This window comes from Lissotriton helveticus, chromosome 11 (assembly GCF_964261635.1).
Source record: "Lissotriton helveticus chromosome 11, aLisHel1.1, whole genome shotgun sequence".
Classification (NCBI taxonomy): Eukaryota; Metazoa; Chordata; class Amphibia; order Caudata; family Salamandridae; genus Lissotriton; species Lissotriton helveticus.
The window spans coordinates 209,482,236-209,554,324 of record NC_136072.1 but is presented as its reverse complement, the minus strand read 5'-3'; the positions used below and the strand labels follow the sequence as shown (position 1 = coordinate 209,554,324).

Sequence of the window (72,089 nt, the reverse complement as noted above, 5' to 3'; positions counted from 1 at the left end):
TCCCTGTTCTCCATGCAGGCTGCATTAGAGCCTGCATGGCTCTAATGCAGCCTTCATCTTCATGGAATACTTCATCTAGTTAAAGACGCTTCAATTTGAGGACTGAATTCTGTTCTAGAAGCAACAAATGATTTTTTATTGCAGTTCTATAAACTTACGTGGAGCATTAAATACTGTTCCTGAGTCAACATTTGGAGTAGTGTGCTTACTTCTGGAGGTATAAACAAAACCAGAAGCGGAAGGTGCACTCAAATCAAAGTCAGTAAGGCAGAAAACGTTTTTGGATGGTTATTTCTTCTTTATTCAGTTCAAATGGGTATTTTCACAAAGCACAGGCACAGCCAACGCGTTTTGTTCCCTATGTGCCGTGGGAACTTCATCAGGGCATCAATGGAAATTGTAACAAATAGAGTGGCTGGAATAGCAAATGGCGACGTTGTAGGAGTTTCTTCAAAACAATGCTAGAAAAGAATCCCACGTGCCATGGAGTGAAGATCAGTCGCGACGTGTCACGTGGGCCCAAATTCGGGCAGAAATGATCAGAAGGCCGAATTAGTGAGGCCAAAATCGGACTCAGAAACTGCGTACCCCAAAATGCTATATTGTAAGCTCGTATCGAGAATAAATAATGCGTAATAAGTAACATCGGGGTATGTTAAGAAATATATAAGACGCGTTGAGGGTCCAAATGTGACCAGTTCCATGTATGCGCCAAAGGTACGGCACCTATATTCGGGCGCCAAATGCGGAAAATAACAGCAATACGGCTCAGTATTGCTGTTATTTTCCGCATTTGGCAGATACATTAGGAGCACTGCAGGTCCTGTGGGAGAACACATAAATAAATAATCTTATTTTCTCATGTGGACTATAGTGGTCAGATCTGTAAAACTTATCTTGAATACTGAGTATTGTGTGCAGTTTGGGAGGCCACATATGAAACATGAACCACTGAGTTCAGTTTTGAAAGTCTTGTGTGAACTTTTGTCAGCAGTTCTGAAAATCTGAAATAATCCAGGGACTCTTTTGTTTGGACCATATAACAAACAGGGGACAAATGTAGCTCAGAGGTCAGAATTGTTCTCGAGATACTTTGTGGTCTTAATCTAGACCTGCAACAGGCACACTCCAGACTGTCTCAGAAGTGACATTAGGAAATTCATAAAAAGCTCCCTAGCAGAAGAAATGAAATACAAAACTGTAAATAAATTCAGCACTGTCAATAGCGGGAACAAGGGAATTACATTACTGAGACAGCAAAGTTAAATATGGAGATCATGTTGGACAGTATAGACAGTTGCAAGAAATCTGATGCCACTGAATTGCAATTGATCATTTAGGGCATTCAATATCAGTTTTTTGATAAAAGTTACATATATTTTGTTTGCCTATTTCATACTGACATTTTTCCATGAAAATTTACTCTTTTAGGAGTTTTTTATGCTAATTTCGGAGACAGTAAAAAAATCTGTGTGGGTACTTGAAGTGGGTATCAAAAGGATTTAAAAAATATGTTTCATAGGGCATCGATGTTTGGACTCATTATAATAATGACAAGTACAAATTGAAAGTTGTATTGAGATAACCTTATGCATAACCATGTTGTTAGTAAATTACTGGTCATCTGTATTTAGGGAATGCACCTTTATAGTTTTATTGATTATTATTTCCTTCGGTAAGGGGCAAGAGAGAAAAGAGGGATTGCATTTCTATAAGTGTGTATGAGCACGGAGGAAGGAGGATCCTGCAATCTAGAAAAAAGACATTCATATCATGGAACAGATGATGTTGATGTCAAAAGCAGAATTTCTCAAAAATGGTCGCTACAAAAGCAACAGAACTGGTCAGTCTTATTTCACAATTGGCTACCCAGAGAGTAGCGCTGCACATAGAATAAAGTCTTAATAACTTACAATATGTTAGCCTTCATGTAGATGTTTGGTTTCATCTGATGTACCAATAGCATGTGTTCCCACAAAAGACCACTTGATGTCAATCTTACTTTTCCATCGGTTGAAAAAAAAAACACACACCTTGCTGTTTTCGGGCATAGTAAGACGGGTTTAGCAAGGTATATATTTACGGAGCTTTTGTACAAGACGTTCGGAAAGAAACATTCTAACATATATTTTTAACTCAAATTGGTTTGAGACTAGCAAGTGTTGTATTCATCTAAGTACACAGGGCTCAAGTCCTAAACAAGGCAGACCAACGAAACAACAACGAGGAGCACTTACAACCCCAATGCAGCTGGAAGCAGCGAGGTGGGAAGGAACCAAGTTGTGTAAACGCTGCAATGCTCATACAAGAGGAGGAAGGAGTGGCCTTCACACGCTGGACAGTGTGATGGCCAAACAGAATGCTCTCAGAGTTAAATCGCCGGAAAGCGAACTAAGCACACAAAGGAGGCACATTTACAGAAATGCACCAACAGCAAGCCACCATTTCTAAATGCCACGTGGCAATCGTTAGGTGTGCCAGAGCCCATAGAAGAAGATGCAACAGATAGAGGCGCGACCTATAAAGGCCCTGCGGAATGGGGTCACCAGGGCTGCCCAAGTCGTCAACCGCCCACTGTACAGGGCCCAAGGCCATGTGCAGTGTGGGGTTGGCTGTTTTTGGCGTGTTGGCCACAGGGCCTGGCCCTAGGCCCGGCCCTGTTGCCAATCCCCAACCAGGCATGATCAATGGCCATGTACAGCGTGGGCTTGGTTGTATGCAGGAGGTTAGCAGCAGGGCCTGGTTGCAAGTCAGGCCCTGTGGCCAATCCGCTGACAGGCATGACCTAAGGTAATGCGCAGTGTGGGATTGGCTGCCTTTATGGGGGTTGGCTAAACCCCCTCCCCCCCCCACTGCGCACGGCCGAAGGTCAAGAGCAGCATAGATTTGGCTGCATGTCAGGGTTGTCTGCAGGCGAATCATCTGCTGCGATGAAGGGGTTGCATTTATGTATGGTAATTAAATATTACTTTATGTTAAAAAAACACTAGAAATTCTGTGAAAAAAGGAAAAGGTTTAAGTAAAGTTATAGTTAAGTTTGATAAAAAGATCTTTTTTCTTTAAAAAAAACTTAGAAATTCACTGAAAAAAACCCAAGGTTAAAGTAAAATTATAATTAGGTGAATTTGTCAGTGACAACATTATTGTTTTGAACTAAAATAAACACAGAAATTCCCCAGTTTTAGTTAACTGAACTAACTATAACTTACCCCCTAAGCACTGTTTATGACCTTACATATGACATCACTCATAACATGTTCTATGATATCATTTATGACATCGCTGATGACATCTCAAATTACATCACTGATGACATCACACATGACATCATCCAAGACTCTAATGTACACATTGCTCTTTGAATGGGTATAGCATTAGAGCTATGAAAGTAAGTACAAAAAAGCTCAGAATAATTTGAAGCATCTTTACTGCTATCATACATGCAACCCCCGTAGGTAAAGCAGGCTTGTGTTATTTGCAACATTGACCCTATACCATACACTTCCTTGGTAGCCGAGTTCATGTTAAATACGACCCACAGATGAAGGAGTAACCTATCCTGTACACAATGTTCTGTCTGTATACATCTGTTCAGGGAAAATCAAGTTCCTCAAGATACTCAAGTCCTGTTATATAGCTACTGCCCTAATACAGACACTCTTTATCTATAACAAACTCCTGACAGTCGGTTTAGTTCAGTTCAATTAACTTTATTCGATTCGAAAGAATCATAAAAGTTTACAAGAAATTCATACGTTCATTTTAAAATACAGAAGGTTTTAGCAAGCAATACACAAAAATTAGCACCAAGATAAATATAAAACAATAAAACTATTCATAATTCATATGGTTTCCTGATTAAAAGAGCAATTCTAATAAAACTGAGCATAGAGCTACAAATAGTGGCAGTTGATAATGACCTCAATTATTCAAAACCTTCTTTGTAGGTACAGGGGCGAATATCCTGTAAAATTGGTTTAATGAAGTGGACTATTGGGTCTTTGTGAAGTGAACAAATAAGCATAAAGTGCATTGTGCTCTGTTGGGCTGCATTATTACATGGGCAAAGGGAAAGTCTCTCACACCATGCCCCCTGTTTCGGAAAAGCCACAAGGAAGTACAGTGCATTTAAACGAAGTCTTGTCATTAAAAAATGCCAATGAACCTGAGTGGTAAAAGACCAGTAGAATTGTTGTTGTTTCAAAGCTACATATTCCACTGTATTACTATTCTATCTAGACAAACTTAAAACAGTATGATATGCATTCTTAATGACCATCTTCATATTAGGTTGGATAGACTCCGGGTTTTCATAAAAATTATCAAGGCCTATCTTATAAAAAGTTTCCTCGACATAGCGTAGCCATGGAACCGCCATTGCATTGTCAAGGTTCATTTAGTCTCTTAAAATGCCTCTTGAAAATAACAGATCTTCTGAGGTCCAAATTTTCCCCCATAAAAGCAATGAGGAAATATGGATTCTGTCACTCACATATTCTAAACCCACCTCGGAATGGCAGAATAATGTTGGAGAACTGCTGGGAATGGATAGGAGGCATTTTAAAAATGTATTCTCCAATATTTGAATCTGGGCACTTTTATGATATCCCCACACCATGCCCCATAGGTGGCTACTGACGGACATTTGGATTTGTATAGTATTTTCATTTCAGCTATCAGCTTATGGTTTATGGCCAAGTTTACTGGCATTTCGGAAGAGCCCCTAGTTTAGTTTAGTTTAGTAATAGATTTGTATTGCGCGCAAATACCCTAAGGTGTCTCGGCGCATAGGATTTTTTAATGAGACGGATAAAGCTGTAGGGGTCATTGGTTAAAAAGCCAGGTCTTCAGTTGTTTGTGAAAAATGGCAAGGGAGGGGCTGGATTTAATGGACAAAGGGAGGATGGTTCAACTAGTTTGTTAAAATCTAGATATAATCAAGTGATCCCAGCTAAACTTTTTATTAAAAAGATTTCCCAAATAAGTGAAATTTGATACTTTGTTAATAGCTGTGTCGTTGATTATATCATTACGAGTTTTAGTTTTATTTGGGTCACACACCATGATAAAAGATTTACTAAAATTGACCCTAATATCCAATCCTGACATGAACTCATTAAAAGCATTCAAACGTTTTTGTAAGCTGTTTGCCGTTAGAGTCATCAGCACTGTGTCGTCCGCATAGGACAATAAGGGTACCTGCCATTTATTCTTGGAAAGTCCAATCTTTGTTGTAATAAAAAATGTTCCAGACCATTTGTATATATTAGGAATAGGAATGGAGCCAATAAACAGCCCTGGCGTACACCCTCAGTTGAGGCAATTGAATTGGTCTTTTCGCCACCAGTGCCATACCGGATGGCTACAGAGGTAGCTGCATGCAATCTATGCAGCAGGGTGACAAGCGGTTCCTCGAATCCCATAGTGTCCATTAATGCCCACAGCTTTCCTCAACACACTGTGTCGAAGGCACTAAACTAGTCCATGAAGGCCAGATGGGTCAAAACACCCCTGGCCCTCATGTACTTGCCCAAAATCATAGCCAGGTTGAGGCACTGCTCAGTTGTTCCCCTTCCCTTCCTGAAGCCATATTGGGTGTGCACAATAATACCCGAAGTATTGGCCCATGGCTCCAAACGTGCAAGGATTACCATCCCCAGCAGCTTACAAGACGCATCGATTAGGGAAATGGGCCTATAACATTTGGGGTAATTTCTGTTTCCCTTTTAAAAATTGGCGCCACCACTACTTCTTTCCATGTAGATGGAATGCAACCCACATTTACAGCTTTAAAAACATTAAGTAACAAAGGTCCTAAATCTTTGTGTTGTTTTTAAGTAAATCCAGGGGCACATCATCTGGCCCTGGTGCTTTTAGGGGAAGGCCTTTTCTCCTCTACTTCACTCATGGAAAGTGATGAACTAAGCTATTGCACAGTCTGCATGTTACAAGTTATGTCATCATCGCACTCACTTAATAGGACACCCTTTGTGTTGAATATTTTGGAAAAATGGGCCTCCCAATCGACCCCCATTATGTTGGTATCCATGATCCTAGTTTCGTCACTAAAAAGCGGGCGATTTAACACCTCCCAGAAACTCCTTGAATCCTTCAGAGCGCTTGCTTTTTCGAGGTCATCCCAAGCCTGCTTTTGACTTTTCTCTGTTCAATAACCTTTTTATAAGTTTGCCTGGCTGTTTTTACTCTGTCCCTATAACGACGAACTACATGTAGCGCCTTCTTCAATCTAGTTTGAGCTGCAGAACACTCAGCGTTAAACCACCTTATCACTGGGTAGCTACCTTTTCTTCCTTGTTTAAACATATTCTTGACCACACCCTCACAAGGGGTTTCAAAACTCTGTATTCTTGCATATGGCTGTGATGTTTCATTTAAACATGTCATCACTTGCGTTAAATTAGTTTTGATAATAGACTCCTCAAAGACCTTAGGATTAACCTTTTCCCATTTTAGTCTTATCCTCTAGTTATGGTTATATTTCATTTGACAATCAAAATTCTTGCCCTTTCGCGCCACAGTGTGTAAGGATACAGTAAGAGGGTTATGGTCACTGGCTGGGTTTGGTTCAACCGCAAAATCATCAACGAGGTGTGAATATCTACTAGAGATCAACATAAAATCGATTGTACTGACGAGCCCCCCCCCTGAAATGTTGGATATTGCACCATTGAAGTACTAGTCAGGGTATCAATCATACGTAGGTCATTCACCACAATAATAGAATTTAACGTGTCACCCTGTATAGTGTGTCTAAAATGTGTCAAGTGTTGATCATTAGTGTCAACTAGCCACAAGCCTCACTCCCACTATACTGACATAAGGTGCAGTTAAAATCTCCTACCCACATCACACACAAAGGGGAGACCTTCCCTGCCACCCTAACAATCTCCATATCGAGGGCATCAATAAAATCGGAGTTCTGTGTATCAAAGATATTATAGTACCAGTTGACCAATAATAAGGGTACATTGATCACAATAAAACACAAGGTCAGCTGGTACCATGGGGAGTCAATTACTTTTACTGTTCTTAATGAGTTGGATTGTACCGAAATTAGAGTAGCTAGTCCTCCCTTAGCCCCCTCTGCTAATGATGGTTCAGCCTGAACATTTAGTGAGTTATATCCATCCAGAAAGAATATCGATTTCCTAGAGGCTGAAAGAAATCAACCACAATTCTCTCCAAGGCATGCGGAGAGAAGTCAGAGACTGCCAATGAATGCTGTGTCACCTTGGGGGATAAACATTTACAAATATGGTCCGCCTTCAGTTCTTTCTCAACTCATTCATCTAGGCAAGGGAACCACACTTGGTCTCTTAGGGCTCTTTAGGTGGCTACAATGTCACAATGGCTTTCATAGGCTAGCTCGATGAGCTAATGCTCTCAGTTATGACAATTCTGGAGCCTCTCAATATGAAACAGATAGCTGTACATATAAGTCCTTTACAAGTAAAACACGTACAACACATCAGCCAATCTACCTCATGCCATCAACCTGATCACATTTTATGGCTAAGTATTCAACCTTATCCCTAGTTGGAAAATTGATGAAAACAATAACTTTTACCCATAGCACCATTTACCAACCCTTCCTCAATATTTAAATTACGCCACAAAATTACTCAACATTTTTGCACATGCCTAAATTCTTTTCTAATCCTGCAGTTCCTTATTCAGACTTCTCCAAAGAATCAAATTTTGCTTGTAGTTTTTCATTTAGCACTATTGTTTTAAAATATGATACTAGTACGCCCATTGTGTACTCTGTTTCCCAATACCTATTCTCCATGTGGTGTGCGCGCCGAGCTATTTTAAAATCAGGCTCTGCCTAATTTGGTCACTCCATTACTCCTTTGTGATTTTATACTGGTATCAACTTTACCCTTTTTTAAACAAAAATCTCAAATACCATTAATGCATATTTTAATGTATTTATTACATTTTATAATTTTTTATTGGAATTCTTTGATATTGTATTGCACATGCACTTTATTTTCTGGAATCTATATGCATGAATTGTGATGTCTTTTTTACTTGTGCTTTTATGGTCATATTGGCCGAAATAAAGAATTCTTGAATTGAACTATTGTTACTCCCTAGTGTTTCATTTTATTGATGGCTGTAATTTTCAAAACATCTCAGTAATTGTTTGTTAAAATTGGAGCACTCTTGAAATGTAGGAATTAAACAGACTATGGCTGTGGCTACTTCAATGAAATTGTACATTAGCTGTGCTGCTGTGTTTTTAAATGAAAATAGTGTATTGATAAGCTGACTTTCCAAAGTATGTTTCCCCTCTTTTATAAGAACTCCTACTCTAATGTCCTCCAGCATAGTCCATATTCCACATCAGGTGCTTGACGCATATTCTTCAGTAGTTCATTGCATTCGAAGTTTAACAAAATGTTTACGTTGCTAATACTTCCCAAATAATTTCTTGTTTCATTATGGAGAAGAGTCTTGAAAACAGGCTGTGCTTTGACAGAGGTATGTAGCAGTAGGTCGAAGAAAATTGAATGCATTCCTCCGAATAGCATGTCATACTCTATTTAATAATCTGCTGCATTCCTAAGTGTACGAAGGCAAGCATTGAATTTGAAACCATGCTTGCTTCATCTGTGCTTAAACACTTCAGTTACTTAAATACTCTTGACAACTCATGACAATCCTCACTAGATAACTTCTGGTATTCCAGTAAATATTCATGTTCAGGTAGCATAAGTAGTCAAGTAGTAAAGTATTTCCTTTAATATTGTGTTACTACACATGATACATTTGGTTATGTAGTCCTCTGTAGATAAGCAGTGAGAACTTTAATTAGAAAGCTTTTCCCGGTGCCAGATTGACCTCAGATGTATAGTGATATTGGCTTAAATGAGGAGCACTCACATTCTTTCTTGCCGTGTAAAAAACTTCATGATCTATTTTATCTTTTACTTCAACATAAATTTCTTTCTTGTAGTCATTTAGTTTTGCTACTAAGTGTTTGAAATTAACAATCTCCTCTCTTGATTGTTGCATTGCTCCACCTCATTCATAGCTACGAGTGCTTCATTTTGTAAAAATTGGTTGTCCAAGAGGATCTTGACTCAGTGGTCCAGAACTTTGGCTACTTTGTAAACTCTCCTTAGCTTCCTCAGCAGCAATGTTTTCTTCATGTTCAATCCCATCTTCCAACATTTTCAACTAGTTTGGAAAGACTGAATCCTGAATGCTGTCGTTTACTACATTGAAAGTATCTTTGTAGCAGTCATAGTCTCAAAGTAATTCGGATTCAGCATGCCAGGCCTTGAACAGTTAAATAATGCTAAATAGAAAAACTCTCTTCTGTCTGGAGTTTAGCAACTCATTTTCTGTGGTTAATGGAATTTATTTTGTTATGTCTCACCAAACAACTGTCGGATCCAACGACAGCATATTTTCCTTCTTCTATTTTTTCCTCTACATTACATCTATATCTGTAGTTTTGAAGTAGTTCATAAAGGGACATGTTTTCTAGGTGTGGACTCCTTCTTGGATAGTATTTGTCCAACATATATGATTCCACCATATCTGTACTTTCTGGATCAAACTCTGCTAGATACTGAATTTTCAGAAAACACTTCAATATTCTATGTCGCATGCTGGCAAGGCCTAGACTTACGCAAATAATTCCCCATGACTTTAAGAACACACTAACCGAACTGTTGGAAAGCATATTCAAGCAGAAGGTATACAAGTTCTTGTAAGATTCTTTTCTGTGGAAATCTTCTCCCATATCTCCTTCATCTCTGTCTTCTCTGATTTTGTAATATATAAAGTGATATAGTGGAGTTGTCTGCAACAAATTGTATATTCATGGTGGCATTCCACATTTTCAGAATGACTTGATTATAGTCATTAATATAAGTTGATGCCTCTGTTCTTCTCATGTTGCATGTGTTTTTGCGTGATTTTTGTGTCAGTATATGTCTGACTGCAGCTAAAAGGCTGTTTACTCCTCTTTGTGAAATGACAGGTCACGAAAATCCAAAGCAACATCTTGTATACAATATACCTTTGCATTTGTGTTTTCGACAACAGTACTTCCCACATCTAGGGGTTTGAAAGCGCAGAACTTGTCGTCTCAAGCTTTTTTCACCACCATCTTTTGGGATGGCGCATGTCAATTGCTGTTCTATAAAAGACAGGAAAGACTCATCACTGTCTGTTCCAAATTTTGGTGCATCTTTTATCCATTACAGCATGTGAATACGAGGAGCACCTCTTGCTTTGTACTTTATGACAAAAAAAAATCAGTTACTTTGCCAAGAGGAGAATTGTCTTCACTTTGATGTCCTTCATGTTAGAGTTTGCTTCTTTCAAAAATTCAAGCAGGTCATCCCACGCATACTCACCACAACTGGGTATCAGAAACCAAGTAGGTGCACTTAGGTTTCTCAACATACATTTCATCTCACCATGATGATGATACCAATAGTCAGTGTCACGTTGGCACGCCTTCAAATTAATCAAGCTGTATTCCAACTTTTTATCCTTTTCATGAACTTTGTTAATGAACTTCTTTGTAGACAGGTTTTGGAGATTTACTCCTGTCTTTAAGATATGGTTTACAACATATGAAAGTCCAGACAAGTCACTCTCAAACAGAAGAAGTATTATATATGGAATACATTGGTAAAATGTAGGATTCTCTGAATATAATCTGCTTCAACAGTATTCATCTGCTGGTATCTGTATGGGGCAGTTATCATAGCTTCCACCTTCTCCAGTGGGTGCTTCATTGTTTGCACGAGATTCTGAATTACTCTGCTGTGAAACATTCTGACTCTAATGTATTTAAGCTGCCTCTGCCTCTACCTTCTTGTTAAATTATCTGCTTTCTTATACTATTTCTTACTCTTAATGTCACTCACGTTTTGTCCTTTCAGAGTTGTTTGAAACTTTGCTTTTAATTTACTTCCTTCTGCTCTCTTGGCAGTTTTCCACATACTATTTTAAGAAAATGTTTTGTTTTCTTACCAGCAACTCTTTTCTCTTTCACGACATTCCCTGCATTTTGCCCCTTTGTTTCTCAATTGTGAGGAGATAGTATCCTTTCCTCTGTTTCATTTTTCTTTCACTTTCTGATGGCATTGTAATTATCTTCTTTAAAGTGGAAGTAAATGTCTGCAAAGAGAGAAAAACATATATGTACATTTATGTTTCCTTTACATACTACTAAATTCCATTTTTAAAGCATTTAACTGACAACATAAACAGTTATATCACAATCGTATAACCACTTTCTCACTAGTATTTTTCATGTTTATATCTGTGTCTCTGCCTGTGTTAGCATATCCATCAGTGTGTGGGAGGGTATACTACCATGAGTATCACTGTACTCCTGGGTCTCTGAGCATATATGTCAGTGTGTGTTAGAGAGTCTCACTGTTTATAAAAACGACTGCCTGGTTGTGAAACTGTATGGAGAAGTGTGTTAGTGAGTCTCTCAGTGTATATAGAAGTGTTAGTGTCTCCTTTAGTGGGTGTATGGGTGTCTTAGTGTATGCATAAGTGTATGCGTGGTCATGTCACTATTTGCCTCAGAGTGTAGGTATGTTAGTGTATACATAATTTTGTGCCAGGGTGTAACAGTCTATGCTTAAGTCTGTACCTGAGTGTATTAGTGTATGCATTAGAATTCCCCTGTGTCTCTCACTGTATGCATCAGTGTGTGCCTAGGTGTGCCGGTGTATACATGTCTTACTGTATACATCAGTTTGTGCTGGTTGTCTTAGTTTATGCATGAGGGTGAACTTCAGTGTGTTGATGTATACATCAATGTGTACCTGGGTGTTGCCACTATATACTTTAGAGTGTGTCTGAATGTGTCAATGTATGCACCAGTGTATGTCTACCAACTACCTACCTTAGAGATGACTTCTATGTAGAAAACCCTGAGTTTATGGATTTGGAAGGTATTTCAAAGCCTATGCGGCCTGTCAGTAAATTTGCACACAGAGTTTGCACTAGCAGGCCCGAAACTTCTTTAGAGGGCTAGTTTTTTTTTTTTTACAGAGTTTTATATAGCGCGAACTTGACCCAAATCGGGTATCAGAGCGCTTTACATAGCACCAGTTGCATTACTGTTAGGCACAGGGAGATTAAGTGATTTGCCCAGAATCACAGGATGTTCAGCGTCGTTGCCGAGACTTGAACCCAGTACCCCAGATTCGAAGGTTAGCCGCCCTAGCCATTAGGCAAACTCCTCTCCCCTAGTTGTCTACATGGATGAATGGCACTATAAATACTTCAGTACATTTCTAAAGAAATATATCAGAACTTCTCCCGCTGTTACTGCATGTTTAAATAGCTATCTTGTTAGATGATAAGCTGTCTTTGTATCTCAATGTGCCTCTATATCTGTATATAACTGCCTATATGGATTATTAAGCAGCTAAACTACTGGCTTTGGGGGTTTTAACTGTGTGTGTAACTGGCTCACTCACCACTGCTGGATAGATAAGTGTTGTATTGGGATATCTATGTCTATGTATGTGTCTGACTGGGTCATTGGTTGAGTGCCTCTATGGTTTTCTAAATATGTATGTGAGTTGCAGTATGGTTGGGACACTGGATATTTATCTGGACATATGGGTCTATAAGTATGTATGTGACTTACTGAAACTGCAATGTACATGTCTTATCTTCTAAGGAGACAGGCATGACTTCTATGTAGTAAAAGGACAGTTTAAGGCTTGGCAAAGTAGTTTTACATTCCAAGTCATCCTGTCCATGAAACTGCACACACAGGCTCTGCACTAATAGGACCAAGCTATGTTTAAAGGACTACTTACCAGGATGGGTGTCTAAGTCTCTCACTCATTGACAACACACCTACAGCCTAGCTAAGACGTGTGCTCTGTGTAATATATAGAATGCTTAAGGCTTGACAAAGACGTTCTTAATACCAAGTCTAACCGGCAGTGCAACTGGGTGCACAGGGTCTGCAGTAGGAGGCCCAGCCCATGTTTGGAGGAGTACTTTGCTGAATGGGTAACTAGGTGGTGTTAGTACTTGACTAATTATCTGAGTGAAAGAATCAGTACCTCTATAGTTGTTCCACAAGATGTTTAAGTAAGTATACCAGTTTAAACTTGTTCTTTTAGTAACTGCATGGTTGTCTAAATATGTTTGTAATTAGCCATATGAATTGCTTACTGGCTGTATTAGTGAGTGTACGGGTTATACAACTCTGTGTGCCTCTGATACTGCTGCACACATAACTGCTATGTGGATGTGTCAGTTAATGTAGAAGTGCCTCTCTTTCTGTCTGATTGGGTGCATGAGTGGCTCTATGCCTCTGTACATCGGTATGTCAGTTGCAGTATGGGTGGAAGACTGAATGTATAACTGGGCATAGGGGTCTGCAAGTACACATGTAATTCAGTGAAACTCAAAAAGTACATGTCTAACCTTTTAAAGAGAAAGCACCCTGCTGATCCTCTCCGTCACCAATGACCCAAACACCGCCAAAACCAACCTTCACGAAGGAATGAAAGAAGTAGCCGAATGGATGAAGAAGAGCCGTTTCAAACTTAACTCGGACAAAACAGAAGTCCTCATCTTAGGATCATCCCCTCTGCATGGGACGACTCATGGTGGCCACCGGCCCTGGGGACCGCACCCATACCTACGGACCACACACGTAACCTGGGCTTCATCCTGGACTCCTCCCTCTCGATGACCAGACAAGTCAACGCCGTCTCATCATCATGCTTCAACATCCTACGCATGCTCAAAAAATCTTCCGATGGATCCCCACCGAAACAAGAAAGACGGTCACCCATGCACTGGTCACAAGCCGTCTGGATTACGGAAATACCCTTTACGCCGGAACCACAACCAAACTACAGAAAAAACTCCAACGCGTCCAAAACGCCTCAGCCAGACTCATACTGGACATCCCTCGACAAGCTCACATTTCCGGCCACCTGAAAGATCTCCATTGGCTCCCTGTCAACAAGAGAATAACGTTCCGTCTCCTCACCCACGCACACAAAGCCCTCTACGACCTAGGCCTCAAATGCCTCAACACGCGTCTATCCTTCTACACCCCCTCCCGCCAACTACGATCGTCCAATCAAGCCCTCGCCGCAATTCCGCGAATTCACAGATCCACCATGGGAGGGAGATCTTTCTCCTACTTGGCGGCCAAAACCTGGAACTCTCTCTCCACTCACCTCCGCCTTACACAGAACCACCTCTCCTTCAGAAAGCAACTAAAAACGTGGTTATTCGATATGTAAAACACCTCACTCCCTCAAGCGCCTTGAGACCCTCTGGGTGAGTAGTGCGCTATACAAATGCTGGAACTTGAACTTGAACTTGAACTTGCCCTCTGGCCTACTTACAACCTCACTGATGGGTGTGTTATCTGTAGTAATAGAAATGTTTAAAGCTTGGAAAAGATGTTCTTCATGCCAAGTCGAGCTGGCAGCAGAACTGCACATGCAGGGTCTGCAGTAGTAGTCCCAAACCATGTTTAACCCATGTTTAAAATAGTACTTCTCTGGGAATGTAATTAGGTTATGTCAGTACTTGAATACATATCTAACTGGAACAAGAACGTGGATTTTGGAGCTCTTACATCAGGCGCGCCCCAGGAGCTGAGTGATTCTAGAACTTACCCTGGATACAGGAGAGATCAGTTCTAATATAAGATACACACAATGGTGAAGGAAGTGGAGCAGATAGAAACGTATATATTCTTGAAGCAGTATGTCCTGAGCGATACCATATAGAAAGAAGCGAGACACTAACCGATTCTGTAGAAAGAGATATTTTGGAAAGAGCAACCTTCAATTTTAAAAAGGAATAAAAAAACATATTATTACGGTTATTTTCTCTAGCCAAAGAAGAAAAGGGCCGAGGGTCGTGATTAGAGTCATGAAGATCTTTAACCAAGGTAAGACCTCTAATAGACCAGGAAGAAACTGCATCAGAATCAATATCAGCAACAATTTTAGGGTTATACCATAACGAGGACCATCGTGATTTATGAATGGGTTTAAAAACCTCCTTCGCAGTCTACAATTACACAAGATAAATGGTCTCATCATTTTGATAATGATATTTTTAGGCACATTTCACAAGAGACCTGGCAGTTTTCCCTACGTAATAAAATTGCTCCTTCTCTTATTCAATCTATTTTTTTACATTGAATCTCCTGCATTGGACACCTGCTCTCTTACATAAATTGAAGCTCAGAGATAACGATCTTTGTTGGAATTGTAATTTAATTTCAAGCACCCACCAACATATGTTTTTAGAATGTATGTTACTGCAATCCTTTTGGGATTTAGTAAAAAAACATTTATGATTAATCTTTAATATTTCGTTGGAGCTCTCTCTACCTATGATCTTATAGGGACCATGGCTACAACAACTCCTTTACCCCATGCCACTACGGATATGCAGTTATTGGATCTACTTATATCTATTGCTGTTAACGTTATATTAGCAGAGTGGAAATCTTTTAATCTTTTGTCACATCTGTGTGGGGCTCATACTTTTGTTGAAGAGAACCATTACACTCCTTCCATTTCTAGTAGTGTTTGGAGGTTACTGGATAAATATATGAATTTATCTTCTCAGGGGTTGGTAGCTCAGTATCCCTTTGATTCTATTATTCAATGTGTTTCCCTCATTGAAGCAGTTGCCCCCATCTCTTCTTTTTTCTTTCCTGTCTTTCCTATTTCTTTACTGTCTCTCTATCTTATCTTATCTTCTTCTACTTTCTTCTCTTTTATTACGTACTTTCATTTTATTTGAGCAATACGACTACATTTTGGTATATATTGGTACGAGATGTTGATCTTTCATATTCCCTCTACCCGGGCTTTGTAATATTTTTCAAGTCAATTTATAACATATAGTATAGGTAGTGTATAGATTCTACTTTCTTGTGAGTTCATTATTCTCTGCTATGAACTCTATTTTTGAGTCTATATTTATTTGATTTTAACTTATTGTATTTATCATAATACTATGTTGTATTGCATTATATTATAAATGTATTAACACTTTTTGAATAACAATATTGGAACAAAAAAGATACACACTGTGGTACAAGAACCTTACAACGTTGTTCTTTGAAAACCTTCAATCTTTGAACAAATTAATACACATAGGAACCAAGTAATGTTAATCTTAACCTGAGTATAGGAGGAATTAGTTCTAATATAGGACACACACTGTGGTACAGGAACCTTTTACCTAGATATTACACCCTGAGGAAGTCCACAGAAGTTGGACGAAACGCGTTGGCTGTTTGGCTGTGTTAACTAAAATCATGAAGTAAAGAATAAAGAAATTTTATAATACAAGAACTTATGGATTTCATTACTTTGAACTTCGAAATTGGTGGTGCTATCCACATTTGCGATTAATGTAACATTGGTCTTGGAGACTGCTCTCCAGAGACAGCAGGAGTGGTGGAGGTGCACATTGCAGGAGTATAATACTCTACGCATTGGACTTTTGGTGGGGATTCTTGCTTTGGGGAAGTGTCACATGTACATTGATTTGTAGATGTTTTGGCTTGCTGTTTCATCTTTGTATTACATATCTATGTGAGTGTACTAGTCCCTCTATGGCTGCGCCACCAGATATTGAAGTAAGTATGCTACTATATCACTTGCCCTTTTAGTAACTCTATAGGTGTTTGTGTATGTTTATATTTAGCTATATGAATTGTTTACTGGCTGTATTAGTGAATATATGGGTATGTAACTGTCTGGGAACTGCCTCTGATACTGCTGCATACAAAACTGCTGTGTGGGTGGGTGTGTGTGTGAATGTATAAGTACCTCTCTCGCTGTCTGACTGAGTGGCTCTTTACTTCTGTAAATAGGTATTTCAGTTGCAGTATGGGTGGAAGACTGCATGTATAACGGGGCATATTGATCTGCAAGTGCAAGTGTAACTCAGAGAAACATAAAAAGGACATGTCTAAACTTTTAAAGAGGAAGCCCCCTGCCCTCCTGCCACCCTACCTCCTGTCTAAGGGGTATGTTATGTGCATTAAACAGAAAGTTTATGATTAGGTGAAGATGTTCTTAATGCCAAGTCACGCTGCCAGTAAACCTTCACACACAAAGTCTGCACTAGTAGGTCCAACCCATTTTTGAAGGACTACTTCTCTGGATGGATACCTAGCTTGTGTCAGTAGTTGAATACGTAACTGAGTGAGAGTACCAGTCCCTATATCAGTCTGCCACCAGATATGGAAGTAAGTATGCTAGTATATCATTTGTTCTTTTAGTAAATCTATGCATATCTAAATATGTATGTAAGTGGCTCTTTGAATTGCTTACTAGCTGTATTAGTGAGTGTACGGGTATGTAACTGTGTACGCAACTACCTCTGATACTGCTGCATACATAACTGCTCTGTTGGTGTGTGAGTGAATGTATAAGTGCCTCTCTCACTGTCTGACTTGGTGTGGCTCTATGCATCTGTAAATATGTATGTCAGTTGCAGTATGGTAGAAGACTGCATGTATAACTGGGCATAGGGATCTGCAAGTGCAGGTGTAACTCAGTGAAACTCAAAAAGGACGGCTTACCCTTTAAAGAGAAAGGACCCTGCCTTCTTGCATATGTACAGCCTAGCTAAGGGGTGTGTTATGTGTAGTAAAAGGAAACTTTAAGGCTTGGTAAAGTTGTCCTAATGCTAAGTCGACCTGGCAGTAAAATTGCACACACCGGGTCTGCAGTAGTAGGTGCAACCCATGTTTGAAGGAGTATTTCTCTGGATAGAACTGGGTTGTGTCAGTACTTGACTACATATCTGAGTAAGTGAATCGGTACCTCTATGGGTGTGCCACAAGATGTTTAAGTAAGTTTACCAGCATATCACTGTCTCTTTTACTAACTCTATAGATCTCTACATGTGTATGTAAGTGACTGCACAAAAGGCTTACTGGTTGTGTTGTTGACTACAGGGGTATGTTAATGTGTGTGCAACTGACTCTGATACTGCTGCATCTATAACTGCTGTGTAGTTATATGAATGAATGTATAAGCACTTCTGTCACTGTCTGGTTGTGTGAGTGGTCTATGGTTTTGTTAACGGGTAATTGAGTAGCACCGTGGGGAAGAGACTGGAAGCATAGCTGGGCCTAATGGTCTGTAAACACACATTTAACTCAGTGAAACTTAAATCCATATTTAATAACAAAGCATCCTGCCCTATGGACTATCCGCAAACTACGGAAGGGATGACTTTTATGTAGCTACTGCTGCGCACATAAGTGTTGCATGGGCATGTCACTGAATATCTACATGCCTCTGTCTCTCATTCACAGGCTAGGTGAGTAACAATGCTTTTCTACATAGGAATATAACTTTTGGTATAGGTGAAATACTGTATATTTAACTATGCCTAGGGGTCTCAATGTACACATGTGACTGAGTATGACTTAAAAGGGCATGTCTTACAATCTAAGTACACACAAGCCTGCCCTATGACCTATTAGCACCCTACCTAAAGGCTGTCTAGTAGATAGCTGCCAAGTTTCACAGGTTCATTTGTGATGTATTGCTCCAGTCCAGGTTTTTTCCTTTGAATTCTAGGACTTGTAGTCTTCTTTTATAATGTAACAAAGAAAACTACAAGTCCCACAATCGAATGAAAAACCTTTGTCTGGAGCAGTACATCACATATCGACCTGACTAACATTGCAGGGCTGTTAGTACATTTTTAATTAGTAGTTTAAAGCGTATCAAGCACCTCTGTTTGCCAACTTGACCATGCAGTAAAACAACACAAGTAGAGTATACAGTACCCGTTCTACACATTGGAAGGCAACTTGTCAAACAGGTACTCTGACCACCAGACACATAGCTACTTACTCACACACCCAGAAAGAGAGATATTCGGCCATTATTAAATACATAGAAACGCTCACACAACCACAAACAGATCCCATCATACAGCTACAATACTATATATCATACCCACTTTTATCAACCTTACATACACATACCTTTTCAATCTACTTTATTTTTTTAATTCACATACCTGAAAAATTGAGTTTGTTGTCCAATATTTTTTTGTTGCTTTTATTAGATATATTCAATTCTCTCGGAAAATGTGAACACTAAGTATAAGAATGGCACACCACTCTCATACAAAGCAACCATTAAAGGCAGCCTTTTTAACTTTGCACTCTCTAATACTGGTGAAGGTAGCAAATCAAAACATAACTTTCATATCTTAATATCGGTACTCCACTTCTAAATGGTTCATGTGTGTTAGCTATTTCTTGCCCCTCAATAAAGAAGCGCAACATGGTGGACTTATTCACAAATACTTCATGACCCTCACCACGACCCCCATGTAAATTTGCAACAAATTTGTGAATTGCTATGGGAGTCCAAAAACAAATGCATCTTTGTACTCTTCATAATTTGCAACTGCTCTATTGTTTGTTACATACATGCCACTAAGGAAATAAACCCTCCTTAATAAATAATGAGTGTTAGCACTATATCTTTAAGAACAGACTAGTCTGTTTAATTCCCTACCCCCACACTCTCTTAGCATAGCTACCATAGCAACCCCCTTTAGAACACCCTCATGAACCAATAGGTCACAAGTTCACAACACATTCTAGAAGCTGCACATTACTTTCCAACTCAACTGCAGCAGGTGTGGCTGACTGTTTACCATTAAAATCAATCCAACTGCATTATTTTATTTTTTATTTTTACCAGTGCCAATCACAGATCTACTTACTTTTCCATACAAATCACTACTTAGTTTGAGCTACCTGCACCTTATCACCATCCAATCAAATATGTCCTTTTTTTTAAACAAAGATATGACATCCATTTTAACTGCCTTTCTTTTTTAAAACAGTCTCATTCAGCTCTAGCCTTCTCCTGTATTCTACTCGTCATTGCCTTCAAAATGTTAGATTTTGCGAAGGCACACCGTTTTCAAGAGTTGATATGTTACAGGTTAATTTATTGTATGGTGAACGACAGTGCTTCGCTGGACCAAGTTTTGTGAAAATGTATTTAAATGTTTGACTCTTTCATCTACTGTCTCTGATAGCAGTAATGTGGGATGTATTGTGGGCACTGTAATTCCTGTGGAGGGAATGGCCTAACTGATACAATGCCTACAGAGTTAAATGCTTATAACATTCTCACTTGGGACGTGCAGGGAATGGGTTCTATGTACAAAAGGCATAGGGTACTAGCCCAATTGTGTAAGTTCTGCATTTTTGCAAAAGACCCATCTCGCAGCCACTGAGGCCCAGAAACTAGGTAGAAATGGAGATTACAGCTATTTTAAAAATCCTATTCTGCATTTGTGAGGGGCATCGCAATATGATCCAGTTTGCAGTTTTGGATATTAGAATTGATACACTTGGGGTGGTATGTACTGCTGAGGGCCGAATTGGATGGGGTTAAGATTGTACTTAGTGCATATGTGTGCCCAACATGTAACAGGACAAGTTCTTGGCCACCTGTCGACAGTGTTAGTGAACTTGATATCATACCGTGGGTATTGGGTGGGAACTTTAACGCAGTTTTGGACACGACCCTTGACCGCTCACATCCCTCTTGCCTGGCACAGCCCCCATACGACAGACAAAAGCATTGTAACAGTGTCTGGAGGGTTGGAATGTTGAAGACATATGGCGAAACCGCAACTTAAGAATGAGGGAATACTTGTTTTATTGTTACCCCCATACACTGCATTATCACCTTGATATGTTTCTCTGCACCTCACAACTCCAATCTACCATTACACATGCCATGTATTTGGGAAGACAATCTCTGACCATAACCCCCTTGAAATACCTCTATCGTTGGGATGAGTTAAGGTCCGATCCATACCTGGTGCTTACAAATTGCATTGCTTGAGGATGCTGTGTTTCAGGAAACACTTGCCACATGCATTAACATTGACACATATTTCTCCAAAAAAACGGGTACAACTTTCTCTCCTCTAGTGGAGTGGGAGGCCTTCAAGGTGGTGGTTAGAGACACGTCCATTGGGGCAGTAGTAGGGGCCAGAAAAGAGGTCATGCTGGAGCTCAGACAACTGGAGGGCGGGCGGGAACCTTTGGAAGAGGCTGCGGTTGAGAACACTGAGGCTGCAGATAGATTACAAGATGCTAAGAACACCTATGCATAACTCCTTGAATGCCTCCACATCATAGACTACAGGGCATATATTCAGAGAACAAATACCAATGCTGATAAGTCTGATGCACTTTTGGCCCTTTTGATCCTGCCGGACCACCTACCCATACATATGCTATCAATGAACACAGTGACCCGAGGAATACCTAGAACACAGGTGGACATTAACATGATCTTCCATGACTTTTATGCAGTGCTGTACACGGCCCAACACCCCCTGATCCGACAGATATGACCTTCAGCCTACACAAGGCGACATTGCCCAGGGTGCTTGCCGATGATTGGGAGACCCTTGGCGCCCCTATCTCATAGGTGATCAGATAGCTGCGTGTCCTTCCGGTTCCAGTTCTTTGGTAGAGCCATCCCATACATTACTCACACAATCAGCACCTAACCGTCCAAGGGAAGTCAGTCAATCCTGGGAGAAATAAAGGAACCAATCCTGCGTTAACCTGTGGGATTCTAGCAATTCAATCATCCAGCTCTCCTCAACTTCATTAGACCCTACAACTACTTCTCAAATCATACTGGAGAGTTGTAAGAGTCCATCTGACAATTCAACAATTCCCCAGGAAGTTCCAGCTATACAAATAAAATCAGCGAGGGCCCAACGGCATCAGGACTCAATTGCATGCAAGGGTAATGAGGGAACTTGCATCACCCTAGACTCCCCCTTTGAGCCGGAATTAAACTATTTGTTGCAGAGATTGCCCTCACTCCTGCCACTAGAACTTTCTTATGCATAGGACAACCTGCTAAGGTCGGTCAATTCATCCCTGGTGGCAGCCATAAATACCTTAACACCATCCGTGCGGTGCATTTTCCCGCTGTGCGCTGAACTTTTAAAAAACCCGCGGTTCATGACGAGCTCAGCTCGTCATGAGCATACGAGAGGTGTACCTCATGACGAGCTGAGCTTGTCATGAGCGTCAAAGGGGTTAAAATGGCACTCAGAAAAACTCGAAATGCAGGTGGAAATTCTCCAAGTATGGCACCTACAATGGCTGACATAGCTAAAAATGTTGACTAGATCACCGAGGTCAGCAACAGCGTGACCTCCACTCTGGACTGCCTGTGCCCAGAGATAGTGGACAAACAGGCCTCACTTCTGTATGTACTTACTTCATTGGTGGTGGAACTGAAACTCATAAATAGAAACTGTCCAAGCTATCAGCTTCCTGACCTGGCCACGATTAACGAATTATGGGCGACCACTGAATTCAGTCTCCCAAACAGCCAAACCAGCCCACAAAGGAGATTAAAAGAAGATCTGTCTGTAGCACCCAGCAACCAAATTGTTGAGCCCAAGGACAACAGTGTGAGCATTGGGAAGAAGGACACCTCCCACACTGCGAAATTGACTCGGGGAGAAAAGACACATTTCAAACTACAAAGGAAGCCCTCAAAACGACAGAAATAAAAATCACCCACCATATCACGTAATATGTCAGGGAAACAGGAATCAATAAAACAAAAAACCCAACAAGAAATAGCTCTCCCACTAGAGCATTTTATCCCATATTCCAAATGTGCCCGCTACTCCTGAACCCATCAATACAGGGACACACGACAACAAATACAACAAATTCACAATCATACGCCAAGGCTGCCAGGGCTCTACCATAAGTCAGGCGACCACAGCCGAACAAAGGGCCGAAATACAACCGACCCAGAAAGAAATGCCCCTAATAGACAACAGGAAAAGTGTCCCACCATGGCACAAAAAGCAGGGATGCTCTACTCAAGGCAATATATTTTGCAACCAAACAGCGACTCAAGCTCAATATCGCAAGGCCAGCACGATGATACATTTTAACCCATTGTTAACCAAGCTTTATCGGGAGACCACACAGCGCCTATGATAAAAAAAAAAGCTTCTGCTGTAGCTGAGACATGGAGGCCATCCATCAATCAGAGATGTCATATAAATACAGAGCCAAAGCCTATAACAACAAGGGCACTTAATGACGCACTACAGCAAACAACACATCAAGGAAGCCCAGGCAACAATGACAGAAAAATTGAACAGTTGTAAGGGCCCTGGTCAGACTCCAGGCTAATAGAATCACAAGACTGGAACAAGGGACAGAATCTCATCTCCAAGAACACTTACAAAATCCAAATAGCACCCAATCACATGCTCCTCAAATACAATCAGCACAAATGGCTTAATACAGTGAGACTCGTCCATGGCCAAGCGACTACACCCCAGGAAATGGCCAATAATTAAAAAAGCATGACTCCGTTGTGCACATCTAAAGGTAAAATGGATATCTGAAATAGAACAAATATTCTAAAACTCCTGCAACACATCCAAATGTCTCATATCACAAATAGGGACATTATGAGGGTGCAGTTTGACCCCTAGCCCCAGACATAGGGAGGGTGCCGACAATCATAACGTGGTGAGTTGCCAGTACATCAGCAAGGATATGCAATGAAAAAGGGCAATTTGCTGATTGCGAGATCGATATCTGGATTATTGACAAGGAAATATATCCATTCTTCCTATAACTGCCCCACAAAAATGTTTCCATGGCGTGTATTTCAAAAAGGACTAGTTGAGCCTGGACTCCAATTGTACATGGGAACATGAATAGTAGGTGAGGGCTGGGCAGTCAGAACAGGGATAGGAAAGTATCAACCATTACAACAAGCAGCATACTCTCCCACCCACCTCTCTTCCCCAACTCAGCCAACTGAGGCTGGGTCTCCTCCAACCTGGCCGAATAACTACAGTCTTGCCCCTAGTATAAGGCTTCTCTGCCCCATCATTATGGAAGGTAGAAAACAACCCTTTAACATCATAACATGGAATGTCGCAGGCATCTGCAAGACCCTCTAAAGTGCAGCTGCAACTACATTTCTTGATGGGCAGACCTCATCTGTGTGCAAGAAACAGGGGAACTAAAAGAATCTCCCTCATGACCTAGATAATTATACAGAATCACAAAATGAAGAGACAGTACAGTGGACTACTGCCTTGAGAACATCCTGCTCTCTGCAGTCTCTGTCTTTGGTCATTTCAATTACATTGCCATCTTGCAGTTGTGTTCCCCAGATATGTTACGAATGTGAAGGTTTGGCTGGGTGTGTGTGAGTAGGGTTTGAAGGAGTTGGTGTGCATTTTTATTGTTTTCCTCTACAAAGGTTTAACATATTTGTCTTAGCTGTATGTACTGTCTCTTCATTTTGTGATTCTGTATATACTATGTATGTTAAAAATATTAAGAAATAATAATGAAAAAAAGTTTTGGGATAATAGAAATTAAATAAAATAAATATTTTTGATAACTGTTGGAATTCATTGTTTAGGGGGTTACAATTTGGGTTGGGTGCTGTTTGTATGTATTGGGATTTATTCTGTTTTATAATTATCTAGGTCATGAGGGAGATTCTTGTTGTATCTTGATATTCTTTTCCCTGACTGTTACTTGTTCTTTTAGAGGGCGTCCCCTATTTACTGCACTGGAAACAGGGGAACTAACACCTACTTTACTACCAGGATATGTGGAATTCCATAAACCTGACAGAAAAAACTATTTATTCGGTAGACCTTTGGAAGGCATTTCCATACACATTAAACACTCGCTAAAGTTGAGCTTTGCTGAACTAAAAATCACCCCGACATGCTCCTAGCGAGCATCCTAAACGGTTTAAAAAGCCTGACTAACCCCCTACCCATATTAATAATTAATGTATACCATAACCCCTAGGCCGCACTGAGAAGTTAGATCGACTAATCAAACATATCAAAACGTTACTAGCACAGCACGCATTGCTGGAACTCATGATTTTAAGAGACTTCAACATGCACTGGACCAGTGAACGCAATACTCATGGCAGGGCCGCTGGCGACACAGTGAGGTTTAACATCTTCCTCCATGCTCAAAACTTATTATCAGTACAATTTATACCAACACAAGTCGGATCTGGTTCAGCCTTCCCACCCGCATTCAACACTCAAACAATGATTGATTGCATCTTCTTGAGCCAGCGCATAGGCAAAGTCAAGCTAAGGTACGATGTGCTCCAATGGGACGAAAGCGATCATGAGGCATTGCTGCTCCAACTGAACGCAACAGCTGGAACACGCCACATCCTTTCCCCTCTCGAGAGGGCTGATGGCGAGGAACAGCATAGACTTCTGCAGAGAATAAAATGGACACAAACGACCACCAACAAATTTGACAGATGGAAATCAACCTGGGAAGGCTGGTGACCATTGAAGCTTGGGAAAAGCTTTCACTAGAATTGGGCCGAGAACAAAAACAAATATGGTATCACATCCCCTCAGTATAGCCCCAGAGATCAAACAAAGAGCACGGTTGCTAAAGATAAAACAAAGAGCATATAGAAAAATAAAAAGTGAAACCTCAAAAAAGAAGCTAAACTTAGCAGTAAAGCAACATACACAATTTATTTGGAAACTTAAATGAAAGTACATAAAGAAAAATTTATAAATATTTTTGAGCTGCATGCCCCTAGTAAACCCCAACAATTCTGGCAATACCTCAATATTCTAACTCATGGGACAACAAATAGAGGAAACTCAGCTTCAGCCAAGACATGGATTGCTCATGTGAAGTCTCTCTACACCTGAGACCAAGAAAACATCTGCCCTAACTAATATGCCCCATGGAGAACATCAGAAGAATCGGGAGCTAGGTGCCCATGCCTCCTACAGTACATGTCGGCCCAAGCAAAGCAACAATACGTATCGTCCTAACAAAAATCTGAAATCCGGCACCCCATTTACAAACGGCCTGCTAAGCTCCCTATTTGAAGAGGACACAAAGTTTTGAGCTGGAACCCTTACACCGCTATACACAGAATACAGTCTCCTGGTGAAAGTGCCAGATTGATTGAAGGGCTCCCTTCTGCAGCACACTTTTAAGAAAGGGGCGAATTCTGACCTAACAAACTACCACTATTGCCCTATTGGATATCAAGGGAAAGGCTTCTGCTAGCACTCTCTTGCTGGAATTAGCAAATTGGGCATACAACGATGGTCTCCTACCATTCTATCTGACACGGTTTTGATCTGGAGACTTGACAGTTCATAACATTAGAGCCCATTCGTACTTAGCACAACAAGCAGTATTTCGCATTTACCTCTCCAAGTTTCCACCTGCTTCATTGACTACTCAACAGCCTTTGATTGGGTAGTTTGTAACATCCTCTGGTGGAAACTGGAGGGGTGGAACATCTGCCCAAAATTACTGCCAGCAATTAGGTCATTGTACTCTAGTACTTGGGTAAGTATCACTACAGACCAAAGGTTAAAGCAGGGGTATGTACTGGCACCACTATTATTTAATCTATACACAGCAGATCTGGGCCCGGGGCTACATGGATCCTCTATCGCTACACCAATAATTGGGAACAAAAAAATCCATCTGATGTAATATGCAGACAATTTAATCCTTCTGGATCACTCCAAAGTGGGCCTTCAAAATCTCTCAATGCACTAGCTAAATACAACCTCCAGAATGAGCTGGTTACCAACACAAGTTAATCCAAAATAGCGATCATTGGCAGTCACCCAAAAAAAAGGCTCACCAAATGGCGGCTGCGAATACTCAGCCTGGACTGTGTACAAGGCTATAATTACCTGGGTGCTTGGTTAAGTGAAACAGGCCATCCCTCCCTCCATCTACTAAAAATGAGGCTGACAGGGAAGAGGGTCGCGTATGTCCTTCGCAAGTTAAATGCCACCCATGACAGTCCAACAGTGACAGCTATTAAATGGGAAATACAGGCCACACAGCTCCCGTCGGTCAACTATGCACAGCAGGCATTCACTGGCATGCTAGCTGAGGAGCTGGAAAAAATACAATGCTCAGCTTCTAGGAAACTGTTCCATCTTCCCTCCTACACAAGAAACACCTTGATCCTCCTAGAATTCGATCTCACCCAACAAAAACTAGAAGGGCTAGCCGCTCTAGCAAAATATTTATTTCTGGTAACAACAGCACCAGAAAATTCTTTGAAGGAACTCATAAAAACCATTTCATCAGAACAAACAATCCCTGGTCTGCAAAACTCTCTGCAGCAAAGGAATCCTTACAACTGACTATGGAGAGCTGAGATCCAAATATTTTTGATTATACAACCATTAAAAAAACAATAAAACGCCTGTGCCTCTGGTCTCAAACTCTAGACTTGGAATCTCTCCTGGCAAGGGATTTTCACAAAACCATGAAACTGCCACAAACATTCCCAACAACAAAGCCATACAATAAACAGGCCGTGGGTAGACAGGCCCTAAATCAGGTCCTAGCAGCAAGGCTCTTCCTGCTTCCCTTGAGAGTACTGTATCCAACCTGGAAGCCACTCATTTACATCATAGAGTGCAGACTCTGCAAATACAAGAGAGAATCACTGACGAACATACTTCTATGCTGCTGGCACTGTGACAGGCCCGCCAAAGCCATATCAGGCCTTCTTCCTCTGTGAGGGCACTCGTGCAGCATTTGAAGCTGTCCGCCAGCTTTACACCTTGGACACTGCGAAACACATGGCTAATTTAGGTAAATCTGTCCATCATACCCGCTCCCTTCTGAAAGACAAAATGGCCATAGCAGAAAGTGATCAACAGCCAAATGAGTCTTACGCCACTAGGGGCCCTGTTTCTACATGATTTTTGATTGTCGACAGCATCCATAACCATCATGGATACATGACCCTACAAGCTCCATGTTTAGCTGCACAGACACATTGGCAGCAAAATATTGGTTTTTCCCAATGCAGCACGTTGGGCTAAAAAGCACTGGTACTTTATCAAAGCCCTTCAAATGAATAAACCCTAATTTTTATAGTAGCCCCGGTTAAAATTTGGCAACAAAAAAATATTCAGCTGTAAGACACTGGGATTAGAACTAATTTATCACATATCAAATTGTTAACATAATTTTACTTAGCATTTTTGTATTTAAAATGTGTTTTAAAATGTGATTGTTCTTCTTCCTCTTATGCCTTTTCATAAGTAACGGTTTTAAGGAATCACAGAAATAAGTGTATTCATTCATTATTCATTCATTCATTCACTCAGTAGAATATACGCAGGCCTATCAAACAACTCACCTACAACAAAACTTCAGAGTCAGATGGGATCCCCATTGAATTCTACTCCATGTACTGAACATGACTGATACTTCAGCTAGAAAAATTACACAATTCCTACCTGGAGAATGACTCACTCCCCCCTCTATAGGGAGGCATTAGTGACCTCATTGTTGAAACACAGCTAACCATTCACGGAACTCACCTCATATAAACTATTACCAATGCTAAATACTGATTTCAAAATGTTAAGTAAAATCCTTGTGTGCAGGCTGTTCCTGTTGCTCCTGGGGTTATTGCACACTGATCAATGTAGGTTTGTTTGCCACTGTAGCACCTCCCTAAATGTCCGCCGTCTGCTTCAGAGTATGGACACTGTGCATTAGCTGTATTCATCTGCTAGCTGTGCATCCTTGGATATCCACCAGGCCTTTGACACCCTAGGATGGGATTTCATGACTGCAGCGTTTGCATGAGGGGTAAAAAACACTTTTTTTAATGTTTTGAAAGCATGAGGTGTCACACAAACACCACTATATTACATCCATGGGGTCATAGTACCTCTACCCTGACCCCTTACACCTCTTATGTTCTTTAGTTTCAGCCCCATGAACCTTGTCCCATTACTTAAAATGGTGGCTGCAACTTTCTGCTCAGGTTGCGACCAGCCAAGCTTGTATTTCTGTTGACGTGAGCATTCCCAATTCGTCGCATATTTTTCGCGACCCTAGATATACAAATTTGAATTTACTTTAATAACTCCAAAACTACTGATCGGATTTACACGGAATTACAAAAAACACGCTTTCTGGATCACGGGTTACCTTTCTGTCAAATTTGGTGTAAATCCGTCCAGCGGTTTGGGCTGTAGTGGTGTTCAAAATCCTTTTGGGAATTAACATAGGAACCCCCCCCTTTTCCTCTGCCCCCTCTTGATGAATCACCCTGAAACTTTCAGTGCAGAACCAGATACACCCGCACACTTTTTTGGCAAAATGCCATGAAAACTTGTCAAATGGTATTAAAGATATAACCAAGTCACAAAACTATTTTCCTATTGAAACTAGGTCCTACCTATAACTACTTACTTGTGACCACCAGTAGGTTTTATATAAATATATAAATATATACTGTCATGTAGTTCTGAAAGATTGACGACTCACATGAGAAAAAGCAAACAAATCCAAGCAATGTATAGTTCCTGTAAGAGACTGCATTATGCATCACATAGGTAACTTTTCAAAATCTACCTGATAGAAATTCAAGGTTTAAAAGGGAAATTTTAAGGTTTTTCCCGAAATGTCATGCTTTTTAATTGCATGTCTTATGATAGTAATTTCATGTTGACTAGATTGTAGCTTCATTAGTCTATTGGGCTATGTATTAAAAGAAACATTCAATGGTGATATGTAGGCAATCTCATCAAATGATAAAAATGTCATGTTTACATGAGTATAAATGTGTAAATAGCGCATATAAATCTCATCTGTGGAAGGAGTGTGTTTCATATTGACATAGGGGCAATGAAATGATGTTATGCACCATGCTGCTAGAGGCTGTGTGGCAGTGTTGCATGCTCTTTCCATGACATTTCACAAAATGATTTCTCTAAAATGTATACCTTTTCACAACAAGGATTGGCTCATATGAATTTACATGTTCAGAAATACACCTTCCTCTAAATCATGTTTTCTCTGCGGTGCAATTGAAATATTATTCCTTTATGAATTTTTGCTTTGGATTTAGGATTCCCTAATAATGTCATGGAAATTTCATAAGACTGTGAAAATGCCATGCTGGTAGGTGGCCAACATGTACCATGAAGAATTAGGTTATTTCACTCCATTGTTGTAACCGTTCAGATTTGAGGACAAAGATTTTCTCACGAATTCTCTAATGCGTTTATCTTATTTCCGGTCTGCTGTATTTGTTCAGCTTCCTTTGGAATGGCATCAAAACAATAATAGTCTTTGCTAAAGATGTAAGCAAAATAATCATATTTGTCATGGGAAGGACTTAGCTAACCTCCAAGGATTCACTGTGGGTCTTAAGCTTCTTCTTTCTGGCCATTTTCTGGACAGTCCCAGGAGCCCCTTATCCATGGTTATTGTGAGATCCCTAAAAAGAGCATAATGTATCTTCATATAAAGAACAGAAGTTTTGTCATGAGCTTCGTTTGACTTTAATGTGTTCAAGTTCTTGCATTGTGGTAGATGGCATAGGAACAAAGAGTCCAAAAAGGATTGTGTTTAGAATGCTGCAGGGATTGTTAAAATTGCATTTGCAATACTTGGGCTAAATTTATGAACCACAGAATGACATTGACTGGGAGGATTTTGCTTAATAACATGTCCATGGGTAAAATATGTCAATCGTGGCGCTTTTTTGGGGAAAAATATGGCAGACATTTTCTTTAGTACTTTTCCAGTGTAGGTCGTACTGGCAAGACATTGGTTGAGCCTGTGTGACAAACATTGCAGCAGTCACCAATATCTGTATTTGCATCCACTTCTCTGACGTAGAGAGACCCAAAGGAACTTAATTCTGTCACTTGCAAATGTCTTGTAGGTTTAGGTCTGACTTGACAAAGCAGATGTAAGATTCATTACAAAGTCTTCATACATAGAGTGGGCTTTGGCTCCACCCAGTGGAGCATGAATCTCTCACCTCATGGTATTGACGACTTGGTGTATCACTTTGGCTTCCAGGAAGTGCTTCATTTGAAAGGCTTGAGGGACTATTTTATATCTGAAAGTGCACTAAATCATCATGCTGTTTAGCACATTCAGTTCGTTTCCTCTGCATGCAATCATTTTTTCAAGTACTGTCACACAACATTTGTGCATGCAACAAATGTAAATAGCATTTGTGAATGCTATTGTGTTAAATTCATTGATGTATTAAAGCTATGCCTATTGGCCTTGCCAAGGCTTACTTGCAGAAGGATAGTTAGACGCATGAGGCAAACTAATCCAACTTTCTATTTGTACTTAATTTGAGATTTTATATAGCACTGATGCTGATTCACTGCAGCTTCAGAGCTCGAAAAATAATCGTGTCCAAACAGTACAGTGCATTTTTAATACTATCAGCTCCTGTTATGCCAAGCCATTAACTGTACAGAAAGATAAGTTAGCTTGTAAAAGGGTGGGAATAAAATGGCCGGGATGAGTTTAATGACCCTTGCTTATCTGCTGTGATTTAGTGAATTGGAACATTTTACAAGTGAACTTTCTTGAATTATACAGCTGATCTATGCATTCTTCTTGTTTCCTAAAAATGTATCTCTTGCTGACGTTTATTCAGTCATTAATAATTCTAGATCCCACACTTTGAGGCAACATTGCAATGCGACGACATGTTGTAAAATGCGTCAATGTATGTTAGGAAGGAAATGTAAGTCTACAGGGCAAACTGAAGGTCTCGGTGTTTAAAATGAAATGATCTTAAGGGGAAAACATACAACCAAATTGGTTTCAAAGTCTGCTAATGTCACTTTGAGTCTGGAAAAACAAGCACTGGAAAAAGAAATAGGTCTGTGTTTTTTAATCATTGCAAGTGCTCTGCACGGAGTGTTAAGTTTGTGTGTGTGGTTGTTTCAGTATGGAAATGGGTAAACGGGAGAATGAGTGAATGGATGGGTAAAAATTTACATGAGAGAGGGCATGAATGAAAACATGGGAAAATGAGTGTGTGGTTGGATGAACCGGTGTGTAAGTGGGTGGGTGAGTGCATAGATGGCTGAACAGGTGCCTGAGAGAATTATGAATCCATGTACTGTAACACTCATTCAGCCGTTCAATTACGTTTTCATCCTTCCATCTGTCCGCCGAATCTTTTCACATTCATTTACTCATCCAATCACAGAAACGCACAAAGACTTACTAAGCAATGAAAAGCCCTTACACTTATAAATATAGCAAGTCCTCTTGGATTGTCCTATGCTTGTTTTCTTTGCATTGGGATGATTGTAGCCCTGAAGCATCAATGAAAGAACAAGTCCTAAGGTTCCAGGCTGTAAAGATCTTGACTCACATTGAGATGGAGCAAGAGGAGGTTTATGTTCATGCAGCCAAAACTATGCTCACTGCGAATACTTTTCTTATGATTGTGGACCTTGTAGTAGTGATGTTCTTTGGAGCAATAGCCTCATTAGAAACAGACACACACACACACAATCCTCCCCCAAAGCCCTCCTATGAAAAATAGGTGGCTACATGTCACCAGGAACCCACTTATCTAGCCCTGAGCTTGGCTTTTACAAATCATTATCAATTGTGTTAGAAGTGTAAGCCTTTCTTTCCCGCATTTAACTTGAGATGTGCAGTGTGCCTATTCTTGCTAGGAGACACCATTATGGGGCACCCAGAATTTTCACTCGGTTCTCATACTACTCTAGGGTTAAGAGATTATCTCCATGGAATGGGGCATGCTTTTGGAATTTGTTTCTTCGAGGACCAAGTTCATTGATTTAGGCTTGTGAATCCATAATTATAAGCCTTATTCGTTTTGAACTGAGGATTTGTTCTTGGAATACAATGTGGGATTCCCACATGCCGTGTAGTGTAGTTCCTATATTCCCAATGGGCTCTGCGCATTGGAATAATATATCCTATAGATGTGACGTAGGACTTGTGTCTACTAGGTCTCTATTGAATATATTAAACTTAATTGTGAGTGCCAGCTAGCTCAGAGTTCACTAGAAACTTTCTCGAATAAACAAGAAGGGATTAGTTTCTGACAACCGCATAAACATGACAGCTTTGTTTCCCCGAGATAAAACTGATCTTCAGAGTCGTGGAAACAATAGATAGATATTTTACTCAGTCAATCGTGCATGCTTCGTTTCATCAGAGTTGCAGAGAAACAGAGAGACGGGCGTTTTCAATAAAAGTATTTATTGAACAGTCTTCTTTCTCATGCAGAAGAAATTAACTGCTACAATCGTAATACTGGCTGCAAAGTATAATGAGTGCAGCAAGAAGAGTATTATCAAATAATACTGTAAAAGCATGGTATTGTTTCTAAGCCATAAAATACATACATTAATAAATTAACGACTAAAAGTACTCAACTGGTGCTTCTAAAATACGCCTACCCCGATGTACCTAACCTATGTCTAGTACGAGGGAAGAAGTAAGTGTGGTGTAGCATAAGTTTAGTATTCTTTTTGCCAAGAATCTATCCAAGATTTCTCTTAGGGTCTAATCAGCTCCGTACCTTGATTTAGAATGAAGGAGGTCTGGTATCTCTCTGTCTCAGGACTCGATTTCCCAATACCCCGCAAGGGGAACATGGAAACACTGGAGCTGGATTTCTCGGCAAGAGAAAAGACAGCGTCTCTCAGTGTGTCTGCTGGAGGGTCGGCTTCCTTCGGCACTTGCTGTAGTGAGCTGCGTCGGGCAAGTAGATAGTCGAACTACTCCAAACCACTGTGTGTTTGCTAGGGCAAGTGTGGGCATATTTATACCTTGAAGGTACCGAGTTTGAGGTAAGGTTGGACATAATAGCGTCATCAAAAAGTCTCAGTTCTTTAAAAACTCCATGAGTTCTTGGACAAATCAATATTCAAGCAAGGGGAAGTCCCTAACTGCTGAAGCCGAGTTTTCCAAGAAATCGTTGTGGATTTTCGGAACTAGTGGAAGTAGCCATGCCGTATTTGGACCGCATGAGCTATGTGTAAATATGGTTATGATTTCTATGCCTATATAAGGACATGGTGATTTATACCTATATAAGGGCATGAATTGGGAAAATTACACTAGGGTCCTAAAATGCTATACAACAGCCGGGTCTGGTGGTTTAGTGGACTAATGCATCCCCTGGAGAGGACTGTGGGGCCTATTAGCAACAACTTGCGATAATTATCGCAAACCACGCTTAGCTTGAATTTTGTTATCACCTCCTATCCCTGGATTTTATCGCGGAGATAACGCAGTATTACCAACGTTTATCTCCAATGCAATATAAAATCCAGCGATAGCGGCGAAACCCATGTTTAATGTCCAGCGATAAAAATCCTATCGCTAAGGAAAATCTTGATAATAGGCAGGTGGGGACTTAGCCGTAGAATCCACCCCCCATTGACTAATATGGCTAAGTCAGGATTTTACCAGGTGTAAAATCCTGGCGCTAATCGAAGTTAGCGCGCGTTTTTTTATCGCGTCATGGGAATTGCTAATAGGTGATAGCTGTGTTACAGGTTGGGTACGCACACTTTGAATGTCATTAGCGATACATTTTTGCTGACATGCAAAGCGGGCGCCAAACCAGTCGCAATCGCCTAAAAGCTGTCACTAACTGCTGTTAGCGACAGCTTGCTGATAGGGCGATAAAAATATTGCCGTTTTAGCGGGAAAAAGTCCCTCTAAAGCGGCGATATTGCCCTTGCTAATATGCCCCTGTGTTCGACCTGATGGTCACAGGTTCAAATCCCAGTGGGTCTACTCTGCCTCTCATCCTTTTGAGGTCGAGAACTTGAGATCCGTTTTGTAACAGTAAACATTGGTTGTTAGGCGCTGAGATACTCTTCTAGATGAACGTGCACTTTGCTCATGTTAGCTAGTGGGGTAAAACATTTGAAGAGAAGAATGTTTCGGACCCGATATGGTATTAGGATCACACTCATTTTTTAACAATGCACAGTGTGTATGTCGGTCATTTATCCACTGAAAACATTCTCAAACCCATTAATGATATATTAGCAAAATATGGTGGTGAACCACCAGGCATGGCATGCTAATTTGGCAAGTGATGCAAGATACTCTTTGAAAGAAAATGTAAATTGTGAAAAGCATACCTTTGTCCTAATAACTGGCTACTTTTGAAGAAAATACATATTTAGTAATATATATAATGAATTGGCAAATCGCACAGCAATCTACTTTTTTTCCTGCATATAAATGGGTATTCATGTGCGCAAAACTGACCTGTGAGAAAAGACTATAATTCATTGGGAAGGAACGGAACATTTTTTTCCAAAATGGCAAGTATCTCTCTGTTGCTATACAAATAATGTTTGATAGTTCGTCTGTTTTATAATTGTTCAATTTGTCACACTACTCACATCCCTGAGTGATTGACTAATGTCTCAATTCAACTCAATTCAAAATAACTTTATTCGGCACCAAGACCACAAAAGTTTATCAAACAGGCAATATATTTTTAAGATGTTAAAAAATTCTGATTAAAAGATAAAATCACAATTAAAATAGTTTAAAATGGACACCTCATCTACCATAAAATGTCATGTTTCTTAAGATGGAGCTATAGCAGATATTTCTTTTCCCCACCCAGTTACTGTGCTTAATAGCGTTTCCTAATACCCATAGCAGTTTTAATAAAATTTGACACCGCACTGCAAATATCGGAACTGGTCAGGGAATGCAGGTATCTAAATCCCTCAACATTTGTACGTGGACGAATGTTCTTTAATAGGGGTACCAAAAATCTTCTCCTCGGTTCCTTATAAAGTGCACAAAAAAGAATAAAACGCAGGGTGCTCTGGGTTGCCATGTTGTCACAAGGGCTGGGAGTAAGATTGCCCGTCCATCCAGATTACCTGGGAAATGCCACTAAAAAGTGCAAAGTGCCTAAGAGGAGACTTGTTAAAAAAACGTGTCTGACTATTCGTAGTGAAGAATAGGTAAAATTGCAGTTTAGGCATAAAAGGGCAGCTAGGACCTGATGCCACCAATTGAGAATGACGCAAGTTTTCCCAGTTTTCCCAGGTGTTATGCACCTCTTTTATTATAACCTTGGCATTTGGGGGGATACGCATCGGAGTGTCAAAGTACTCACCCAACCCAATCTTAAGTAACCTATTCCGCACAAAACTGAGCCAGGGGATCTTCAATGAATTGTCCAAATGAATACAGTCTTCAATGATTTCCATGGAGAACTGTAGCTCTTCAGACACCCATATTTTGGACCATAAAAGCAGGGGGTAAGAGCCTATGCGATCTTCCATATATTCCACCCCCACTTCTTGGTGAGAGAAAGAAGTGGCGGAGCTGTTTGGAATCATCAATAAGCATTTTATAAACTTGTTTTACACCACTTGTAACAGACACATTTTTTGGTAGCCCCACATCCCCGCCCCATGAGATGCAACCAACAGGCATTTTGCTTTATATAAAGTAACAAGCTCTGGCACTGGCTTATGGCCTAATTTACAGGCAAACCTAAACAGCCCCTCCACAACTCTATTTGTTTGCTGAGTCCTAGCTGTGACCAAGGAATCCCATTTCAATTCCTTGTTGAACAAATTCCCCAGATATATAAAGGTATCCACCTTTTTCATAGCCTTGCCCCTTACGTTAAAACTTCAGGTTTTGCTCTTTCTTGGGTCGCATGGCATTATACATGACTTTTAAAAATTGACCTTCAGGTCAAGAGCCGACATAAAATCCGTAAATTATCCAATGACGTTTGCAGACTATTAGCCATCAAAGCCTTATGTACAATGTCATCGACATACAAAAGTAACTGGACTGGGTTACCTTTAAGATGGCGAAAAACAATTTTCTTGCCCAATAAAAACGCTTCCAAACCATTTGTATAAATAGGGAATAGAAAAGGAGCTAAAATGCACCCCTGCCGAAATTCTTCAGTGGAGACAATGGGCTTCGTCCTTTCCCCTTGTATGCCAAATCTTATGGAGACAGAGGTGTTAGCCTGGAGTCTTTTAAGAAATAGGATCAGAGCCAGTTCAAAGCCCATTTCTCCCATTAATGCCCACAGTTTCTCACTGTTGATGGTATCAAATGCACTGGACCAGTCCATGAAGGGAAGGTGGATAGAGCCACCCTTTGCCTTCATGTACTTGCTCATAATCAGGGAAACTAATATCTCACTTATTTAATTTAAGAAGGTTTGACATGGTTCATGGTTAGGCTTCAGAAATGTTTTCTTCCCTAACTTCTGTGCTGCGAGAAAAGGAGAAAGCAGAGCAGTGTCATAACTAATAAGATATGGTGCTGTTTCTCTCTCCTTCCTCTCACACTTTAGACACAGACGCACACACCCTTTTTTGCTTTCTGATAACAGTATATATAATTCTGGAAGGGGACACTTTTTGCACTTTGTAAGTGTGCTGTGAAAAGTGCAGTACAAATGTTAAGTTGGAAAAATGTGGAGACTTTTAAAGGCTACACCTTTGTTACTCCTGCCTCAAGAAGGGGTAACTTTTTGGCACAGGTCCCTATCTACAAATGTTAGTAGATAAGGATTTGCCTCAGACCTCAGGGGTAATAGAATTAGAAGGCCTATGCCCCATCCATGGAATGTCCCCTGATGCAATGCAGTATTAAGTAGTATACAGTGCTACTTTGTATTACTTTTTTAAACTTTTCAAACCAAATATCAATTTGCCTTGGAAAGTAAATTCCACTCCAACACTTTGCACTTGGTTTGCATCGCCTTTGGGATGCAAACCCAGAATAGGCTGATAGTAAATCTGGGTCAAGGTTGTAGATGTTAAGTGTATGGTTCCTGCATACATGATGTTTTCATTTTAGAAAATCTAGTCCTGCACATCCCGTTGAAGATCGCAGCAGAGAAAGTTGTGTGGCTTTCTTGTTTTCTCTTGCCACACAAGGATCTTTTCGTGCAAATCCTAAGTGTGGCCTAATCTCATTCGCCCCGCTAAGTGACAATATTATTTTGATACTCCCCCTTCACTATGTCCCCGCTATCCATTGTTATGAGACAATGAATCGTTCAACAGTTGTGTGCTTTGTAATTAAATTTGCCCTTTCTAAATCCAATTGTTAGAAAACAGGTTATTGGTTGAGGGCATTGAACTCCTGCTCAAGCAACAACCACAATCCTTGTCTGGGTGAACAACAGAAGACAGTAAAGTAACATGTGCTTAACCCTCTGGTAGCTTGTTAAGTATTTATGCAGCAAACCAACAGTACAAAACAACGCAAGAATAATGTCTCTGCAATTTATAAAGATAAGGAAATACAATTTGAATACATAAAATGACATAAAAAATTAAATCTAATCAGTAGTACATTAATTATATTTATTTTATGGTTTAAGTGAAAAATAGCGCCTAAAATATTAAAGAGCCAACTGCGGGCTTCTAGTTGGGAAAAGTCAAACTAAGGCCGACTGCAACAGACTGGGCACTGCCTCAGCTTACCTTTAAGGTTAGAAGAAATATCACTGGGAAGCCGCTGTATTAATTTGGTGATGTCCTGTCATACACATAGCTATGACTGCCTATTGCTTTTAGGACATTTTAAACATGGCACATTAAAGCTTTGAATTTTACGTTATTCGTTGCACATTTTTAGCTATTCATCTAAATAATTTGCATTTTAATTAGTCGACCTTATCATAAAATGTGCTCTAGTAATTTGGTGTTACTGCCATAGCATCAATATTCTTTTCCATAGATGTCACAGCATCAAACATGGCTGGACTAGGAAAGGCCAGCTTTAAATACTGTTCCAGTACATGATGTCCATTACTGTCCCTGCATCATTTATCAGTTCACCACTATATCTGTGCCATAAAATATGATAAGAAATAACCATTGGGGGAGAGAAGAAGTAAGCCCCTTAGTACATCCTTGCCACAGTAAATTATATGAGAAAGTACCAAGGCCTATAAAGCGAACTGTGAATTGTCTACTCCACGTTCATATGTTGTGAACAGTTTTTATCAGAAACCTACTTGAATAAGTGGTTTTCCGTAAAAAGGGGACACACCTATACTAGATAATTAGGGTTGCATTGATCCTAGGTGGACTATCTAAAAGCCCTTTTTGAAATGAGTTATCTTTATACCCTCTAGGGGTATTGATTGCTGTTAAATTTGTGTAGCTAAGTTGTGTCTTATTAGTGACCTATATATTAGTTATTTTAATGTATAACATTGCTACTATCCTCTTACTCTTTTGCGTGCTAACACAAAGATCTGGTATGCTTATGTTGCCTTGAAACTCCATGACGTTCTTGAATTTAATTACATTACATTTTTGACACTATCAAATGGGATTGACCACATCAGAGCACAGAGATTGCCTTAGAAGCCCTGCTTGATGATCTATGTTGGGCAATAAATGATGAAAACTGTGTAAATGCTTTGATATTACATGATCTGTCAGGAGTATTTGGCCATGCTGACCTTTTCAATCAATTGAAGGCTGTAGATATTCATGGCACCATACTGCGCTGGTTCATTTGCTTCCTTACACAGATGGGCATCCATGTGATACGGGGTATTCCTTTGCTTCTTCTTCCAGAAATGTACACTGCAATATAAACTGCAGGAACCCTTAAAGTTCTGCACTTTCCCCTTCTCTATTCATTATTTATATGAGACCTTTTGGAGCAATCACTAAATCTTCCAGGTGGAATATTTACATATACACTGATGACAGCTATTATTCAAAACACATTCTCATTCTAAAGATGTCCTTGCTCTATTGGGGCATCTCATAGAGCTACACAATTAGATGGGCCTACATTAACTGAAACTGAACATAGTTAAGAATGAAGTCCTTATCCTTGGCAACTTTCCTATTTGCTTCCAAATTTCAGTTCCTGCACACGGCCAGCAAAGTTACTTGAAAGTCTTGTGTAAAATCAATTCTTTCCTCCAAATGGACTGTCAAGCAGTGTCAGTCCTCTACTCCTGTATTTGTATCATAAAATACCTTAGACCTATCCTCCCACTGGTATCGTATGGTAGTAAACGTCTTGCAATTATGATTTCTATTGGGTCCTGATTTAATTACGGTGATAGCCTGTAACTGTATATGAAATCTTCCTTAGCAAAATGCATGCAATCCACAAAATCCAGAAGCTTGCTTGGTATCGGGTGCCCTCATTTAGCCAAACACTGCAATATTGCAATCTTTACACTGCTTCCCTATTCATTGACATTACAGAATGAGGGTAAACCCAATATGAGTGCTTATAGGTACGTGTAAGAATGGTCCCAGAACACTGGAGACATACAATTAACACAGAGTAGGAAAGAAGTAGGAAAAGACAAATGAGATCAATTCACAGCCACATTGTTATTTATTCACAATGTGCTCCGCTTAGAATAAAAAAAGTTATAGACATTGCTTAACATCATATAATAGCGTTCCCCAAAGGAGGGAGGGGAGGGGGGAAACAGTGCGTGAGGGAGAGTTAGTGCTGGATAAAGTGGTAAAGTGAAGGTCAATCGACCTTAATTGCAGTACTGTTTTAAAAAAAGGCTAACACACAGTGCCAAACAATATGTACAAATTATGTTACAAAATCATTACAATGCCATGCTTCCAAAAGAAGAGTCAAAATCACGCTTTGGGCCGGAGCTGGCACTAGGTAATGTTGTCAACGTTTCGACCCCACGATCTGGATAGGTATTATGTAACCTTATGATGGGGTCTTCCTCAGGACTGGGGTAGGGGAAAAGGTGCCAAGACTTCCTAGAGTCAAAGAGAGTAAGGATAACGAGTCAGATATTAAAAGAATCTCACACATAAATATGTGATACAAGTAAATACAGAAGGTGGAGGGTAGAACATGTCTCATACAATACTAGCGTCGGTTTCAAATCACACGCAAGTCTTGTGGGAGGGAGAATCAATCAATCATCGCTTTTGGAAAAATCTGCAGAGAAAAAAGGGCTGGCAGCTGATATTTACGCTTATGACGGTCAAGCAGCCATAAATCTACAGGTAAAAGACATGATCTAGATGTAATAAATACACTCACAGAGGATGCGGGCAATTCGCACCGTTCTCTAGATCATAGGAGGCACCACGAAGGTTGACGAGTCAGGGTAGGCACAACAAATTCAGTCTATCCTACAGAAAATATTTAACAAAAACAAAGGACCCATTAGTGGAAACGCCCGATAAAAACCTTAATGAATCAATCTGTTCTAAAGCCTGTGGAAACGATCTCACACCTGCATACAGAACGGTGAAGGCTCCGAGGGCAGCACTCGTCAGTCCATGAGTAGAGTTTGACTGTTGCCACGCATCCACCCATGGATTTTAGTGCATTCCCAGATTTACCAACAATGGTAAACCTGGGAATGCGTAAAAATGCTATGCCTCCTCAGATGAGGTGCAACCAGAAGAAATATCTTCAATTTCCTCTTTCTCAGTGTACTGCATGCTTCAGCACACTTTGGAAGAGGAACAAGCCATAGAGGACTATTTTATGTAGGAAGGTATGCCTTCCTGCACATAAACAATCCTGCTTGCAACACAGGCACTGTTTGACCATGGCACAAGGGTGCCTGTGTTTCTGCTATGCAGCAGATTGTGCGCCAGCGCAGACAGTGAGCAGGAAGGGGTTCCTGTCCTCACCCTTTCATACAACACAGCAAGTTGTCTTGCTGCATTATGGAAAATATATGGTCTGTGGTACACTTTTAGGCTAGATGGCACCACACAGGAGAGTAGCACATTTATTTTAAGACAAAAACTAATAATCTAAAGTGACGGTGCTGTAAGGTGAGGAGAACCACCAACCTCCTCAAAGCTAGTGGCCTAAAGTCCGCTAAACACATAAACATTGAAATCCACACCACACGTCAAGGGATGTATGACGGTACAATGCGTGGTATTACCACGCGTACCGTTACAACGCGTCTTTTACAACGCAAGTCGTTACCACGACTTGCACTGTAGGGGTGCAGACTTAGGAATAGTTAAATTTACTATTCCAACACCAGCCTACGTACAGTAGGGAAGGTGTTGGAATAGTAAATCTACTATTCCTTATCCTTGAGCGCCCTCCAGCGCAAGTCGTGGTTACGACTTGCGTTGTAAAAGACGTGTTGTAACGGTACTGCGGGGTAACATCCGCGTTGTAAAGGATGTTCCCCACGTCAAGAGTGTCTCAGATATTTTTCAAATATTTAGTGAAAGCACAAATTAAATACATGTAGGTGACTTCTTTTGTTGTTTCTTTTAATCTCAGGGTCTTCAAACAGCCGACACATGTTTTGTAGCATACATGGGAAATTGTCCAGCGACTTTATCAAGGCTAGATCTTCTGAGATATTTCATTACTCGGAGTACATCGAGGAACAACGTTGAGGCTTTCTGTACGGAGAATCCCGCTGGAGACTTCAGGGACATATTGTTATCCCCATGCTATATACATTGTGGCGTTTAGACGTCATAAGATATGGAACCCCTTGTGGGTTGGAATTATCACCACAAAGAAAAGAACATTTCTCAGAAGACCCAGGGCCCGATGTAGGTAAATCCCATTTACCGATTTTGAAATACCGAATTTTACCGATTCGGTATTTCAAAATCGGTAAATGGGATGTAGGTCCCAACATCTGGATTAGTTACCGAATCCTTAACAATTCTTTAATTACCGATTCGGTAAATGCCGAATCGGTAATGCCCATTCATTCCTATGGGCTTTGAAGCCCATAGGAATGATTAGGCATTACCGATTCGGTATTTACCGAATCGGTAATTAAAGAATTCACAAGGGTGCAGGGGGTGTCACTTTGACACCCTCTAGCACCCCCAAAACGGGCATGTGTGCAATGTGGCACACAGACATGCCCTAAGGGCACGTCTGTCTGTCACATGGCACATGTGTACATGCACAGATGTGCATGTACACAGGAATCGGTTTTTTACCATGGATTTCTATTCCATGGTAAAATACCGATTCTGTAAGCCATGTGCTGATGGAACATAGGCTACCTACATTGCATTTTCGGTAATTTTACCGAATCGTTATCATTACCGAATCGGTAAATTTACCGATTCGGTAATGATAACGATTCGGTAAAATTACCGAAAATGTGCCCCATCATCTCGATAGCCCTTTACCGATCGGAAACGGCCGAAAATCGGTATTTTCGGCCGATTCCGATCGGTAAAGGGCTACCTACATCGGGCCCCTAGTCTTGATAAAATCGAGGGACAATTTCCCATGGGTGCGACAAAACATGTGTTGGCTGTTTGAAGACCCTGAGATAAAAAGAAACAACAAAATAAGTCACCTACATGTATTTAATTTGTGCATACACTGCATATTTGAAAAATATCTGAGACACTCTTGACGTGTGCTGAGGATTTAAAAGTTGTTGTCTTGCTGCATTGAGTGAAGGAATGATGAATCTGCCCCTGTTTGTTTAATCTTTGATTTTTGTTTTCGCCTCCCTGGATAGGTTCTGGAGATTATACAGTCAAAATGTTTTACAGCATATGTTTATTTCTGAATTCAAAGGTAATGTTTTTGGGGTGGTGAGGATTTCATGGAGCGCTTGTTCTTGCACTGTGCATTGCTAGTTTAAAACTGTCGGGTGAACATGTAACTGTAGCTGTAGTGGAAAATGCCAGGTGAAAGCAGGTTGGCACTGTCCCTCATTGACTATTTTTATACATCTACTTATATGAGTACACACATGTGCGCGCACACACACATCAATATATGGTGAGGGCACTACTGAGCTGTAAGTGTATGACTGCCATAACCTCAGTCAGCCTACAGGGGACTGATTACGATGGCTCCACTATATCCTTACCTGTAAGGTAACTCCTATTCCTGCACATACTCGATATCCAAGTCACGAGGTCTTTCCTGTAAGATCACTTTACTGGAAAAATTTATATTCACAGTGCCGCCATTTTCCCCTCGTCGATTTCAGCAGGTCAGTTGTACCAACATGTACTGGGACAAAAGTCCTCGTCATTACTGGTATATGCAGATTTTCGTTTGTTAAAATATGTGCATTATTCAACATTTGAAGGCAAACTTAGAGTATGTGGCCGTTCCAGGGCACTCACAATGGGATCATTAGTGCCACTGAGATAGCCATTAACAGTCAGCGAAATGTGGCCTGATCTTTATCAAAAGTCTATAGAAAATGATAAGGTTTTGTCAATGTTTTTGGAGGACTGGGGGGAAGGTCTGTCTCAGAAAAAGAGGAAGTCTGAAGTCCCTTTATTTCATTTCTCAAGGTGCCGATGTAGATGTTGAGCCAGCTTCACCGACATCAACATACCCGAAGCACATCCGACAAAAGTGAATCAATCTTCTATCAATGAGGCTCAATCCGTCTCTTTCAGTTCGAATGAAACCGCCTCGTGCAGCTCACTCCTGTCATTGTAGCTGTTTTTACTGCATATGAAATATGCGCACGATTTGATGGTGTGGATTTTACTTTCCTTTTCCCTTTTCTCATATTGTGCATTATTACCAATATTGAATAGGCCTAGTACGTGCATCCTACCAAGTTTTGTTAAATTGTCAAGTCAATGGTTCTTGCATTTTTGGTCAAAATACTTAGGGGCTTATTTACAAGCCCCTTGCACCACCGGTACGTCACTTTTTCCCATGTTAAATGTGATGCACCAGTGACGTAAGAGGCTTGTAAATAAGCCCCTTAGCGTCTCTAATTTAGGAGAGCTTTGCATCACCACTTTACACGGTGCAAAAGTGATGCAGGGCTCTCCTAAATTAGAGACCCTAAGGGGCTTATATACAAGCTGTATGCCTCCCGAATTGAGGCGTAATGAGGAAAATTTATTTATTTCTCCACGTTTTTTAGTCTTTTCTATGTGCACTGCATTCTGCCATATTGGATAAATATGGTGCATTCCTGCCATTTCACTTTGGCGTAGGGCAGTGCAGCAAGGCGACTTGCTGCCCTATACCAAATCCAATAAATAAGCTCCTCATAAATAAGCCCCTTTGTTTTGCAAAGAAAAGATAGATTAAGTTTGCTCAATCTCAATGAGAAGGGAAATATGCAGCATAAGGTGGTGCATCCTTGCTGTGTCTGGAGCAGGCTTTAGTGCATCAACGTTGAGCCTGGAGCACATGGTGGCGCACTAGCCTTGATTGAGGTGCACGGAGTGGCGCACAAGAGTTGAGTGTGGAGCATGTGATGGTGCATCAGTATTGAGTCTGGAGCACAAGGTGTTGTGTCAGTGTTGACTTTGGAGCACCTTATGAAAATGTTTTAAGTGTTGAGAGGCAAATACCACCTTCTCATGGGGCAGTTTCTGATATGTATCAACAGGTAAAGATTAATTCTTATGTAATGTCCAACAAGTGGGGTATCACCCTTATTTATTGCTCCATTGTTCTACAAATGTCCTATCTATTGGTACATACCTATAAGTATATCATGGTGAGTAGACATTTGGGAAGTGAACTGCAGTGTGCACAGAACATTAGAAAATGATCTAATGTGCTCATAATATGCATATTAACCCTACTGGAGCCATGTATAAGACCATTTACTCCCGAATCTAGGCACAACCAAGAGGTGAGGTCTTGACTTAAGATATAAGAAAAGAAGGCCTGATTTGAGGGTGAACAAATATATTTGACAAAAAGAGAATGAAGGAACATGAAAGGGTTTTGAGACAATTAAATCATTGGGTATTGTGAGATTGTGGTATTGGTTTATGGATTTCTGTTTGCCTTTACAGGTGAACTGTTTTACACCAAAAACACACTACATGTACATTAGGCACACATTCAGAGTTGGTCGGTAACGTAGGATGGTAATACCTCAGGCGGAGTTACCGATTCCAAGCTTTAGAAAACACTATTACATTTCCTGACCATTACAAGTTTGCAGTCTCAAATGGGAAATATTATGCAGAAACCAGAATTTCTAAATCTTTTACTAAATGTTGTACCAGGTTACTCACTCTTTTCCACTTACATTTTTCACCTGGTTTCGGCAGGTGGAAAATTTAAGTGGAATCTCAAGTGGATTAACTGGGTGTGGTTTAGAACCTAGTAGAACCTGTAATTGGTAAGGGCAATAATGCAGTAGAAATCTGCAGAATTACCTCTTGGCACAACTGAGAATGATGGTCAACATTTCTTCAATCCACCAAATTCCACCTAACTTTCTTTCACAAATATTCATCTTGTATTCTACATAACTGCTAATAAAACAGCAGAACCTATTTTTTCAAAATGTGCACATGCCCACTCGGAAAAGTCTACAGCAGCATCATCTTATTAAATCTTGTCCCACCACATCAAATCATGTATGCATGCAATTTACCAGCACCATTAGGAATCTTGGCTGTTAGAGCTGGTGGTATTTCTGTACACACAAGCCACTGTCTATCACTTCATACAAGCCTGTCTTGACATGCTGAATGCTGCAGTGTTGCATTTTATTCACAAATATGGTTCATGGGTACATGCTGTCTCCTTGGTCTAACGCTAAAATAAGTCTAAGTGGCCAAAGTTAGAAATATGTCAGTGGGTGTGTGCCCGTACTGGGTTTATTCACATAATATCAATAAAGTTTATCTGCTGAAGCACAAGCTTGTTTGTATTTAAGTTAGTTTTCTCCATTCCAGCCTCTGCCTTATTTAGGTCACCATCTTTGTTTGGGATCATGCAGTTTGCATGTCTATGTCACCATTGAGTGTGAAGTAAGTGATCGTTTGCATCTACTATACTAATGGGCAGATGGTGCATGAACTTAGATTTTCTAATGGTGCTGACAACTTGACTTAGGACTTTCCATAATTTCCTCTAATTTCTTCTTTGAAAGATCCTCTCCTTACCTTTCCAGGCCCATGTATATTTGTCTCAACCTATATTTTTGTATTTCTGCGAATTGCCCACACTTCATCTCTAAGATCACGACCTGTCAAACTAGCAATACCTCCTGCAGCTCATCTATTAATCCTGCCTTCTATTTGCATGTACTCACACCCCCACCCACTTATGATCAGGCCTAACTCCTACTAATTTAATCCCCCACAAACACACTGTAGTAAATGTATTGAATGATATCCTTGAGAGCACAAGACTAATTCCAACAATCAACAATAAATCAACCACTAACCATTGCAATGGAGTAGCGTGCTGCCTAGTGTAAAGTGAGTCAACGCCTCGTCAGTAGTTGTAAGGGCTATATACATGCAATTATAATTACAACTTTTGTCATAAATATTTGTGGAATTTGTTTAGGAAATATAGCTAAAGTGTAAATGGGAGATCAGTGTGTATGCGTGTTGTCGGCTCCAAATATTAGCATGTAGCTACATAGCAACAGACCACTGTACATTAAAGAGGGGTGTGTAAAAAGCAATGGGGGAGAAGCCAGAGTACATGTTGGAGGGAAGCAAGAGTGTAGAAAGTCAGGGAGCATCTGTTGGAAGAATTGAAGGGGAGGGGAGGCAGACCCAAAATGAGGAGCAATCGATAAGTGCAGGGTAGCTCTTGGTTGAGTAAAGTTACACTTTGATGACATGTTCTTTTAAGAAGAGAGTCTCAAATTATCTTCTTTTGCTCAAAGTTATGTTTAGGTGTTACACATGTGCTGATTACTTACCTTATTTGTTTCTGTTTTAGAACAAACATGAACTCATCTGAACCAGGCAACAGCAAAGCATTTAGAAGCAACTGCAGCTACAGCACTGCACTGACTACACAAGTATTGCCCCTGGCTTATGCGTTGCTGTTCATTGGATCAATGCTGTTGAATGGCCTTAATGCATGGATTTTTTGGCATGTTTCAAGCAACCGAAGTTTCGTCATATTTCTAAAGAATATCGTTTTTGCGGATCTAATCATGAGCCTGACTTTTCCGCTGAAAATCCTTGCTGATTCAGAAACCGGACCTTGGCAGACCCGCGTCGTCGTATGTCGGTTTTCAGCTGTTGTGTTTTACCTAAATATGTATATCGGAATCATATTTTTATCACTAATAAGCTTTGATAGATATTATAAGATTGTCAAGCCATTTCATACTTCCTTCTTTCAAAATGTAACCTACAGCAAAATACTCTGTGCAGGGATCTGGGGAGTTATGCTGTTTCTTACAGTTCCCAACATGATTTTAACCAATATACCTGCAACTGAGGAGACGTCCCGAAGCTGTTCCTCTCTCAAAAGTAAGCTTGGACTCCAATGGCACACGGTCTCAAGCTACATTTGTCTGGCCATTTTTGGCCTCGCCTTCCTTTTACTCATATATTTTTACAGCTCCATATCGCGGAAACTTTTTAGCACTTATGCAAAATTCCGAAAGAATGCAAACGCTGTTAAGAGGAGATCCCACCGCAACATATTCAGCATCATGTTTGTGTTTTTTGTTTGCTTCGTGCCATATCATATCTCGCGAATTCCCTACACATTAAGTCAGGCTGGATATAAGTTTAGCTGCGAATCTAAAACGATACTATTTTACGCCAAAGAAATTACGCTGCTGCTGTCTGCCACCAATGTGTGCCTTGACCCTATCATTTATTTTTTCTTATGCGAACCATTTAGAAAAATGCTACTTCAGAAAATGCACATTAGACTCAAATCCTCAAATGCTGTGGAAACATCTAAATCGAGAAAATCTCAATCGAACCCTGACGAAAATTTTGTTTTGAGAGATCGAACATCTTCAAATTAAATCTAGGTCTGTGAGAAATTTTTGTTATGCTATGTTATGTTATGTTTGTTATTATTGCCTAATTCACAAACTTTGTATGTGGATGATCCAGCGCTCTCACCAAAATATTGCACAAATGACACTATCTATTACCACAAAACTTACACTACAACACTAGGCCCATAACAACAATAGAGCGCTTGAATCATGAGGCGATAGGATCTAAATATAGTTGTTTAAACCATCTGCAATAATCAAGACCAGCTTGTCATTTTAGAAAGTTTATTTTAACACATCTAGAAAAACTTAGGTTTTGGTATTTTATTAAACAAGCATTAGAAAATGTCATAAAGAAAGATTTATTCAGTATTAATAAAAAGAGCATAAATCAAGAATTATTATTCATTAGCAGAAATAAGTAAAATTAAGCATTTTCCAAAATCCTAACTATATCTCTGTCTCTACCCTCATCACCTAATAATAAAGTAATTAATAAAAACTCCTGTCCTCACGTGTAAAGTCCATCAGCATAACATCGTCCTCCAGATTTATCGAGCGTAAGCCAACTATGTGTTCTCTGAACCTATTCTTATACCCTAATTTTAGCTGAGCTAACTATTTTTCACATTCCAGCAGACGAATTCTAGTTCTCCATTGGCTGAGCCACCTCGTACCACAGTAAACTGTGACACCTCCTTCTTACATGCCCGGGCAAATTCACTAGTCCATTGTTCATTTAGAAGTCTTGGCAGTTCTTCCTTAGTCTGCTACATTTTGTAGCGACAGCTTCTTTTTAACCTTGAGCTAGTCAGCTCTGAACTCCCGTGGCACGTTAGCAACCGTTAGCAAATTTCTCCAAAAAGTCATCTTTTTAGCAGTTCAATCCAAAACCTTTCAAAATAAAAGCTCAGAGGCCTTTTCCATCCTTCTTGGAATTATTTTCACTTGAGCCATTTTCATCATTAGGCCTCTTTCAGAAAGCGTCAATTTTCTGCGCCACTGTCCCTGCGCCACTTTTAAAAGTGTACTATTTTTCTGCAGTCATCTCTAAGCTTCACTTGTAAAACTATTATATAAACAAACACAAAGAATAATTAATGCAAGAAATACAGTTTGTTCTGTTGCCTCCCATCACTGCTAATAATTAACCCATTAGTCTAAATTACCTAGCAGTAAAGCACAAATAAAGCAGCATTTTATATCTACCAGTCTTCATAATCCATAAAGCCTTATGTGCACCTAGAATAGTAGAAATGACATCACATAGACAAGGGAAGCAAAATAAGCACATGCCTTTATTTTAAAAACAGCTGCTATTAGTTATGACATGACAATAGACAAGATTAATTTATTATTTTCCACATACATAAGAATGCAACATAATGCACATTTATGAGCACACATGTTAGTTTCCCATGTGTTCTGTAATGTAATGTAACTTTAAACTAGGTTGAATTAGCACACACAGCACAAATTGTTAGCATTATTAATTTATTTATGGAAGTGTGACTTCACGGGTTTAAACAGAATTCTGTTTTCTATCCCGCTCCATCAACTCCCTCATCTGGTGATTAACAAATCACCACACCAGCACCCAAAATTTTAGCAAAAATTTTATCTAAGATGAACATGATTCAATTTCACTTGTGTTAGTATTTCTAAAGACTTATCTCATCAGTTTATTTACAATTCTCATATTGAGTTTTAAGAAACCCCTCTAGTTCTATTTCTTTCTCTTGTGTAACATGCAACTAAGCTTCAACAAAAGTGTTGCAAAAACTATAACTAATAAAATGTCAGTATCTTGCTTGTCATATTGACCTAAAACTTCTCCTTGTTAATTTCTAAAAGAACAATAACCTAAATTAACCAAAGCAGAATTATATTTTCATTAAGTTTGTAAAGAAAAATAAAACAAAAATTTTAAAAATTTTACCTAAATTTTCTAAAAATTTCTAACACCCCCCTTTTTCAAAAAATTTGTTTTTTTTTTTTTTTTTTATACTTTTTTTTTTTTTAAACCTTCTAACAGTTTTTCTTCGACCTAATGTCACAATTTAATTTTTCAGCTAACAGTATTTCTTCGACCTTGTGTCATCTAACAAGATTTCTTCAGCCTTATGCCAAAAACAAAAACCAAAAATTTTAACAAGTATGTACTTCAATCATTGTCACTTTTGTTTTCAATCTCTTTTTGACTCTCATCATTTACCTCCACTACAGGTATCACTTCTATTTTCTTTCCTGCCTCACTTTTCTTTTCAGAATCTTTTTGACTTGATATCTCATCAATCTGTTTCTTTGATTTGTATCTCAATTTGAATTTTAGGCCTTCAATTTCTTCTGACCAGTTATCACTTTTTCTTAGTGATTTCTTCTTTTGCTTGGTCACATTACATTCTGTTCTCCAAGCTCCTTTTCTGAATTTTCTTATTTCAGAATCTTCGTCATTTTCATCAGTTTCAGTGTCAGATATTTTCATTCTGGACTCAGGTACTTCTTTACTCAGCAACTTCACTCCGTTAGGAACTTCATCTTTATAGCTGGTACTTGGCAATTCATCTTCTTCTTTAATTACCTTCAACTTCCCAGTTTCAGAATTACTGTTCCTGCTTTCAGAGCTACTCTTCTGCTTTTCAATACTCTCCTGGTCTTGAATCATAATCTGATCACATTCTTCTTCTGCTTCTTTATCTGACAGATTTCCATCATTTTCTGAGTCTTCAGTCACAACTTTCAAGTCTTCTTCAATCAAGGCTTGTTTTCTTTTCGTGTTCTCCAGATATCGACCAACTTGTCGATCTTCAAGATCTGGATTCTCTTCAGGCTCTTCTTCAGAATCTGAATCAACAATTGTGACACTATTCTCATCAGGATTTTCAGGTGTAGATACACGAAAAGTATGGCCAGTGTCAATCCACCTCTTCAGTCTTTTGCACTTCTCTGCATTTGCTGTGACAAGACTGACTAGCCTCCTTTTCTGCCACCTTGGCACTAGAGAATTTCTTTTTAGACGAACCTTTTTCCTGATCCTTTTTCCTGGTAACAATTCAAGTGCTTGCTCTTTTTCTCTTGATTGCACTTCAGTTTCATCTTCATCAAACACAGAAATCATTTCATCTGATAAATTCCTGCAGTTCTCCAAATTGATGCTATCATTGATAGGCATCATTCTTTTCTCTGGTATAAATGTCTGTCTCATGACCTTGTCCATCATAATCTCACGTGGACTCTTTTTATCAGTAGTGTTTCTCAGAAACATCAAAACAAGTGGAAGGACATCTGTCCACTTTGTACCTGCAGCTAGGCACATTTTTGCATCTCTGTCTTTTATAGTAACATTCTCATGTTCCTCAACATCTGAAATTTCTAGTTTATCTGTACAATGGAGCAATCTGTTTTCAATATGTTTTCTGTTATCTGATAACTTTGCAACAGTAATTTCATCATCATGTCGCATCTGAAATGTTTCAATCCATTTTGTAATAAAACAGAAAATCACAAAAATGTAGCACAGTTTTTCATGCAGTGACATCTCACAGAAATTCATTTGTAATCTGGTCAATGAATCACTCTCCTGTAATTCTGTTTCCAATCTCACAATTGTTTTCTTAATTGTGTTCACTTGATGATATGTCAGACACCTCTGGTAAAGAAATTCTACAATTTTATGGTATATTCTGTCCATATCAGTAATCATGCTATTTAGCAAAACTACTCTACCATCTTTGTGTATCCAAATATCATTCTCATCTCGCTGTCTAAAATCTGTACTCAACCATGTGTTTCTCAACCATGTGTTATTCTCCTCATGAGTTGCATCATTTTGTAAGTCTTTGACTACCTGCCATGTTTCAACTACTGTTAGTATTAGTGAACTCAAAGCATGTTCATCATTCATTTTGTATGCTGCACATATCACGACAGCAAACCTTTCTGCCAATTGAATATCATCAATCAATCTTTTAATTAAATTTGCATTTCTGAAAAGTGAACCTGCAGAAGTCAATGTTTCAATCTGTTGATCAATTGTTTCCTTTACCTTGATGTCTTCACTCAAAAGACCATCATTTTCATTCCAATATTCTGGAAGTGTATTTAATCCTTTTGGACTGTTTTCCTGTTCTTTATTTAATCCTGTATCTGTATTCTCTGACTGTTCATTAATAAAAATTTGTAATGGCAGTGAAGCCATGTCATTCTCTTGAATCATTACCTGTCGCTGTATTTTTAGCTGTTCATTCAGCTCATTTATTTCAAACTCCTTTTCCTTTGAGCATAATTTTGACTCATCAGGCTGTATCAATTTAATCAGGTCAATGTCAGACTTCTCACTTACCAGAACTGAAGTCATCTCTGTTCCTTGCTGAGTTGTAATCCCTACTAATTCAATCTCGAGTACAATAGAATAAACTTTTTCAATTAATGGGACCTTTAAAACTGCGGAATTAATTTCATCTTTTCCCAGCACAGGGACTATCTCTGTTTCCATAATTTTCATGGACTCCTTTAAATCATTTGATGAATTTACATGATCAGGAATATTAATTCCAGATGTACCAAGCATTTCATCATGTTTTTCAATTGCATTAATTTTAGTAAAATTCTGAACTGGCACTTTATCAATCTGATCTGACACTTTTGGCGTTACATTAACCTGTTTTGGGGGTCTTCTTGAATTTCTGTTCTGATCCATATTTACAACATTAATTGTACACGGATCTATATTTTCTACTCTGACACCTTTATTATTTATTTTCGCTAATTTGGGAATCTTTAATTTACTCTCGCATTTGGCTACAACCTTTTTCATTTTCTTATATAAGGAAGACATTTTATTGAATTAATTTGATAAATGTACTCTTTAAATTTGCCTTGCAGTGCTTGCTGATCAATTAATTAATTAATTTAACAATGTCAGGTGAAGTTAAACTTTATAACCTGAACAATTTAATATAACTCCTAATTTACCTGTATCACTAATTTAATTTACCTGTAAAGAAAAATATCAATTTGCAAAAACAATAGTAACGCAAAATTTTTATTTATAATAATAATACCAACATATAATCACATGTGTTTTAAATGTACTTATTTTTCACTTACACACCTTCTGCAAGAACACCTGTGGAAAAAGAAAACCTAATCTATTTTGCCTTAATTTACATATAATGTCTTGCTTGTAAATAACCTTTAAACTCCTTATCAATAAAATGTAATAAAATTTTACTATGACATTCTAATAAATTGTGAATAATATATAATGTTCACAAAACGCTGAAGGATGGAAAATTTCAAAACAGTAATATTTATTTTATGCAAATCTACTCAGCAAGCAATATTCACAGTATCAGTCTTTAAAAACAATGGTGTGATTAAAACAAAAGCGGATACCCAGCTAATTACATCATTATAAATGCTTTGGTCAATCAATGTACTGCCTTATCTCCGGACACTTATCTGATCAATGTACAGCAAACCCTCCCCTCTTGGACACACTCTATCATTGCAGACCTCTTTCTCCTCTCTCTCGTGACTATACACGTCACACCCAGTCACAGCATGTCTTTACTATGACGCTAGCAAATCAGAGCGCACCTTCCCTCGTGCTCCAATACAACACACAGCGCACAACGCTCAGTTCTCACATTAGCTGCAATGTGCTTCGTTTTAAAACAATAGCGCATTTGAAAGGAAACCAAAGCGGGGACAATTGTAAATAATATGGCAGTTCCAGCCAATCAAAGAACTGCCCTCGCAACACTTAATCAATCTCAACACATTATAGTTGCTGTTGATGCTCTCTTTTTCCCATCACACCCTTGCGCTCAATTAATTTATTTAACAACGCTCGCTGACAGTTGCTACAATTATTATTAGCAGTGACATTAATAATACGGCTGCAGAGGACTCTCATAAATGTTTTTAAATGTTAATTCGTCTCAGCCAATCCCAGGGCTGTTAGCGATGTTTCAACCAATTACAAGGCAGCTTCGCTATCATTGGGTGAACCTTCTAGCAAATCAGAGCTCTCCCTCGGCCCGATGCTCCAGATGCCTCAATCTACCAGAGCGCGGCTTTTCTTTTGACGCGACAGCCTTTTCCAACTCGCCTTTCGTGTGACACCTACAGTCACTGCAATCTCCGTTTCAAAAAAAAAACTCGGCAACTAACATACACGCTGCCGTGACACTCTCGTCAATTAATAAAAATAATATACAATGCACGCCAATCGCATGTAGCACTGTAGTGATAAGCACAATTCTAAACTAAACGGGAACACTTTCAAATAATTATTAATACAACAGTGCTATAGCCAATCACGGCACAGAGACACCTCAACCAATCAGGAGCGCAGCCTTGTCATGACGCTACGGCACTCTATCCTATGGGAGCGCGGCGGCTGTGACGTAGGCAGCCGCTGCGGTCTACAGCTCTCCCCTCGCTCCTCGCACGGCCAACCGCCCCTCCCTCGCTGGCACTAATCTAGGAAAGGAAAACTATATCTGGGACAAATTTTAATAAACTTGGCAAATTTTATAAACAAATTTTTATTACTATGATAGTGGTGCGCATTGACTAATCTCGCGCAACCACTTCTAAACATTAAAACGCTTTTCAGTGAAGCACAGCGTTTCTATTTACGACGCTTCAACAAATGAGAATGCGGCGTTTATTATTCTTTTAGCCTATTACAGCACTTCGTTGTTGTGACACACCGAACCACTTATCCAATTAGTGCACAGTGGCTCCGATGTTTACAATCATCGCACCCTTCCTTAAGAAATGAAATTTTATTACAGCGTGCAATCGTTTTTGTTTTATTTATATAATTTTTATATGGAGTGTACCTGCTCTCTCACATTAGCCATAATACTCCTCTCTCCTGAAATTAACTACGCGACTACAACAGAGGAAACTAAAATAAATACTTAATTTTTATTACTAAGGATACTTTTAAAATGTACAGATAATATAGACGCGCGATAGTATATTTTAAATGCAATCACCTTTTAAACATAGAAACGCTGTCAGCCAATCACAGCGTTACTTGTAAAGCGTTTTAGCCAATCAGAGCACACCTTTGCTGTGACGCTCCTAATACATTAACCAATAAGAGCGCGGCAGACTCTGACGTATGCAGAAGCTGCGGCTGCAGGCTCTCCCTCTTCGCTCCCACTCGCTCCTCAACAGTCTCTCCTTCACTAAATATATTCGCAATAGAGCGTGTTACGTTTGTGGCATATTATTAGCTTTGTTTTTAGACTTTTGCGCGCATCTAGCAACCCAATTTGAAAGACGGGGATATTTATAGTTATAACCCAATGAGCCCACAAATCAATCAATAGCGCGATCTACAAGAGGAGGATAGAAATAAAAAAAAAGGGAACACTTGTAAAATAAACAATATTTCGAGCATTAATCACGCTTCAGCCAATAAAAGCGCTGTATTGCTCTGACACTCCGGGAAACCTGAACCAATCAGAGCACTACTCAATGATGACGCTCCAGACAGTTCTACCAACCAGAGCGCGGCCACTCTGACGTAGGGAGTTGCTGCAGCTTCAGTCTCTCTCCCCACACGTTCTCACTCCTAAAACAGCCCCTCCCTTACAATTTTCGATCGGGGCACAATTTAATGGTTTTAAACTACGGAGAACAGTATAATACTATATTTAAAGCGAGGAATGTTTATAAAATGAATACTAATCACTTTTTACTTACTTAAAAATTGTTTAACAACGTGGAATACTTTAATTATAGCCTAATTAACACAGAACATTCTAAAATGCTCCTGAATGTTTTAAAATAGCACAGTTCACCTTTTAATACTTTTCAACTATGTTGAACACTTTTGAATTGAATTTTATTAGCGTGCAGAGCCTTTAAATGTATTTAAACACTGCACAATATCATAAAAGTCTTAGAATGGTACAGACTTTATCCTAAACAGAATTCTGTTTTCTATCCCGCTCCATCATGGACACCTTGTATAGAGACATTTGCTTCTTGACTGAGACTGTTTCTGCTCAAACCAATCTTCTGCCACTATCTTGCATACCTTTATTTTTAAAAGATGTACTGTTAAGGAGGAAAGGTCCTCGAGATATTAGCAAAAAATAACTCTTTCATACTATAAAGTGTGCTTGGATTAGTCACACATGATGTAAAATATGGTGTGTGTCATATCCTAGGGTAGGATATCCGGAAAGGAAATTTCCATTACTAAGTACCTCACAATCCAAGCATGCATGTGCTCACATCAAAACAGCCTGCAAATACTTATAAGGATGTAATCAGCAGGACCGAAATATCACTTTCTATACAGTGAGCAAATATGTTCCTCTATCTAACTGCCAATGTATTGGAGGGCAAGTGCATACAGTGGTGATTTGTAAATACAGCTGCAGTGTGGTTGGAAACAGGCTTATGGAAGCTGTCCTGCAATCTAGAGAACATAAATGAATGATTCAACAGAGAGATATAAAGATTCACTGTATAGAGGAGGAGATGTCAGAGTTTACAAAAGGCAGGATATTTAAGGTTTTGTGTGTTTTTTTTAATCAAGTTATTATAGTTAAGGCAATTTACACTTGTCAAGGAGGTAAATTGAATTTTGAAAATAGTCACACTACTTTGAAGTAAACTTGTCAGTAAGGCGTGCTAGAAAATAAAGGGCAAATAGCATATTTTGAGATGTATTACCATAAATTGTAATTGTTCGATGCAGCGTTGGAAAAATAAACAGGAGGTGGTTCACAGGCACAAATATGCTGATGGCAAAGGTTTCATATCATTAGAAGTATTTTCTAACAATATAAGTCCATTCATCCATTGGGGGTTTGCAACAAGGATTATTGATCTAGTGCATTCCCTAAATCCACTTATCCCAATCCCACAGTGCAAATTCCAGATAGATCTGTGGATTGTGCATGTTTGGTCATTAGTTTGCAGATGATCAGAGAAACAGACAAGGAACATTCTACTGATTGGCTAAGAAAACGAAATTAAATCAATCAACATTATTAAACACTTGACCGTAGAGGCCAGGGCTACTGCCAGGTTTTAAAGACATTAACTATAACAAAACTAGTTCTCTAGCTTTATTTAATGTAAAAAAATAACTTCTTTCTAACTTTAAAAACTCTAATGATCCTAGCAACTCCTAGTAGACATCTCCGTGATGAAAATAAATCAACTGAAAATGTCTTCATGGCAAAATGAAAAAACAATATGATTCTAGCTAAATAATTTAAAAACCTATTGTAAATGGGTAACTGGACAAGCTGCCAAGATCGACACAATTTGAAGTGGTTACTTACCTATCAACAGAAAATTCGCTGGTAAATCTTGCTTATGTGCCTTTAGAAGTGTATGGTGAAGCGCTATCTGGTAGAACGAGTTTTGCTGTGTGATTGAGCTAAGAATTGCACCGCTTTCTTTTAAAACTAATTGCCTGTCCTTACTGACCTGCGCTGAGTAACAATATCATGCTCAGAGCGCGAAAATTATTTTAACAAACACTGCGTCGATTGATTTTAAAAATTGCACCGTGTGTTTATTCTCAAAGACTTTTGTATCTACCTACCATTGAGGCACTTGTCGCCCCTGTAGCCCCGTCCCACCGCAAGCGATAGGCTTGTTTGTGTGGAGGGTGCAGGGCGGTACCTTCTTCCGGCTTCCCGGCCGGGGCAGGCACTGATTGGGCGAGTGTGTAAAGGCGGAGCTGATGATTAGCCCGTCCTCTACATAAACCTGATGCCCTCTATGACGTGCAGCGAATACGCGCTGCGACCGCGCCATTTCCGCGCCAAAGACAAGCCTAAGACCAGCCCGTCTGTGCCCGTCCGGGCCAGGCCGGGGCAAGGGGCATGGAACTATAGTCCACCGGCCCGACAAACCACAGGTATGAGCTCTGAACAACTAAGGGCCCTACGTCCTAAAAAACACAGAGTCTGCACCGTACTTACGCCGTCACTGAAAGGAACCCCTAACTGCTCTAAATGTAATTTGTCTCTCACCAATTTTCAACCCTACCCTCACCCAAGATCCTGCAATCTAACGCAGTTTCAGCGGCCTAAACGCGCAGCTTGTGATTTCTCTTTCTAAAGCATAAACTGCAGATCTCTACCGCAGCACAAACTAGACATCTTCAACCTTTTACTGGACAATAAACCCAGTGTCCAATTCTTAACGGAAACGTGGCTGCACGAAAGCGCGGGCCCTGATATAGCAACCGCTCTTCCTCCTAACTATGCCATTGCGAGGAGAGATAGAGATGGTAAAGTAGGCGGGGGTATCACTATTATTTTCTGCAGAGAACTAGTATGTAGCCTGGAGTCAGTCAAATTCCCAGAATGTGAAGCGGCATTTTTTAAAATCACCCTAAACCCCAACTTCACGTTCTCCGGCCTTTTAATATATAGGCCCCCCGGGAATGCCAACACTTGGGCGGCCAATCTGGCAAACCATATCACCCCATTTCACCTTGCCTCCAATAACTTCACTCTAATTGGAGACTTAAATCTGCACCTCGACGATTCCACTAATATGGCATGCACCAACCTACTAGATGACCTAACAGCTCTCAACGTAAGACCACTTAATTCTGGGCCTACTCATAAGGCAGGACACCTGCTAGACCCCATTTTTTCCAACATTCCCGAATTGAAATGGCTAAATACCATTCCCATTTGCTGGTCAGACCAACATCTTATTCACTTCTGCCTAACACTACCAGCACCCCTTCAAATAAATACGGCCTGGACTGCTTCCTCTATGAGAAATTGGAAGCTGCTTGATGCCGAAAAACTAAGTCAAACTCTGGCCACTAAACCCCCTGCCCCAGCCCTTGATATGGAAAGTATTGCCAATGCAACACATTCATGGCTGGAAAATGCCGCAGACGGCTGTCTTCCTCCATCGCGGACAAAAAGGAACGTCCACCGCCCCCCAGCCCCCTGGTTTAACGAGCTTTTAAAAATCGAAAAATCAAAGTGCAAAGCCCTTGAAAGACAGTGGCGGAAAGACTATGCTCACGAAAAAAAATGATATATCATAAAGCCAGAAATGAATATCACTCTGCATGCATTAAAGCCCGAGCCCTTTATGTAGCAGATACCATCAACACAGCACCCAACAAGGCAAGAACACTTTTTAACACGGTAAAAGAACTTGCAGGTGCGCAAACGACCGCAACGGCCCGCCCTCTAAACAAAAAACATGTCAAGATCTTGCCTCTTTCTTCTCTGAAAAAATTGATAAAATCATCCACGATATTAATTTAAACACCTCCGCTAACGGCTCACAAGAGGTCATCCCCTCAAGGTCGGCCGAAATAAACATCTTAGAACACTGGCCTCCTATAACCTTGGAATCACTTAGGTCCACCCTCAGGACCATTAAATCAGGTTCCCCTCGTGATCCATTACCCGTTAGTGTCTTGAAACAGATTGATGCCCCATCCCTGACCATTATGGCTGATACTTTAAACTATTCCCTTCAACTTTCCACAGTCCCTTCACTCTGGAAACACGCTATGGTCAATCCACTTCTAAAAAAACCCACAGCCAACCCTGAAATACTAGCAAATTACCGACCCATATCTCTTCTTCCAGTCTTTTCAAAACTTCTGGAAAGACACATCCACTCTGCCCTCACTCTTTTCACTGAGGAAAATGCCCTCCTTCACCCGTCACAGTCCGGTTTCAGAGCAGGATTCTCCACCGAAACCGCCCTGCTGGGAGTAACCGAAACCATCCGGAAACTCCTAGATGAGGGCCAAGCACTCGCACTCATTTTGTTAGACTTGAGTGCGGCTTTTGACACCATCTCACACAACAAACTCCTGGCCACACTCTGGAGAAACGGTATCCGGGGTGCCGCACTACAATGGATCGAGTCCTTTCTGACACACAGGACGTTCCAGATCACATCCTCTCTCGCCTGTTCTGATACATTCAGTGCCCCACATGGAGTTCCACAGGGCTCCATCCGGAGCCCACTGTTTTTCAACCTCTATCTCAGACCCCTGGCTGACTTAGCAGATAGGTCAGGACTCACTCTCATGACCTATGCAGATGACTCTCAGATCATCTTTTCACTATCAGAGTCCAACCCTTTAGCTCCATCCCTTCTCAGACAGGGGCTCCAAAATATCCTCAGCTGGATGTCCTCCAACCAGCTGAAGTTAATCGGTGACAAAACTGAGATCCTTCTTTTGGGGATAAATAAAGATCTATGGAACTCCTCCCTCCGGCCCTCCGAATTAGGAAACCTCCCCACTCCTGCAACTCATGTAAGAAACCTAGGGGTTACCATTGACAACGCCCTATCCATGAAACAACAGGCCAACAAAGTGGTAGGCCTCTTTTTCACTATTATGAAGTGGCTGAAAAAAATCCTATGGATGCTGCCCCCAGATACCCAAAAGACCGTAGTCAATGCACTTATAACATCTCGCCTTGACTACGGCAATATTCTTTATCTGGGCTCAAATCAGGTAGTCATTAAACGGTTACAACTTGTCCAAAATTCAGCTGAAAGACTCTTATGTAAAATCCCAAAAACGACCAGTGTGTCGAAGCACCTGAATGACCTGCATTGGCTCAGGGTGGAAAACCGCATTAGGTTCGAAGCCTTGAGTTACATGTTCAGGATTAAATCCAGAACAGCACCGAAGTACCTGCAATCACTAGCTACTCCCTACATCCCAGGAAGGAAGTTGCGCTCCCAAACCGCAGCAAACTTTGTGGTTCCCGGGTTCAGACTGGCGAGAATGGGGGGAAGATCCTTCTCTGGCCTAGGGCCTATTCTCTGGAATACACTCCCCCCTCACATTCGCAAGGAGGAAAACTATGCCAGGTTTAGGAAGAACATAAAGACCTGGCTCTTCCTGAAATAACTCTACTGACCAAGCTCATCCCATATCCCTGCTCAACAACATGTCGTCAGCACCGGGGAACCCTTTTTGGGTAGCTGTGCACCATATAAGTGTAAAAAATAAGTAAATAAAAATAATAGTTAGAAAGAAATGTACGTAAGTTTCCGCAATCGTCATAGTGCTTACAATTATGTGTTCAAAATTCTCAGCACCTCATTACAAGTTAACTGAAATTCAGTTGGAAATACTAGGGCAAAATTAGCAATTTGGACTGATATCTCCACTCCTGAATCCAAGCATTATAAGTAAAAGGACCTAGAACGGAGAAGAACATGAGGACCCATAAATACTGTCTCTTTTACTGCATCCCAGTTCCCTATTTTGTTATCTTTGCCCATGATAATTTTCAACTGGTCTGAGAAGATCACAATTGTCAGAAGACCCATGTTTGAGTTTACTGGTTGTGAAGATGCACCTGGTTAAAGTAGTTGTGGTATTGCACACCCAGTAAATTAGATGCAAGAACACCAGGCTGCTCAGAACCAGCCACTGTTGTATCACACTTGGTAATGCCACTTTACATGACTCACAGGGAGGGCCTAGGAGGAGGATCATATCATTATTTGCTGTAGGGGAGTACTGTGACTCAACTGACAGATGAACAATTTTGATCAGCAGTAAAAAAAAAATTTCCCCTTTCGCTGGTTACTCATGAGGCTACATGTCCATATTATGGAATGATGTCCATGTATGAGGACAACATTCTGATATTTGCTAATGAAAGTCTGTCTTGGAGGCAATATCTTAACTCAGTCCCTAAGTAGATCACTGCGGTGCCTACAACTAAAGCATAAATTGGTTCCATTTAATGAAACAACTATCTCCCCAAGCCTCTGCTGTCAGATTAATTGGAATTGGCATCATCATGGATCAGATAATATTCAGGCTCAAGGAGCTTAGTAGGATGCCGGTTAACAAATGCAGCATATTAAAAGTCCTGATTTTCACCCATAGTGCACCTAAATACTTCCCAGATCAAATTAATTTTCACATGACTACAAGATCTGTGATTGTCAATAAACCTCATAACTCTGGATTTTGGATCTTTGGAGGCCAAGAATTTGCAGTAAGAAGTGACCTTGAGCTCTTACAAATCCCTTAATTCAAAAATCGGCTTGTCATTCTTTCATTTTTATATGGAGACTGTGGTTGGCCTACCTCATGAATCTGAAAACAATTCATACTATAACTCGACACTTGTCTGATGACAGGAGACAAATCATTTTGATGGAATACAAAGCTAGAATATATGGTAAAAGCGGATTACCGAATTATTTTGGTAACGTCACATTGTTTATAACAATACTTGTGTGAATAAAAGTAACTACATCCAAAAGGTACAAATTGAAGTAGCTTAATCTGTGTTGCACTAACTCCATTTACTCAGGAACTGGACTAGTGCCAGACTGCACAACAGGTCCACATTCTCCAATTTTTCTGTGTAAATATTTGAGGCACAGTGCATGTTGTAGAAATGTTTTGATTCTCTTATGAAGTGCATTTTCAACATGTATGTAAACATGCAAGAAAAATCAAGTACCTTTCAATAATGCACTGTGTTATCCTGCTTCCACCTCTTATTTAAAAATGTATGTTCTCTTTTTAGCAAAGTAGTCAAAGCAGAGAAGTAGAAGCCACAATATATGATGGAATGTGTAAGTTCCACTTAATGTATATATTTACTCTATATAACCTAATGCAGTACTCACCTGTGGTACATTAAATGGACTGCACAGGTTACAACTGATATTTTACCAACATTTCAAACAATTCCCCTCCCACTCTTGTAGAATAAACAGAATACAATGGTGCCAATGTAATTTTTAGCAATGTTTTTGAATAACCTTGCATGGTGCGGAACCGGAACCGGTACAATTGGGCACTGACATTGGCAGCAATTAAGCAGGGGGAAGCCAATGTTTGTAGTGGTCAGTTGGTGCTAATGTCAGTGGAAGCATTGCCAGCTTTGACCAGCTTTCAAACTAAGGAGACCATCCCATGTGTGCCTAAATCAGTATTACAAGTTACCTGCCGATTTAGACCTGATGCAAATCAAATGATCAAATATTGGGTATGCACACCTCGAATGGAAGAAAGCACATGCATTATTCCCTTTTCTATGATTCGAATTCCAGAACAGTGAGCGATTTTTCACCTCATAGTATCACAAATTTGGGGGGGGGGGCTTCTGTATTCTAAAGTGTAAATTATGTTAACAATGAAGTATAAGCTCAAGTTACATTTAAAAAGTAGGCTAGCATGTTAGACGCATGTTGCCTTCCCTACCTCATGTGCTAATGTTTTGCAACGCAAATTATCTGTAATTCACGAAACATTTTGTTGTATCTCTGTTTGTATAAACAGAAACAACAAGGCATTCAAACATGGTACAAAAAACGTGTCATTATTTTAAAACTTGGTATGTACCTGGTATGTAACTAAACATTCTTACGAGACAGTTACATATTTCAATGAAAACCTAGATGGTTCTGCTACCATAGTGTTCAAGATATTTCTTTCTGTGCGAAATACAAATATGCAAATAAGATGTTCTAAAGTATACACAACAATGAATAAATGGCAGGTTGCCACTGAGAAAGTTATGTAATGTACTATACAGCTCATTTGTTTTCTCTTATTGTGTCCCACGTTAAGATACCTGAGATGTATATACACATGGATAAATTATTAACAAAAAAATCTGCATGTAAGGTTTTAATGCCTTTATATTATCCGTGAAAAATAAAATATTTATTTTGTTACACAGGGGTTCCTAATGTCGGTTGGTGTTATTTGAAGAAAACAAAAAAGGAGTGGTAATTTCTTTTACAAAAAATTTATTTTCAAATTAAGGGGCCTATGAGGATGGCGTCCGTCCGCCACCCCCGAGGTGGAGGCACCGTCCGCAGAGGCAGCGGCGGTCTCTCCAGTGCAATTAGGATGTGACCGCCACCCTGGCAGTCACATCCTGTATCTTTAACCTTGTGGCGGGTGCTGCTTGAAGCAGCACCCGCCGCAAGGTTAAAAATGCATGTTTAACATTTACATGCACCGCGCGGTGCCTGCCGCTTTGTGCATGTAAATGCTGGGGGGTACCATAGGTACCCCTCATGTGCGCCCCCCGACACCCTGGGGGCCCACAACGGGCCCCCAAACGCCAAAGACCACATGCTTTTCCACGGCGGAAAACCCACCGTGGAAAAGCATGTTTCCCCATGCATCCTAATATGGCTGGCGGTGTCTGATAGACACCACCACCATATTAGAGCTTTTCCGCCGTGGGACCGCTGCGGAAAAGCGGCGGACGGTCTCCCCGTCCGCAGATGACCTCCCTGCCATCCTAATCTGGTGGGGGGGTCTTTTCTCTCACCGCAGCAGTGAATCCGCATCCTCCGGGCCGGCGGTGGCTTCCGCCGGCACGGAGGATGCGGATTCACCGCAATCCTAATCTGGCCCGTAGTTTGGAATATGTTGTAACACAAAGTAACGCAACACAAAATGATGTACCTATTTGCTGAACCTGAAGGGGGCCCTTGATTTCCACATTTCTACAGACATTCATTGGACATGGGCTGAATGGGGCTCCGCATAAGAGTTGGGGCCCCCACATCAGGCTAGGACCCCCTGCACTTCAGGGACTGCTGCAGGCTATGATACCTTCCTGGTACCACACAGAGAGCCCCATTCACAAAGCTAGTTTTGTTTTAAATGTACATTTACAGCCGCAATCTTTTTATGACATTCAGCTATGTCCTGGAGTGTGTCGACAGCTTGGAGTGCATCACTGCATCACTGTTGCCTGGCAACTGGTTGCGCTGGGTGCTGGCTGGTTGGTCTGTGCATTTCCTTAGTGGGAGGCTTGCATGCTGGCGTATTGGAGCTTATACGCTTACCATTAGCTTCTTCAAGTCTGCGGGTGACACACCCAGTTTCCATATACAAGTGTGTGAGCGGTGCGTCGCCCACTGCTTCAAGATCAGTGAAGAGGAAAAATAAAATGATAATAACGGAAGGTTATCATTTTATTTTTCTTGTTCCTAGGTGTGGGGAGGGGTGGGGCTGCCCAGAGCTGGGACCAGAGGGAGGAATGTTAAGCACACTCTTTGTGTGTTTGAATGTTTGGCCTACCGTCTTGGCCCAGCCAATCGGTCATGTGCACTTTGCATGTTCTCCGCCCAGGCTGCATTACAGCCTTGGTGGGGAATATGCACAGGCTCCCTGTCCCCGTCTGAGCGCCGTCCAATCACAATGCTGCATTGCAGCGCTGTGATTGGCTTAGGGGAGCCCACTGTGCTTCCTGCAACAGAGAGGCAGTGGCTGGCAACGTGACTAGCCGGTACGTCTTCTTTATTTATTTTCTTCATTTCTTTCTTTTCTCCCCCACCTCCTCCCACCTCCCCCCCAAACCCCTGCCACAATTTCCCACCAGCCGTCACTGGACTCGAGTGCATCTGCGGTGATACACTCACCATTTGGGCCTTACAAGTTATCCGGTGACATGCTCACCTGTTTATTTGCAAAGCGTGTTGGAGGCTCCCGAGGTTGTATGGTGACACGCTCACCTCTTCGCTCACCACAATATTTTTGTGTTACTTGCAAGCCTTTAGAGTGTATTCTTGTGCAGTGATTGGATGTCAGTTTGATTACTGTGTTTGAGTATTAGCACATGGTGATGTTCACACCCCATGACTGACTTCGCTTTGGAAGTAACAATTACTGAGTTTTTGGCACTGGCTTGCTTGTGAGGCACAAGTTGGGGTGTTTTGCTATTTTCACAGTGCCTCTCATCATATGACAGTGTACTTTCTTTGACTATTTCTGTTAGTATTTTTATTGTGGTACCTTTTATTCCATTTCCAATTTCTCAATGCCACTTGTATTTCGGTGTGTGGTTGTGTGGGTGTAGTTCCTTAACAGGCAGAACGTCACTTCACCTCAATTTTTTCTCTCATCCCCAGGTGAACCTCTTATACTTAGGCAAAAATGGAATACGGTGTGGCATTGGTGGATAATCCGCTAGGTCAGCGGAGAGATGTTCTCTGCTCCTGTGTCAGACAATTGTTGCCCTATATAGAGATCAACATCAAGCAGGTGGAAATCTCTGTGCCTTCAGTGGAGCAGTGGTGGCAGCAGGCCTGTCTGAAGGCATTGAAGCTTGGCAGAGTGAACATCACTTTGAATGCACTTATGTAGCATAGATTTTTCTGTTTCAAAAACAAATTCATAAAGCAGGAATTTATCAATAAAAAACAGCTGGCTCTGACCTACTGGAATTTTTCTCCCAGCATGTGGGAGTTATTTCTTTGGTTTCCTGTCCAGGACCACCAGGTTTCCTGTGCCTGTCCCGATTAGGAAAAATGTACATCAGAACGTCTGCCCTAAATAGGGTGGATATTCAATCAAACATTGATTGATATTTGAAATGAGGAATTGGCCTTCGGACAAGGGTTTCAGTTGAAAGAGCAAGCAAAGGCTCTGCCATTCTTCCCACAAATATAAGTAGATCAGGAATCTTCAATCCACTAAATTCTAACTCAGCACTTTAGTAAAAATAGATCTTTAACATAAAAAGTGCCTTGTACAACCCAGTGATCACCTAAGTTGAGGAAATAAAGAAATAATGCTGCTTTATTTAGACAATGAAATACATCTTACATTTCGTGATCATATCATTTGGAACTCTAAGGCATCAATACACAATTGTAATAAGCTAATAATAACCATATTATTAACCTCTTCCGTGAAGGGCACATTCAGCAGACGTCACGTGCACTACCTCGGTAGTGCTGCGCACGTCCGCTGAACGTTCCGGCCCCGCCCGCGCAATAGAATGTTCCGCACCAGCGCGGAACGTTCAGCGCAGCGGAGGGGTTAAAAACAGAAAAGAGGAAAACAATGCCTCTGTCCAATTTGTGCCGGATCTATGGTTCCTAGTGTATGGCAACACTGAGATAGCTAATTTGTCTCACTAATACGCTATGCCTGAAGTCAGTCCATACCAACATTATTATATATTTGCATTTGGTGGAAGGTTTTGCCGTCTATTGTTACCAGAACATATAACACATGGTACTTCAAGATAATTAGCACAGTTTTTAAAAATTATTAAAATTGATCTCTCTATGGAAAAAAAATGAGGGCTTTTTGAAAAATACGAATCTTCTAAAGGGAGCCTAAGTGTTACTCCTACTTAGCATGCATTGTCCATTCTTCTTTATCTGCTGCTAATAAAATTGCATACATCTTGCACATATATCTGTCATCTCTCAGTCTGCGCTGTATCTCTTCCTCCAAAACACGGCCTCTTCATGCCAGCCCATGTTAACCAAATTCTGCTTCATCTTTTACCATTATAGCCATCCCAACCAAGACCCTCCTTGAACATTTTGATTACTCAAGAACATCATTGAAAAACTATTATTTTCTAGTAACAAGTCTTGAATAAACCTAAGTCTTCTTGCCTGAAGTCGACCCTCGTACTATCGTTACTCTGTATTCTGGTGACAAAACCTATGTGTAAAACCCTTCTTCTGACATGGAACCATCTTAGAATTATTTATTTCCGAAAAAAGGATTTGCTTCTTCTGCTACAACTGAAAAATGTTTCTACATTTTTCACTGTGCATCCTATAATATAGTTGAAGATCAAGGAGGGCCAAACAACACTTAGGTAGTGATCTATGGATCTGCTTTCAAGCAACTCTTGTTAGTTTAGATGCCAACATAAATACGGACATTTCAGTCTGTAATTTTCTAAAACAATAGGGCTGTTTTAACAGAGACGGGCAGGGCATGATAAAGAAAGGTATTTTTAAGCAATATCACTATAATCACAGAATCCATCAACCCTTTAAAAGACAGATGTAGTCTTTCCCATTTTTAATTAAGGGTTAAACCTCTTTTAAGACTATTTCATTGTTGGTTGATGTTGGACCTGGTCCTCTCTGCACAGTCACTCTAGATTGTTACCTTCATTTGCTGAACTCACTTTGATTGGCTTTTAGGACTCTTTTTTGCACTTTTTACCTACTAAATGAAACTACATGTACCCAGGGCCTGTGAATTAAATCTATAAGTGGGCTGCAGCACTCACTGGGACACCCACTAAAGCAGGAATGTAAAACATATCTCAGACCTGCCACTGCAGCCTATAGTGCAGTTCTAAATTGCCATTTTGATTCTTATATCTGCTTTGTGAACAATTATAAGTCACCCCTAACCACTCATAGGGCAGGTTGTGAGGTATTTAAATATTTAAAAAGTAGGATATATGTAGTTAAGTTTTACATGTCCTGACATTGAAAAACTCCGTAAAATCATTTTTTAATGAGTAAGCTACCTCTTCCAAGGACTAACATTGGATTACCTTATTACACTTAATAAATGATAACTTCTGTTTGGGGACAGATAGAGAAATCCTTCTTCCCAAATAAATCATAACTGAAAATCCCCATTGATTACACAGTCAGATTTTAAATGTTACTGTTCTGGAATTGCCACTTTTAGAAAGTTGGCATTATTCTGCCAAACCTAATGTACCTTTTTTCCAACGTTCTTGGTCACATGATATTTAGCATCTGACCTGTGGTGTTTTGTGTATTGCTTCCAGACATGGGGATAAAGGGGTGTACTGGGGATTGTAATCGGTCATCCTGCACTTCAAACGATAGCCTCAGGGATTGCCTACCCCTTTACAGACTTCTAAAGGCGGCCTGCCCTGCCACTGATAAATGTAGCTCTGACCTAGGCCTGTCTGCCCTTTGTTACCCTAGACAGTTTGGAGTCAAGCTCAGGAAAGGGGGAGGGTTAGCCATAGTTTGGCAGTCGGGATAAATGTTGCACATTCAGAACCTCTCATCAGAAAACACCTGCACCTGTGGGAGATTCAGAAGAAGGACTACCCTGATGTTTCAAGAATGAAGAATGGACCTACTTGCCTTGGACCCAAGATCACCAGGAGTGACTGCATGGGTCATTTGGCTGACATCCTGTTTGAACGACAGGGATACAACAACCTTCCAGAGGTCTCCCTTCACTTGCCCAGCTGAGCAAAGCCAACTGGACCTCCCTGGACCTGCCTGGACCTGCCTGATCCCTGCTGCTGGAGGGAGTCCTAATCCCCAAAAAGTGCAGCTAGAACCTTGACCCTTGGCTGGCATCAGTGTATTCTCCTCCTGAATTGAGTGTGAAAATAAAGAAGTTTTGGGAACTTCACGACTGTGAAACAGCCTCTTGATGCAAAGAAATGACCAGTTGCAATGAACACCAAAGCACCGCTTAAGTGGGACTTACACTTCACATCAACATTGACCATCAATAACAACTGCCACAGCGAAGCTCCAGCGAGACCTAAACTTCACGCCGACAGCAACGGTCGACATTGACAGCCAATGAAAAGCTCCAGCAATGATAAGCTCTTCATGTCAAAACAGTCACCGTCTGTGACACCTGACCTGCCCCTCGCACCAACAATGTCCTCCTCACAGCCCATGCCAACCTGAGTGCCCGTTTCTCGAGCGGACTTAAGAAGGTAATTCTTCAGCAGGACAATCCTGGTTCCTATATCCGACCTGCACTTCATTGCAATTGGCCTGAACTTGTCACTTTACCCTGGTCCAGCAGGACCAGATAACCGGGGTTTTGCTTTGTGGTGCTATTTTCACCAAAAACTTTAAAGATCCATAACTCCGGATCTACTTATTTGATATTTTTCGTTTTGGTGTAATTTGATTCAGTTAAAATTCATTATTTTTCTAGGTTCATGTTCTTTTTTTTTTATTTTACCAAGCTTTAGTGCTTCATAAATGCTTAACACATTGCATATAAGTTAAGCCTGACTGCTTTTGTACCAAGCTATCAGTGGCTTAAGCACACGTTTTTTTGTGACTTTTGTGGTTCACCCTGGCAAGGATTGTGTTTAGTACTTCAGTGGGGCCTCCACCCCTCTCAGCTAACAAACCAATGTCTTACAGTTGTTTTCAATTTCACCCATTTTTGAGCTATTCAGATTCCTAGAAAATTCATCTTAGATTTAACCAGGGCTATCCTGACATTGTGTTACTCAACTGCATTAGTTCACATTTACTTTCTAAGCTGACAATGCACCAAATTCATCTATATTTCAATAGGTATTTTGTAAATGCCTATTAGATCACTTGAATATATTTATAATTATGTCATTAGTATGTGGCTTTGACTTTAGCTCTAACCCAGTATATGTAAAGGACACTATGGTGTAGTGTGGGCTGGGCCTTGTTGCGCACATTGTTAAGTTAGCATAGGCTATGAGAAGTTTAAACGCCATTTTACCTTTTTGCCGCTTTTGCACTCGACACTTCATATAATTGTTGTTGTAAGTTAGACTGCGTGAAATGCTTCACATGAGAAGGGCTTGTTTTCAGCATCCCTAGACTTACATCGTGACTCTAGTCTTCACACTGAGTTTGAAAGCCTGAAAGGTCATCATAACAAAGTAGCTGTTGTACGAGCTGATCGGCTCATGTTCTAGCCATAACATATATGCAGCTGCAAGCCAACGTGATTCTGGTGCCTTTAATATCACACTGTAAGCATGATTTGAGGCACTTGGAAGAAGCCCGTTTTTCCAGACAGACAGAGAGCTTTTGTAGATCCTGATGTGATTCACACCTGCTGATCTTGGAGGTATGGGGTCCTCAAAACAAGCCTAAGAGACCTTCTATATTTGATAAAACATGGGGGCATATTATCAAGACAGGTGATAAAATTATCGCAGTTTTAGCGGCAGAAAACTGCCGCTAAAACGGCGATAATGGGCTTGATAATATGCTCAATGGAATACCAATTGAAGCCCATGTTAAATGTGAAGGACATCTAACATGGGCTTCTATTGGAATTCCATAGAGCATATTATCAAGTCCATCATCGCGTTTTATCGGCCGTTTTTTGCCGCCAAAACAGCGATAATTTTATCGCCTGTCTTGATAATATGCCCCCATGTTTTATCAAATATAGAAGGTCTCTTAGGCTTGTTCATCAGTGATGTCATTTGAGATGTCATCAGTGATGTCACTGGCCATGTCATGAATGATGTAATATGTGACATCATCAGCAGTGGATTGCGGGTGCGTGAAATATAGTTAGTATAACTAACTATATAGGAGCAATTTCAATGGTTTTGTATGATTGAAATGTCCAGCTAACTATAACACCCCTAAAACTTATAGTTTTTTGAGTGAATTTCAAAGGTTTTTTTAAATGCTAATTCCTAACTATATAAGGCCTGAAACCTATGGTTTTTTCAGTGAATTTCAAAGTTTTTTTATATATGCTAATTCTTAACTATATAAGGCCTGAAACCTATGGTTTTTTAAGTGAATTTGCAAGGTTTTTTTAGTGCTAATTCCTAACTATATAAGGCCTGAAACCTATGTTTTTTTCTGTGAATTTGCAAGTTTTTTTTTAATGCTAATTCCTAACTATATAAGGCCTGAAACCTATGTTTTTTTCAGTGAATTCGCAAGGTCTTTTAAATG

General features: G+C 40.2%; 1 protein-coding gene across 1 annotated transcript; it reads left to right on the top strand.

Moving 5' to 3' along the window:
• The first annotated feature begins 47,608 nt into the window (after window positions 1-47,608).
• Window positions 47,609-48,723, top strand: P2RY14 (purinergic receptor P2Y14). Its single transcript, XM_078666106.1, has one exon. The coding sequence runs from the start codon at window positions 47,610-47,612 to the stop codon at window positions 48,651-48,653; it is 1,044 nt and encodes a 347-aa protein (XP_078522232.1). The 5' UTR covers window position 47,609; the 3' UTR covers window positions 48,654-48,723.
• Window positions 48,724-72,089: the final 23,366 nt, after the last annotated feature.

Excerpts from the sequence above, each read along its gene's own strand:
- P2RY14 (XM_078666106.1), top strand. The coding sequence starts at position 47,610 with ATGAACTCATCTGAACCAGGCAACAGCAAAGCATTTAGAAGCAACTGC.